The sequence below is a fragment of the Pseudopodoces humilis genome, chromosome 7 (assembly GCF_049639895.1).
Source record: "Pseudopodoces humilis isolate 2021_Gansu_Grassland_sample_001 chromosome 7, ASM4963989v1, whole genome shotgun sequence".
Lineage (NCBI taxonomy): Eukaryota > Metazoa > Chordata > Aves > Passeriformes > Paridae > Pseudopodoces > Pseudopodoces humilis.
The window spans coordinates 34,297,584-34,369,672 of NC_142206.1; the positions used below are offsets into that span (position 1 = coordinate 34,297,584).

A 72,089-nucleotide genomic window follows, 5' to 3' on the forward strand; every position below is an offset into this window, starting at 1 on the left:
GGGAACCAAAATCACTACATGCTTCTAAGTCTGTCTTGTCTCTCTGTCTCTCACCCCAACCTGCCCCATCCTATTTCTTTCTATCTTTCTATATTTACAGTTAAAGAAAATCCATATTATTGATTTTTGGCCTGTGGTCGTTCGCCACCTTTATTTGGACAGAGACATCCCTTTATAAATGGGTCATAACTACATCATCCTGCAAGACATTTTGGGAAGCATTAACAGTTGCATTTTGGTTTCAGGATTTTGGTTTCAGGATTTTGGTTTTAGGGAGGTGAAGGATAGCCACTCTTGGGGTAGATACACCACAGCTATTAAACCCTGAAGTGTTTGAATGTAGAGCTGAAATTTGCTGAAAAATTAACAGAAAAAAAAATAAATCTTTTGCAATGGGACAAATTTGGCATGCTGTAAGTGGCTTGTTTGTCTGCTGTCTCCTTGTACAAGGGATTTTTTCTCCAGTTCAGCACTATTCCAGCAATCTATCACTTTCTTTGTTGCAATAGTCTGGCGAGTCCTCTCTAGATACCAGGAAAACAAACAAACAAACAAACAAACAAACAAAAAAATCTTTGCTACCACTTTTCCCACATTTGAAAGGAAAGTACTTTTTTAATTTCTCCTGAATTACTCTTTAATCTATTTTAATTTTAAAAGTGCCTGGTATATGATGAGATAATCAATGTTATAAATGTACTTCCAGAATACAGAAAAAAGACAGCTTTGGTGTATCTTCACTTGTTCAGGGAAGAGGAACATCTTGTTCTCAATTTATTTTGGTGTTTCTGAGAAATACTGCAGTCCAACAAATAATGAAAATTCGTGAGAAGTTGTTCCATTAAATTGTGGATTTAGTTTGACTCAAAACATGGATTAAAACTTAAACAGTTTTCATTGCTTCACTTTTCAGTACAAAAACCTTACATCAGAGCGAAAATATACTGAAAAATAGGGAGTTGCAAACATTTATCTACATACAATCATGATCAGGAAAGCTACTGAAACAAAGGTTGACTGCTTGAAGATTTTCTATGCAGTGAATCTAAAATAATCTCTATAAGGTCACCCCTGATTATTTTGTGTCATTTGTCTATTGTTTTCAAGTTAGATTTGGCTTTAGCCATATCCAGCTCAGACTTTACCATTCAGCTCCTTGCTTAAGGATGATGACTTATTTTATTTTTACCTGAAACAGTACCTTAGCCTTCGTTTTTTTTGGAGCCATTACCTCCTTTATTACATATTTGTTGATTAGACTTTTATAAAACATTATGATATGCCAGTCAGAAACCATGACGGTACTCACAAGCAGCCTCATAAAAATATACACTTTTTTTCATATTTTTAAAAAATAAATGTTATACATACAACTTAAATATTTAAGGATGCTCATTTATTAATGCATTCATCCCTTTCCAACAGACAACATTTTTTACAAAGGTCTTACCTTTTTTCTGGTTACAGAATTTTCCATGAAAATTACCATATATTTTACCATTTTTCTCATAACTGTGAATAATTTTAAAGTATTTACTAAAAGCTTTTGATTAAATCAAAGAACAATGGTTCTATTTAGTTTTCTCCTTTTAACACCTATATATTCATAGTTAATTAAAAGCTTAAGTTGTATGAGACGTTTCCTAATCTTTTACTGGGTAATGGAAATGCTTAAGGTCTATCTATTGTGGAAAAGGAATGCCAGCAGAAAAAGACAATTCTTGGATGAATAACAACATATGTTTCAATTGTGATTTTATTTTATTGGTATTCATAAAAAGTTTCATAAGTAACCAGCTGTTGTTTCAGTTCCCACAATTAACTCAATCCTCAGTAACACAAGCCAAATGTTTTCACTGAAAAAGGGAACTAGTTTGTCAATAGGTGTGGTACAATCATTGCATAATCCATTTTTAAAAGCATATATACTGAACCCTAGCAAAAGGGAAAATCTTGCAAAAGAAGTAATTTTTATCGCTGTATTTATTGCTTGTCTAGCCCAATCACAGCCTAACTTCTATGCCCAGGGGAGACACCACTTATGGCTTGGCACAGTGTGAACTCAAGATGGACAGAAGTAGCCAAAAGCCAGTGCTCTGTGTACATTTAGGCTGTTTTCTAGTGACAGGATTCTCAAACAAGAATTTTTAAACAGCTGTCAATCCTAAACCTATAACCCTATGTTTAAACTAATACAACACTGCTAATTCAGCTTTGAGATATTTCTACTTCAAAAACTAGTAACTGCAACAGTGTGCAAGGAAAGCTTTCATTCTGGTTTCATGTGGGTTTCATTGTGATTTTATTCTGTGAAGCACATGAGCTGCAACATGGAAACATACATAAGACTTGAGTCTTTGGGCAGTGCATCCTGGGCATTATTTCCTGTTTGATCCTGTGAAAATATCCTTTACTAAACACAGCTGAAAGCTGAAGCTGCTGGGACATGCTTGGAAACCAGGCCAAGTTGAATGGTGTCATTTCACCACAAATAGATGTATTCATGCAGCAAACAAAGGCAGTTTAAATTTCACTGTCTGCTGAGGACATCAGCCCTTCTGAACTGAACTTCATATTCAACAGGATCAAGAGAGGTAAAATGCATGGGTTATTACAAATTTTCTGAAGATTATACAAAAACCTAGCTGTTCCTCCCAAATCTTTTTTGTCTTTAGAGTCAAAGGATTATGTACCGAGCCTGCTTGGTTCTGTCAAGAAAAGCGGGAGTTTTGTATTCTCTTTCAACATCTGTGATAAATATTTGATCTGTGACATCCTGGTTCTGGGGAATATCACCAACAGGGATGCTAAAAATAAATATTTTGATTGTAAGCAGAGTGCTGCTAAGCATTTTTGGAAGTAGTAAAAGATACTTTTCAAAGAAGCACACTCTCCAGAGAAGGTGAAACACTAATGTGATCAGAGAATGCTGTGACTTTTGTGTCTTGTATTGTCACCTTGTTCTTGTCTCCAGTGCTGACTGACTCTTGTCCTGTCACCTATTCTCTTTCTACTCTGATATAACCACTTATGAAATATTGCAGTACTTTAAGTTACCATTTAAAGGACTTTGTTGAGAGTTAACTCTCATTTATACATTGAGGTTCTAGCTTGAAAATGTTAATAGAATAGTGTACAGTGTCTAGTAAGGGTGAATTCATGTTTCTATTTTCATGGAATGTTTGTCATAACAGTCTTTATCCATGAGGAATACTGAGAAGCGCATATTGTCCATCATCTATAAAGGAAAATCATGACACTGTGATACTAAGCTTTCAACACAGAATATTTTAATAAAAATTAAGAGTATTTGATAACCTTATTATGAAGTTATTAATGCCGAATGTATATTTTATTATGTATTTTTATTTCTGAGCAACTATTATTCTTCTACAAATGCCTTTTTACATTGCTTTAAATTTCTTTGAAAATCTTTGTCAAATTTCAGATCTCTGTGAAATAGCTGAAAGTAAGAAAGTGTTTAGAGACAAAAACCGCAATGTTATTTCTTTTGGGGTTATGGGGGATGCTGGTGGTGGTGTTATTTGTTCAATTTGTGTTATGTTTGGGTTTCTCCCACAGCAGCTTCTTTTTAAATCACAATATTTACTATACAGCGGCCATCTGCAAATACAGTCAGCCACAGGATCTAGCTGATTGTACAACAACCAGTATGAGAAAGCTTTTGTATATTTTGGGGTCCCTAAACACTTCCAAATTTGCTTTCATATAGTCTAGACAAGTAGGAGACAAGCAGTGCTGAAAACTATCAAATTAGTCCACCAATATGCTCTGCTGCTGCTTTGCATTCTGCTTTGCTCTGTGCTACCAGCTGGGGGCTGCTATTCTAAATTTACTACAAATGCTTTGAGCTTGAGCTGTGGCTTGTCTATTAGACAAGAGTATGGTTGAGAGAAAGCTGATCATGGGATCTGGCAAGCATAAGCCTTCTCACAGACATGTCCTTATCTCTGTTGCATGGATCTACTTTGCAGAAAAGGGTAAAACCAGAAAAATGTACATCTGACCTTATGCATTGGCTTTCTTGAGAAAGCTTAATAAGATGGAAATATTGCTGATTCCTACTATCTGTAGAAAATAGAGTCTGATAAAAAAAGGGGCAGCACAACCAGTAAATGTGGATGCATATGATAGAGAATATCTTAACACAGTTTTAAAAGAGAAATATTATATTGTTAAAAATTTCATTAGGATAAATAATGCCTTATCTCACTAGAGATCATTTTGAGCACATTATAATAAAAAGTACTTCTTTTTCACTCACTTAAAGTTGTTAGTTTTATACATAATGATATAAAGCAGCTTCCTTTCTCAGGACTCTCCGGAGCATGGAAAAAAAATGGTACAAGATGTTCTATCTTACATTTTTGGCAAGCTATTTAACTGCTTTTGCTGAATCACATTTTAAAACCTTGACAGTAACTTAAAGGGCCATGGATTTCAGCTTTGCTCCTAACACACCATAATGTCATAACTCTCCGCAGCAAGGCAGGGATGAGCAATTTTAAGCAGTGCAATGCACTCTCTGTGTGCATGTAGTCCCTCATCCCTCCTTAATAAGCATGCAGAGACATATTTTACAAGACACAGCAAGCCAGGGGAAAAGCACCCCATTAATCTCCAGCAACTGGAGCAGTTTGTTTTGTAATGAAATTTTGTTCTGTCCTTCTAATACAAACTGGTGCCTGCTTACTGCTACTTTTTAGGTTCAAAAGAAGAGCTCTTTGACAGAAAATTTCTCACTGAGGGTCATGCATTTTCTACAGAAACTTAATGCTGAAATACTTTTCCTGCAGAAATATACTCAAGAAGGAAACATCATGCTCTGAGTTCATACGTTGTTGTCTACTTTACTTCTCTTGACCAATAAAAGGAAGAAAATTTCTTTGTGCAATGCAAGCATGAAACCCCATGGTTTATTATTAATCCTGTTCCATATTCAGGCTGATAGAGGCGGAATACCTTAAGGCTTCTATTCTGGGTGTCTTTTATTTCTTTCCAACCACAGTAATGTTCCTGATTGATAAGGCTGGTCCCCATTAACAATAACAACTGAAATTGTGGACCTGCTTTGATTTTCAGTGTTTAGACAAGTAAATTTTGTACATAGCTTGAGACCATGAAGAGGTGTTTTTCTATATCTGTGAGTAAATCAAAATTATGCATTACTATCATAAGCAATTGTTAAATAAAAGTCTTTCAAAAAAAGTACTGCTGGCCTGAATTTGATGTGTTGTCCAGTTGGTTCTGCAGGTATTTCTATATAAAGAAAATATACTCTAATTCATAGAAAAAAATCTCCTTTAATTCATAAGTTCATTACCTCACACCTCTCCTTAGGAGTCAGTTGTCTGCAGAAGATTTCTGTAGTGGAAGACAGTTCCTTATTGACAATTCTACCAGGCCTAAGCTCTGGATCTATTTATAAACATTTAGTTTCCCTTTTCTATGGACAGCACAAAGACTTTCTACAGGCCTTTACCAGCCAGAAATTTTCAAAAACTTTCTGACAAATATGGTGGGGTTTAATATTTAATAATTGTATAATAATTGTTGTATAATAATTGCTGTATAATATCTGTTCAAGGAGCTGCTATTGTACATATTGAAAGAAGAGTTTTTGAGGGAAGGGGTGGACCAGAGAAGTGAAAGCTGCAGCTGATACAATGATTTGGATGGCCTTGTGCTAGAGATATTAATATTCAAAGTAAAATCAAAAGCAAAAGTAGCACAAAACAACCTCTCTTGTTAAAGTACTAAAAGCAGCAGATGCCCAAGGCTTTTAAGGAGTTATTAAAATGTTAGGGCTTTACTACAAGTCAGAAAAAGTCACTAAATAGTAGAATTAACTCTTAAATAAAGCAGAATTTGTTTTGTTTATAATCCTGAACCAGAGTATTTATTGTTTGAGAGAACACTGATATATGGAGAATTTTTTCAGAGTAGCAAAACTTCACAAACTTCGTAAAAAAATAGTATAAATGGTTGGTTGAATATTTCCTGACATAGAGCATGACTTTTTCTTGCTTATTTTTTTTCACTCCAAAATGATTCATATGCTCAAGGTATACAAACACTGTGATATAATTCAGTTCGTGAACTTGCACAAGGTCAATAATATATTCTGAGTAATTTTCAAATAATCCACATTCAAAAAACTTTTCTTCTTAGTAATTCAGTTGTTATATTTCAAAAATTTCAAAGGAAATCTGGATCAGTTTCATGCCATTGGCTGGTCAAAACCACAAACATGATTGCAATTATTATTGTTCTTTTAGATAATTAAGCATGTAAAAAATGGACAAAGACTGCAAGATTAATATGCCTCTTAATACATCAGAAGTAACCAAAATCGTCATATGAATCATTAATAAAATTCTGCATAATTGATAGTATTTTTTTCTGGGAAGGTAAAATATGGGTTTTTTCATACTTAGATTGATTTTAAAATTATCCCTCAATTTTTAAAGTCTTGCACATGGAGGCGTTTGGCATGAAATGTAATAGAATTACATTTATTCCATGGTGATAATTCTGGATTAATGTTTTCATTTTTGCAGTGTATAAATGCATTTAAGTTCAAGTTAACTGAAGCTTTGCAGATGATTTACAGTGGAACATTAAGAAAGCAGACTCAACTGTCATTCTGGATTAATTAAACCCTAATATAAAGAGAATTTAGTGAATATCTACAATCCTCATTTTGCTTGGAACCAAAACTGAGGAAAAAACCCTCATGAATATGAGACTATTTTTTTTCCTCTCAAATATTCTTTTCTAATCCTGTTTAGTTGCTTTAGAATCCCATTACTTCCATCAGAGGAACAAAATTCTGCAGCTGTGTAGGCGTTTGCAGAAAAAATAGTGGTAAAACTACATTTTGACATATTAAAAACAGAATCCATACATCTTCAGTGGTTTGAGCTAATGAGATTAAATCTTACTGTTTCAAAAGAATTTCTGTCACTTCCCAGCAGGTTTTTGAAATTCAAAATTTTTTTTCATGAAGATTGTAAGACAGTGCTCCTTAAAATATGAAAATCAGTCTTTTAACCAAAACATTTTATCCAAATTCTGTATAAGATGCTGAATCCTTTTATCTACATTGCAATAATGTGTACAGGTTTTGTGGAAATAATTGGAGTGATAGAAAACATTTATTTAGTTCTTACAATTATTCGACTGTAAAGTAAGTGAATACCTTCACTCCAGAGAGAAACTTTGTAAAAAGTTGTTAGAATGACCAAAAGAAAAACTAGCAGCTAATAAAAATATGGAAATAGATTTAGAAACAAGTTTACCATAATGAAAAGAAACTTTGGTATTTCCTGAACTCAGTGCTGCCTATGTTCTCAGACTGTCATGATCCCTGGGTGTTTGAATAATTGAATTTTTTGGGTTGGAAGTGACCTTGAAGATCACCCAGGTCCAAGTTCCGTGCTTCCCTGCTGCCTGCCACTGTCCACCAGACCAGGTTGCTCAGAGCCCCATCCAACCTGGCCTTGAACACTTCTAAGGCTGGGGCATTCACAACTTCTCTGGACAACCTGTTCCACCCTCACAGTAAAGAATTTTTTCCTAACATCTAATCTAAAACTACCCCACTTCAGCTTAAGGCCTTTCTGCCCTGTCCTACATTGTAAAAAATCCCACTCCAGCCTTCTTGTAGCCCCCTTTAGGTCCTGAAATGCTGCTATAATGTCTCTCTGAAGGTTTCTGTTCTCCAGGTTTAACATCCCCAGCTCTCAGCCTGTCTCCACAGGAGAGGTGCTCCAGCTCTCTGATCATCTCTGTGGCCCTTCTCTGGACTTGCTCCATCAGGTCCATGTCCTCTCCTTGGGGCCCCAGAGCTGGATGCAGCTGTCCAGTGGAGTGTCATGAGAGCAGGACAGAGGGGCAGAATCCTCTCTGTCTCCCTGCTGGCCATGCTGCTCTGGGTGCAGCCCAGGATATGGTTGACTTTCAGGGCTGCAAATGCAGATTGCCTGCTTTTCATCCACCAATACTTCCAAGCCTTTCTCTTCGGGGATGCTCTCTAAATGTACCTACTCACACTGGCAACTAATTTATGAAGATCAAACATATTTAGCTATGAAAGACTGTTAAGAGTTCAGCTGAAAGATTTTTTGATATATCCAGTTAATGGTATTAAAACTGTCTAAATTAATTTTCTGCTCAAAAGGTACAAAACTACACCCTCCCCTAGGCAGGTAAAACCTCCTAATACCTGGATGTTGTTTCACATAGTCTGCACCAGCTTTTCTGATCCTAGCTGATGATGGAGCATTACTCACACTGTTATAATTTTGGATTTATGGATAAATTTTCCAGATTAAATAGGAAGTGTTTACTGCTGCTTGGGAGTACAGGAGATCCTAAACAAGGTTATTTTTGACAATATTAAAGGTATATGTGCCTGCAGCTTGAGTACAGGCAAGTTCGCCTTTGTCTTGGCTCTGAGTAACTCAAACAATTACATAGACCTAAAAGCCTGATTTTATCAAATGTCTTGCACTGGCTGCCAGTAAACCAGAAATTATACCTGGAGGCACTACAGTTGTGACTGTTGATTGCACTTGTGTAAAGACATTGGCACTACATGATTATTCAAGTTTTCATGCAGGCATCTGAGAAATACTGCTTTAATATTTGACTTTGTTATATTGACTGCACATAAAAAAAACCCAAACTGGGTTGCATTTAAAATATAAGTAGCAAGTAAATAAAAGAAGAAGAAGAATAATGCAAAATTTATTTTCCTTTTACTCAGAACTCCCTTTGGAGTTTGAGAATTCTTTTCAGCCTAGCTGACCAATCAGTACAGAATCCTTGAGTTTAGTTTAGATCATCATCCTGGAAAGATGCTGGCCAAGAACCTACTGACTTGAATTATCAGCAGAAATCAAGTCAGCCTAAAGATATTACAGATTTGTGAAACAATAACTTTGCCAAACATTAAAATGTTGTCATAGTATCTGCATATTCTTTTGTGCAACTAGATGATTAAAAGGAAAAAATTTGTTCACACTTCATTAACATTTATTAAAGTGCTAGTGTAGTTAGCCATTCAAGGAAAGAATATATTCAGGACAAATAAGTTGAATTTCAGAAATTAATAAATAAAAGTAATTATACTTCAAGGAAAATCTGCACCAAAAGTCTACATTAATTTGTCTCTAAAAATACTTATTTGAAGAATATTAGAAAACCATAGGTCAGTAGGTCAAATTCAAATGGCTTTATTTTAAATAAAAAGAAAGTGAAATTTGCATGACTTGGTGCTTATTTATTAGCTACTAGTGTTCCAGAATGGTGTTCAAGATAATATTCAATGTAGTGAAGCAACATCTGAAGTATCATGTAGAAACATGGTTCCTAACATTTAAGAAAGGAATTTGTAAACAATAAAAATTGAATTATCAAGGAATGTATCTTAGAGCTGTTTTATAGCAAAGGAGACTAAAATAATTTTGTCTGTTTGCCCCATAGTAGTTATGGCTGCTTTTTTATAAAAAGTACGTTCCTTATGTAATCACCATGGAGGGAGAAGAAATGCTTAAGCAAAATGAAAAAATCAGGGACAAAACTAAAAGCATATAGATTATGTATAAAGAAGAAAATGTATTGTGGGGATCTATTCTTGTGCAAGATGTCTTTTGCTTCCCGCAAAATGGGATTGAAGTTCACTGTTTCCATTGACTTTCATGTATTTCCCCTCTATGTCACTGGTAGCTGGTTTGACAGAGTAGAAAGCTCATGACCTCTTGTGCTAAACTAAACTCTCCCTATGCTCAGTTTTTATAAATCCCATTTCAGGGAACAGATACATGACTGAGGTCTCATCTGAGTTTTCTCTGGAGCTTATGAGAGTCACCACTTCTGTAAATAAACAATATAATGGCAGATATAATCCTAGGAATGACAACATTTATATCTCCAGAGGAAGATGCAGAAGGACTGTCTTACAAGGAAGGTACTTAATGTACTGCTGTCAAAGAGTAAAAAATCAGTGTATTTTTTTCCAGAAATACAGTTATTCCCCTATGCATCAATTCAGTGTAAGACAGCACTGCAGTCATATTATAGACAGTGGAAACTCAGAACTGTTAGTAACATCAACAAATTCCCTTTATATTTTCCCATAGTATGCTTTGCTACTTATATAATTCTCAAAATGTAAGACTACATTGTTGTGTCAGATAGAATGGAATACCTAAAACAGTAAGTGGCTTGTATTTTGATAACAGAAGGACTCTAAATCCTAAGTTATGCCGTGATTCTGTGGCGGTGGTGGAGCCACCATCCCTGGAGATGTTCAACAGACAGCTGGACGTGGCACTTAGTGCCATGGTGGAAATCGGTCAAAGGTTGGACTCATTGATCTCAGAGGTCTTTTCAACCTAAGTGATTCTGTTACTCTGTAACATTGTTCACTATTACATAAAGCCTCTAAATTTCCCTATACAAGAAGATAAATCCCTGTGTATTAATATTTGTATATTTTGATATCTGATGGAGGTCAGGTAATCAGCCATTTAGCTCCCTGCTCTTCCATCAGCTGGATCTCCTGGCCTTTAACAAGCTAAAGGCACATTTACCTGCAGAAGTGTTCAGCTGCTGCCTGGCACAGCTGTACAAGACAGCAGGTGGTGGTGCTGCTGAGTTTTAGTAATCACAGTAGAAGCCTAGAGTTGAAGTTCTGAGGAGGTTTATTGTTTTACTTAGAATTGAAAGAGTTTAGTGACTAACGCTTCTTAAGATGAAAGAAGAGGCAGAGGAGGTTTAGACCAAATTCTCATCACTGTGTTATCTCTCCGAGAGTGACCTCTCAGTATTCTTACTGGGTGTCCGCACAGGGGACCAAGCAGCAGCTGCTGCAGCAGAAGCAGTTCATCTGCCCTGTAAACAGTTTGTGACACACCTCCAGAAAAGTCAAGCCGGATGATTTGTTTCTCCAGATTGCCAATTTCAGCCAAAAGGCCTAATCGGGGCTGCAACATAAATATCATTAACATTATCAATGCCATCTGCAGGTGTTAGTAATATGCTTGAGCCCTTTCTACTTTTATAGCAGAGTAAGAGGAAAGATTTGTAGAATAACTTCACCTGGCAAGATGGGCCAACTGCCTCTAACTATTATGGATATAATAACTTCTAAAAAAAATCTTTGTGGCTATATAATTATATATGGCTGTTTAGTTTTGCAAAAACAGCATAATTATTGTCTGAGATGTAATGAAGGAGGTCCTGCTACATACCTTATCTGATAATTTAAATTCCAAGCCTACCTGAGACTTTTTCATTAGGCTAAATTTAGATTATCATTCGTTGTTTGTTTTTCTTTTAATTTAATAAATTTCTACATGATATTTTTAGTATTTAATAAAAACAATCAAATTCCATAAGATCAAAGGCCTAATTTCCAGTTGGCACCTATATGTATGTAGGTATGTATGCATACACGTGTATGTTACATGCTCTAATATCTTACAATTACATTTTTCTAGAATTAGAACAGATGCACAAATTTCATTTTATGTTCTAGTTCACACATTTTATCTGTTTTAGAAATATTTCTCAAACTATGGAATCCCTGCAGGCTCTTTAAAGCCAAATTTCTTGGAGTAAGAGGAGGAAATGTAACTTTCTAACTAGCTTATTTTGGCTCAGGTTTTTTTGAGGCAGATGTTACAAATGACGAGACGTGTCTGTTCTGGGCCTCAGTATAGAAATTATTCACCGCAGCAGACAGAGTCCTTTCAATTTTACTGCCAGTTATGAGCTTGTGAGTATCACACCAAAATGCCCTGATTAGATTTTTGTTTTCACTCCCTCATGATTATTGGTAGGACTGGAACAGAATGATAAGGATATTCTTTCTGATAAACCTGATTTTGAAAGGCAGCTCACTTTCTATTTCTTTGTTCACTTGGTTTTGTTAAATTAATCTAGCTATTAGCTCTATCAGTCCTTATAAGAACTCATCTGCCTCGCCTCTTGTTGTTTTCAGGATGCTTTATTTCTCATAGATCTTTTATAACGCTGTCTTGCCTGAAGTCTGAAATGCATGAGGAAAACTCAGTGTTATTGAGGGAGCAGTTAATCTGTATAAATAGATTTTTCCCTTTCTGTTCACCTTGTGTATCTTTTAAAACTGAATATGGGTATGTTCTGAAGATTTTTTTCCTTCATTTCAGATGGGAGCCCAAAATCTAAGAACCATTGTTTGAGGTTTTTTTTTTGTGAAATCTATTTTTAAGTATACCTAAGTCTGTGTCCTGTTTCTGAAACCTGTAGAGTACACTGCATGCAAACAAGCCAGTTTCCTCTGAAGCCTCATAGTTCTTTGTAATCTCTAGTTGTGATTGCATATAAAATGCCCAGTAATCAAAAAATTATTAACAATATGACCTTGAAGATGTCCCTTTGACTCTGGGCAAAGAGGTGGGGGACTGGCATTATTATTTAACGAGTAGGAATTTTAATTTGCCTAAGATCATGTGACAGAGCCTATGGCTGAGGTTGTGGGTACAGTTCTGATCTCATCTAAGGTGATAAAATTTGATTTATCTAATCTACTCCAGTGCAACCAAGGCCTCAGCCCTGACTGATGGTATAGTAGAATAATTACAAGGAAATCCAATGAACTAGTGTGTGATGGCTTCAATAATTTCCCTCAATCAGAAGATTTTTATATCATGACCTAATACTATTTGAAAAAAGATATAGCAACCACCATGGTGCTCATTATAATAAACCAGATTGCTGGCTTGGTGTTCTAACACTTTCACAAACAGGATGTTCCACACTGAGTTTTGCATGAAATGTGTGCCCCCATATACCTCAAAATAAAATGTCTTTAAAATTATTTGCCTGTCAATGATGTTTACATTGTTTAGGCTATTAAATTCTTTAGACTATTGCAGAATATTCCCTTTTTGCATTGCAGTTGTTAAATTAATATATAATTACATAAATTAAAATCCTGTATGGTTCAGGATAAACATTTTTTTAGGTTCAGAATGAATGTTCAGAACACACATTTGAGAAAAAGCTGAGCATATATTTGTAAGTATTAAAAGATGTCTTTCTCAATGTGTCTTTCCTTGAGTTGCTGTGCTGCAGTTCACTGTATTTTAGCCATGGAGAAAACCACAATGTTTGCCAGCTCACTGTATGTTTGTTTCCATTCTTGTTTGCTAAATACTGATTAAGAATAAAAATTAATTCTGAAATCCCAAATGTTTATAAAACTGATGGGCAAAAAGCTAAACAAAATGGTGCCTTATTTTCCCTAGCAACAGTCATGCATGATAATAAATGTCACAATGGTTTTTAAAAAAGATGGTTCATGTTTAGGTTTAGTTATCAAAATCCACAGCATATAGGCTGACAGCTTTTGAAATACATAAACTATTTCTGTCTTTTTTTGTTTCCATAGCAACTGAGTGCTCAAAGCTTTAGTTTTGCACTTGTGGGAGAAAAAAACACCCTCTCAGAGTATGATCTGGAATAGTCTGGAACAAAAGAAGAATGGGTGAAATGGAAAATTAAGCAACTACACTGACATCACCACCCTCTCCCTCAAAATAACCCAAAAGCCAGCCAATCCCAAAAAAGCCTAACACAAAGCATTTCTCCTTCACTTTGATATTATGGATTTTTTTTTTTAGTTGATGGATGCTTTGCCTTGGACATTTATGTAATCAAAGGCTGGCCCATTTTATTGTGCAGTGCTTCAGGAGAGTAAAATGTTCACAGTGACATTTATTTAGATGATCACTTTGTTCACCTTGAAATGGAATTTCATTATAAACACAAGCTTAATAGATAGTCTATTTATTTTTCCATAAAGAATATTGCTGTTCAGAAATGTGTCATTGAGACTCTGTCACTGTTTCCAGTTTTGATTTGTTTTCCTTAAAAACCTGTTTTAAGGAGGAATGCTGTTTGCTTCAAAATATTTTGGTAAGATTTGCCACATGATGGTGATTATTTTACCAAATTGAAATAGATATTTGTGCATATGTAGAAGGATATTTATTTAAGTTGCAAAACATTCATTAGGAACAGAATGGAAAGAAACAAGGTAATGGGAGTTATGTTATGTGGGTAATATATGACTAGGAAATGCTACAGTTTAAAGGGTTTTCAAGCATACTCATTTTTCCTGTTTATTTCCTGAAAAAAAAAAAAGGTAAAGGTAAGAAATGTAAGAGAATGTCCCTGAACTATTCATCCCCAGCAAGAACTAGCAATGCACATTCAACAAATGATGCTTTCAGGCATTCATGGGAATGGATATAATGTTTTCCATCTATACAAATATGCAGATTTCACCTTAGTCTTACTGGCCAATTTGTCAAGTACATCAATACAATATAGTATTAATGAGAGAAGATATTATTGCTACATAAAATATACAAACAGATTTTAAGTGCCATGAAATTTGTTTGATCACACTATTCTGTGCCATTTCTCTTATAAAATTAATTTGCATGTAATAATCCTTCCCTCTGTGACAAGAGGTGCAACTGGAATAGATCAACTGTCAAAAGACACCAAACTGATTTCAAACTGAACTGTTCTTGAGTCATATTAGGCAAATTGAAGACAATAAAGATACCTATAACCTGTGATTTTAAATTCTAAAAATTTCACTTGTCAAAAACATAACCTCTAGAAATAGGTTTAAATTTGAACTAGCTGCATACAACACTGTACACTATGATAAAAGCCAATTTAAAATAGGCTACAGTGGCAGTACTTTCCCTTTAGAATATTAACACTGACTTTTACCGAGGAGCCATTATTTCTAATGCATAGTGTCTGATTAACCAAAACAGCTCCTAAAGAGCCATTCCAGTCTACTGGTTAAAGGCCATGTAAAAAGGCATATGGAATATGGATAAATACAGTCTGGAATGGCTTCCTGGTCTCTGTTTTGCTTTGTCGAATAAATATATAAAATATTCCTTTCAATAGTTGAAATACATACTGGTTCAGTAGACCATGAAGACATCCTATAGCATACAGAACATGTGCCCTTTAAAGAGAGTACTTCTGAAGTACTCACTACTCTGGTTTGGATGAAGCACTCATATTTTTTTATGTCTGTAACAGCCATTTGTAGATATGTCTTTGTGATAAATTTCAACCTTCCATCCCATTTATTCTTTTGTTATGATCAGTAAACCTTAGCTTTTGTTTAGAACAATGTGAAAGCTGCAACCACTTCTATTGTCTTATTTTTAGCAGCTCTACATTTGCAGCTGAGAAAGGAATGGCATCAATCAAAAATTGCCAGATTTGATAAGAAGGAAAATGATAATTTGAGGCACTATATGAAAATTTTGGAAAAAAAAATAGTTACATTAAAAACTACTTTGTCTGCAGCAAAAGTTGAATATTTTGTGAGCTTTCTAAACTTTTTAGTGTTATCCACACAGAAATACACCCTGAAAAATCCATATTTAATATATATTTGAAAAATAAACCTGTTATTTGAATCATGGAATCATAAAATGGTTTGGGTTTGAAGGAGTCTTGAAATTCACCTAGTTTCAACCCCCCTGTCCCTGCTGTGTGCAGGGACGTTTCAACTAGACCAGGTTGCTCAAATCCTCATCCAGTCTGGCTTTGAACACCTTCATGGATGGGTCATCCACAGCCTTACCAGGCAACCTCTGTGAGTGCCTCACCAGCCTCACAGGAGGGAATTTTCTCCTCATATCTAATCTAAATACACTTTCTTTCAATTTGAACCCAGTCTCCCCTCCCTCTCATTACATGCTCACATGAACAGTCTCTCTCTGTATTTCCTTCAAGTTTGATTTAGGTTCTGGAAGGCTGCAATAAGGTCACCCTGAAGCCTTCTCTCCTCCAGGCTGAACAAAAAATTTGTCTCAGCCTTTCCTCACAGGAGAGTTTCTCCATCCCTCTGATCATCTTCAAGGCCCTCCTCTGGACTCTCTCCAGCAGGTCCATGTCCTTGCTGTGCTGGCACCCCGGAGCTGGTGCAGGTGGGGTCTCAGCAGAGCAGAGCAGAGGGGCAGAATCCCCTCCCTGCCCTGCTGCCCACACTGCTCTGGATGCAGCCCAGGATATTTGACTTGTACTGTCAAATTTTGGCAGATAAATGTTCTACTGTTTTACAGGCCAGTGCTTCATGTGCACATATTTCTGATGAAATTTACAGAATTTTGAGTTACAAGTTACAAAAACTGCTTCTGAAGTAGTTCTAAGGATGAAGATTCCACAACAACTCTTGGCAATCGTTTCCAGTGGTCGAAATTAGTGAGCTGATAAGCTTAGTAAATTGTGTTTGAAAGAGCTGGATGCACTCAAGGATCCAAGTCTTTATGAAAAAATTCTCCTATACTTATTTTAATGTAATGTTCTATTGTACTTTATTTCTTTGGAGAGCTCTCATGAATTCAGATCCAGTCAGGGTCTGATTATTTAAACAGTGTTTCTTTTTTTGCTTCTGTTTTACTAATGAAGCTTTTCAAACAACATCCTGCTTCTATTATGTGAGATTAGTGTATAGAAGGAAAGCTGGAAGTAATATTGGAGAATTGTTTCCCATGTCTCACTGAAATATGTCACGGTGTGTAGAATGCACATGAATGTTAAACACAATGTTCTCAAGCTTGGTAATTCATAAGTATTCCCAAGAAATAGGGCTGCTTCTAACAATATGCAACAGCACTGGTCTTAGTCAGGTATGGATGACACAATTTTGTGACATGAATGTGATTCACCTCTTGGAATTAATTATTTTTAAACACTTCTAAGAGAATTCTGGATTTTCTAAAATTTTTTCTTCCATTAAATTGGCTGAATTTTATTTTTCATTGACTTAAGCATTTTCTGAAGAAAATAAATGCAAAAGAACTTTTCGGGCCATTGATAGATTTCAGAAGCATTGACTGAGTAAATTCAGATTTATTCTGAAAAACAAAGAGACATGCTGCAATCAGGACTGTTTGCTGCCCCACCTAGGTTTAAACAAGTGTATTTTCAAATGGCTTTTCATTTTCAGCAAACACAGGAGAACAGAGAAAATGTGAGAAGGGACGGATGGTTAGTTTACTCTTGTAAAAGATAGAGAAGTTATATTTATTGAGAGAGTACACTGTTCAGATTCACAGAGAGAGTATGCCCTCAATTTCACTGCACTATACCAGTGCTCATTCAACTGATGAAGTTCTCAACTCAAAGGGCAGTGTACACTTTGTTCTAAGTTCCTGCTGGAATGGAAAAGCTGACAGGGGGAAACTTGCACAAAGGATATTGTGCTGTTAAAGTTTGTTCAAAGCGACAGTTGTCAGCTCTCTTTGAAATGAAATTGAAAAGGAAAAACCAATTTTCTTTGAGGACAAAGTTCAGCTCATTTGTTGTTCCTTACCTGTCTAATTTCCTTCTCTGTAAAAGAAGTTTTGACTAGGTCTATTTGAAAATGTAGTTTATCCTAGCACAGGCATAGCTCAGAAAGTTTAATTCCAGTTAACATAATATTTGTAGACAGTAGGTAAAATTTATTTCTTTCTGTTTAGGATAATATAAATACCAAGTTTGGCTGAAAGGATTGGATTTTTTTAAGATAGGCGACATGATTTTTATTCACTTCTTCCCTAGTGAAAAAATAGTGGGATTTAGGATATTTCAGGAATAAATTGAGCTCCTAGAAAACATAAGCCATTTTGGAAAAATGTAACCACCAAACTCAGATAACTAGTAAATTCAAATCCACTAAATATTTTTTAAAATTTTCAATATGTATTCTCAATATATATTAATTTGACTTAATGTAAGGTTACAATAAAACATAGATATAAAATAAAAAATGAATGCTTATTAATTATAAAATTCTGCAGTGTATATTATTATAATTATGAAAATAAAAGCTAATAAAAACACCACCTGCTTTATGAAAGAATTAAATATTTGGATAGAGCAGATACTTGGCTATATTGAAAATTAATTCAAAATGTAGAGTGCTTATGTTTCAGTGTGTGTTGGAGAAGTTAAAAATATAATAAAAATGTAATTTAATTAAAATATTAAAAATATTTTAATTACAATATAATTAAATGCTTAAAACATAATTAATAATGCTGTGATAAATGAAATCTAATTATCTAACTGAAATGGAATTTGTTGTTGTGGGATCTAGTAAGGTTTGAGCTGTGGAGAGATAATACTCAAAAGGATCATGGAATGATGCCTGTGAGTGGATAAGCTTGCTTTTCTGTCTAGCAAAGCTTGCTGACCTGCAGACAATTGTTTTATAATACCTGTATCTAAAGGTAGGGCCTTGATTCAGATGTATTTTGGCTCAGCCTTTAGGGTTAATGACTTGATACTGGTATTTTTTCTATAGAGACTAATCCCTAACTTGTGTAATGCAGCTCATCTCCCACACCTGAAGTGTGATGCACCTGCCAGTTTACAGATAGACATCTGAAGCACAGAGGTAAATGTTGCTTTGCCTAAAATCAAAGCGTAACACTAGGGAGCACACTTGAAATTGGACTTCCCCCATTCTTTTTCTTTATTTTTTTTAAAAATACATAACAGATAATGAAAGCAAACAGTCTTTGAAGATTTATTCTTTGCAGCTTAAGAAGATAAGCAGACTGATCATACAGATAAAAGAAACCAAACATACATGTTGGAATGTCCACAATATGTGTAACATACATATTGATAACATGGCCAGAGGGATGACAAAACAATATTATCATCTGTGTGAAGTAGTTGAACTTGCTTGAGTCAAGAGCTGCATTCAGAAACTGTGGTTATTCAGGAGTAAGAATATGTAATATTCACTTGCCATCGGTTTTCAAAACAAGTGTCTTTTCCATCAGCCTTGGAAAACTCTCTCCAGAATCGTTGCCTAGAGGGGTTCTTTTCTTCAGTTTTCTCATAATGATAATGGCCTGGCATCATTAGGAGAGAAAACTGTGTCCTTTAAAGGGTGATAACACATCCTGCAGGGATAACAGAAAGCATATATTCATCCCAGAATTTTAGGATATTGGTTTGACCTGCACCCAGAAGAGGCATATGTTGAGTCATGTGCATTGATGGACAAACATTTTAATTTTTATTAAAAGTACACTTTATTTTGGTAACATGCTGCTGAGACCAGAGAATGTTTTTTTTTCTTTCATTTTTTTCTAGCCTGTCCTGTTTTGCTGTCAGAAGCAGACAGTGACGTTTGGCTCAACCTCCTTCCAATGGGTGAATCACAGCCAGTTCACATCATGGTCTGCATTGCTGGAAAAACATCAACAGATTGGCATAACAGAAGTAGGTTAAGCTTCTGTTTAGTTTGCAGATTGGCAAACAGATGAGGATCACTGGTATTTCAATTATTGGTGAGCCAATGGCCTCTTCTGGGTACAAAAGAAACTGAAATACGTTCAGTTGTGGAAAACCTCAATGGTAATGTAACACTTGCTCCCAATTACTCCTTGTATGACAGGATTTCTGATGGAAATGGAGTTTAGAAAATATCAGCATACTATGATTATGCTACTGTAATCTGTCAGGTAGTCATAGGTCTGGAAAAAGTTACGCCATTTCAATCACAGGACAATTTTCTGCTTGTTAGAAACAATATGAACTTTTAGAGAGGAGAGATATGCGTACATTTATGATGGGCATTTTGAAGAGATGCATTTTTGCGGCTAATTTTGTGCAATTAAATTTCAGGCAAGAATGTGGTTTGAACCTGAATTTGCCAGAAAGAATCTGTTACCCTGACAGTAGATGTAAACAAAAGTAAGCCAGCAAATTCCTTGCTTGATCTACATATCTTACTTAGGGTTCATGCTTGTGGGGGAAAAAATGTCAACCAAAGGTTACAGGAAAAACATTATTTGATATGATAGGATTACGTGGTTGTGCCTACCTGGTTTCAACTGACAGAAATAGCTGGTGCATTGCCCCATTCATGTCTAATATTTTAAACATGAATTTGTTTCAGATATAAGTCAGCTAAGTTGAGCTCTGTGTTGAGTCAATGCACATGACTCAACATATGCCTCTCCTGGGTGCAGGTCAAACTAACATCCTAAAATTTTGGGATGAATAGATGACCTTCCTGTCAAGGAATGGGTGACACAGGGGTGTGATGTGATGAAGCTGAAGATGGCTTGCCTCAGAAGAAAGGAGGGGAGTAACCTAGGGAGGTAAAGACTGAGTATGAGCATACCTGTTGCACTTTAGGATGATGCTGATATGACAATAAGCTGAAAATATGCAGATATGTTTGCATTTACAGGTGATTATGTCAAAAAGGTTCAAAAGAAGGTGGGGGAATGAAATTAAATTGGTTGTTGACATGTATGCCCTGGATAAAACAGAAAAAGTAACTTGTACTTCCATTAAATCTCAAATTTCAATGAAGTGCCAATGAAACAGGTTTACTTGGGCTTTTTTCACAGGGGGGATTTATGTTTTTCAGCCTTCATAAAATAGTAATTTATAAAAAAAATGTTTTGTCACTCTTATCACACTTTTATCACTGAGCAGCATCACCTAATGTCATAATTTAAAATTTCTGTATGTTAAACACATTAATATTTGAAATCCAAGCTTAAACACATCTTTTTCTTTTTCATTTTCCTCTTAAGATTAACAACCTTCCAGAATTTGTTTTATTTCATGCTATTTGAGTTTTGTCTAAAATGCTTTTCTAGGTTTAAATTTAAGATCTTTTATGCAATATTTTCTTAATTAGCAGAATTTCCATTGGAAAATTTCTCTTTACATATGACAGCAGCCATTCAGCATGACATGCTTCAAAGTATCACAATATATTAGGCAATATATTTTCTGAACTGTATAAATGATATTTAGTCCTGGATACTTCAGAATAGTTAAGAAGGTATTAAAAGAGTTGGGGAAGCAAATTCTCCACTCTTTTAGCAAGAAATATTGCATGATGATCTTCTTAGTAAGGCTATCTTTTACTGGTGAAATAATATAAAAAATACTAAACTATGGAGAGTTAATAAAAAACCCTGGAAATTTCTCCCTGGATATTTGTTGAGCTTACAGGTAGCCTGTCAATAGTCCCACAAGTACTAGCAAGGAGAATCTAAAAAAGCAAGTAAAGAATGAAAAGACCTTGTCAGTCACCCAGCATTTTAAATTAAATAAAAGAGCTGATATGACAGAAAACAGTTCCAGATAGTTAAGTGAAGATCTAGACATACATCTGGATTTCAGATACCAATTTTCTCTGATTTTTTAATGTGAAAATATAATATATAATACATAATAAATAATAAAGAGGATATTATAAGGGCTAAAAAGTTGAAGAAGCCCCGGTATTGAATTGCAAAGAAGTATTTATTGGGACAAAGAAGATAGTTAAATTAGGACATTCTTTAATGGACTAATGTTGTGGAAGAGAAAATGCATGAATTAATTACATCATAACTTGATGACAAATTGAGGAGAGAGAAAGCAAAATGGGAGTCAGAGACAGTCTGAAACGTAAAGAAAAAAGCTGTGCTTGCAAGCAAAAAAAACCCCAAGGAATTCATTCACTAATTCAGGCTCCATCATGTATCATGGTTACTTAGAAATAAAAACACCACAACTCCGAGCATGCCCCCTGTCTTATTCTTTCCCGCAGCTTTTATTGCAGAGCAGAATCTCCTGTGGTCTGGGAGTACCTCTGGACAGTTGGGGTCTGCTTTCCTGTCTGTGTCCACTTCATCTCCTCATGCACTCCAATCTATTCACTGGTGTGGTTGTATGAGAAGCAGAAAAACCTTGACCTTGTGCAAATGATGTTCAGCAACCAATAAGGCACCACTGTCTTGTCAACACCATAGTCATCAGAAATCCAAACCACTGCATCCTACCAACAGCTGTGAGGAAATTTAGCTCCAAACCAGTACATCAAGCTACCATTTTGAGAACTTTTGTAGGATTTAAAACAAATGAAATAAAACAAAGAAATAAAAAATTTAACCAGCTACTATTTTTTATTATTACTATTACTATTAATATTACTATTAATATTAATATCATTATTAACTTCTTCTTCATCATTATAATAATAATAATAATAATTTTAAACATCTAATGATTGGTTTTTATAATCATTGCTTCTAAATTGGTGCTGTACACCTCTCATGAAGTACTTCAGCTTCCTCTTACAATGACTAGAACTGGAGTTAAGAAAAGGTGGGTAAAAGAGGTAATGGCTTCAGCAGAAAAATTTGCTGGTCTTGTCTGGGGTAGAGTTAACTTCACAGTGACTAGTAAAGGTCCATGTTTTGAAGTTGTGCTGGACACTGTGATAATAATATAAAGATGTTTTAATTATTTCTGGGCAGGACTAACGCAGAGCCAAGGCTTTGTCTGCTTTTCATACTGTCATGCTGGCAGGGAAGTCAGGGATACATGTCAGACTGGGAGGAGACACAGCCAGGACAGTGGATCCCGGTTGGACCAAAGGGATATTCCAGACTTTATGACATCATGCTCAGTATATAAAGTGGGGGAACAAAAAGGGGGGAAGGTTGGAGTGACAACATCTGTCTTCCCAAGTCAGCATTACCTGCAATAGGGTTCTGCTCTCCTGGAGGTGGCTGCTCTCCTGGAGTGCCCATAGGAAGCACTGAAATCATTACTTGTTTTTCTTTACTTACATGGGCAGCTTTTTCTTATCTATTTAACTGTCTTTATTTCAACACATAAATTTTCTTGATTTCACATTTCCTTTCTCTGGAATCCCACTGGTGGGGGAGTGAAAGAGCAGCTGCACAATGCTTGGTTGCTGGTTAAACCACATCAAAAACCAAAATTGCTAACACAATATATTTTCATGGCACCAAAGTAGACAATTAATTACTGGAAATCAGGAGAAATCCCTATGAAGAAATAAAACCTGAAATGCTTGTTTTCCCACATGTGTAAGGCAGACTATTCCTCTCATTTACTCAGGAACCAAAAATATATATTTAGAAACACCCTCATATGTTAAAGCAAACTTATATTGTGTTTTAATGAGTGATGAAGAATGAAATGTTACCATTCCTTTACTCCTCTATCAAGATTACACTTAAAAACTTTCCCCATTGCTTTCAGTTTTTAACATTTGCTTTGAGGAAGTTGGCAAGAGCTATCAAAACCCAAGTAGTGTTACCTGAAAGCCAACTGCACAAAACAATCAGGACCTAGCGGGATGTATAATAAAATATGCCAGATTGTGTCATTATAATGCCATTTTGGAAGAATTATACATATTCATTCTTCTCATTTAGCAGCTGAATGACAACAAGCAGGTGAAAACTTTTATATGATACATCAAGCAAGACAGTTGCCATTATGAACAAAACATAAAAGAGTGTGACAAAGCTGAAAATGGAAGGAATGTTCTGTTCATACCTTGCAGGCATTGTTATTCTTTGATAGTGAAATGAAGCTTGCTGTGGAGAGGGGTATGTCTTGTTGTCATTGTAGGTAACATTTCTGTGACAAATTGCAAGAAGCATGTATTTCTTAATAAAATTCTCAATAAGTTATTTAAAGGTATTCTTAGTTTAAGGAAATTGCCGGGTTCTTCTCATTTCTATTGTTATGTATACAATTTCTTTCTGTCAAATGGAGGTTAGATTCACTAATGAACTCCAAAAACATGACTTTCTGTTGTAATAATGAAAAATAAAATTATACCATGACATTACTGAATGACAAAATAATCGACTCCCTTCCCTATTCTGCAATGTGTTTTTTGATCACAAAGTGCTTCTTTGTATCTGTAAAACAAATAACTAAAAGGTCCTTTCTGAACTCTGATTTTTCCCTTCCTCTCCAAAGTTTTCAAATGCAATACTGACAAGTTGCTGTCTCTTGTCCTTCAAGCCACAGTCATTCTCTGACAAATTTTATCAAAACAGACCTGCCTCTAAAGAATTAAGAGTTGCTGCTTTCTAATGAGATTATAATAAAAAACCATAAATTTACAAAGGCATGTCAAATATTCAAGAAAAAGCAAAAATTATGATTGATGTTTTGGTCTGGGCCATATTTTCAATAACAGATATTCTGGAATAAAGAACTGCTGACACAGTTGAAATGACAAGAAAACATCTAGACCACTGTTTTTTTTTTGTTTTTTTTTCTGCAGTAAGACATTAAATTGTAAATTTTTGTTTGGGATTATTCACATTCTTTCAGGAGAAAAACAGCATCAGATGTTAATGGCTGGTTGTTCATGACACCTGAAACATTGCAAGACATGATTTTTCACAGTGGAGATTAATTCTGATATGTGGTGGATTTGAAATATTATGGATAAATCTTGAACCATCTATAAAATCTGATTGGACATGAAAATATGTATTATTGTCATTGGGATGCTGAATTATGATCAATGATGGCTGAAACTTAGTTTAATCTTTTTTCCTTCCAATATTAAAAATAACTTGGCATGAGTTTACACATAAGCCTATATATTAGATTTCAACACCACTACCAAACTAGTCATATTAGTGATTGTGATAGACTGTGAGAGAAAAAATGTCATGGACTTTTAGTGGAAGAGGTATAAAAAGTAAAATGCCTTTTATTTGGCATCAAACACCATTAACCACATCTTTTCAAAATAGAAGAGTGTAGTGGGATCCATCCTTCAGTAGCCTTTAAAACCTATAGAAGTAGGACTTGAAGAATTTTTTGAAATTTGAAATAATGTCTGAAAAGAAATAATACTTTGAGATCTTACTCTCTGTTGACATTATCACCTAAGATTTCTTCCTTCAGTGAAAGTCAGATATTTTTCTCTTTTGATCTACAATTAATTTTCTTCAGATGGAAACATTTGCATCTTTTTTTATCTCATTAGTTTTCTTCCTGAATCGTAACTGCTGATAAGTACAATTTCCCCTTCTTTGGCATTCTTTACATTAATGGCAGACAATCTTAAACATCAAATCTGATTGCATACTGACTGCATTTGGTCTTTAGGCTTAAGTGGCAATTATAAGATCTGCAAACAGCAGATGGGTAGAAGAATTTGAATTGTTTTGCCGTATCAGAAATGTGCTGAGAATTTTGGCAAGCATATGAACTTTTTGAATGGGTAATGAAAACACTGGGCATGGGACATATGAAACAAAATACTGTGAGATAAAACAATCTACTCACTCCACTCAGTATATGTGTCTGTGGTGAAGGAAAACAAAAGCAGTACTGAGAGCATTTGCATAGAATACAGGGTCCTGGAAGGACTCATTTCATATTTCAGGACAGTGTTTGTGGTGCAATTTCCAGACAGTAAGACAAACAATTATAAAACTTATCATAGGTTTATAAAATCATTTAAGTTGAAAAGGAACCTTAAGACCAACAATGAACCTAACTCTGCCATGTCTACCACTAATACCTACATAGAAAATGATTGACATATATCATGTCCCATGTAACTGTTGATAAGTAATGGTGCACATCAACATGTAATGGAAGTCTGGGTAATAAAAATCAGTTTCAAATCTTGATAGCTCAAATTCAGAAACTGCCTTTGAAGGAAAAGTATTGTGTTTCTGTGTCATACATGAAGGGCACAAAATAAAATTACCTTGATTTTCTGAAACATTCAAGAGTGTACAGGCTACTGCTGTATCAATTTTTATATTTCAACTATATGTTTGCAGCATTTAGTAAATAGAAATATTTTTAATTTAATATATTTTATTCCTTTTTACTGCCACTGATTTTTCATTGTGCTCTCAGTTGTTCTCCAGTGTCTATAAAATATTGTCTTTACATAGCAGGTATATATGTTTTAAAACAATGCTAGTTTGTCTCAAAATTTTTCACTCTTTTTAAATCAAATTTTCTTCTTTGTTTCAGCAGTTTTCAGCTAAGAATACATGGTTACTGAAAAGAATAATACTTTATATTCAGGATTGTAGCATAAGGATAAACAAATGTTAATTAGGACACAGTCACTTAGAAGATCCTTTTATCACTCTCAACAAGAAGAGTAAAGAATTAATTACAAACATTAAAATTATAAAATGACAGCTGATATTTTAATGGAATTTTTCAACTCTTTGTTTTACATGCATGAGTTACACATTTATTTTAATTGTGTTTGTGTTTCCTATGGGTCTTTGATTTGGTTGATTAATTTAGTTTGTCAATAAAACATAAATTTTTGGTCTTATTTTGTAATTATGGCAGTTCTGTCCACTGGGTACTTCATCAGCCTCAGACTAAGAGTCTGCAGAATATATTCTAATCTCTACGTGCCCCACTGACATTTTGGATAGATTAAAATAAGGTCAATATATCTCATCATAGAAACTATCAGGTATTTTACTCAAATCTGTAATCTATCCCATACAATCTACCTATTCAGATTAATTTATTATATTACTTTTAGTACACATTGACAATCACTGGAATATTTCTGTAAATTCATCCCTGGGAACACTGTACAGCCAAAGGCTACACTCCAGAAATCACTGTCTGGATAGCATGGAGATAAAAGGAATAATGACTTTACAAGTTAAAGTTTATTAATTCTGCACTTCAAGAATGACCACCGTTACGTATCTTCTGCCAGTAAATATCAGGTATGCAGACTTAAAGGAGAAAAGGGAACTGTGTATTGTAACATTTGGATCTACAACCTGCTACCATATTTTCTATTACAGCAAGATTTTCTGGATTAATTTGAAGAACAGGAATGATTTAGGGCAGTATGTCTTTTTAAGTCCTTGACATAAAAGCAGGCAAAAATAACTGACTCCAGAAGTTCCCATTTGGCAGGAAGCATGCAAGCCAATATTCTGGATGTATTTTTCAACAGTTCAACGATTTATTATAATAATTTATTTCTTACGTCATTTCTGTATACCACATCTGCTTGGACTTATTTTACAGCTGGAGAAGGCAAGTAAGCCAAGGGCTCACTTGTAGGGAAACCTGAATAAAATTGAAACCTGATCTATGGTCTCCTTCTCATCTGCTAGAACATATAGCCACTGCAGCTGAACAGGTCATCTTGGAAGCTTCCAAACTAGTTAGAGACTTATGAGCTAAATGTCTTTGTTCCTAAACCCTTTAAGGATTTTTATCACTAGATATGTTTGGAGCATGTTATTATGGGCAAGGAATAGATTAGCATCCACAATAATTTTCATGCAGACCATCATTAAAGAATTCTGGCTGCTGGCAAATATATTCCAAAGGCAATTTCTGGCTATAAACTTACTGCAAGAAAGACAAAGGGCAATAAAGAAACAAAGTAATAATATAAAATAAAACTGAAATTAGTTTCAGGTCATGGTTGAAGGTGGGTACATGAACAAGGTAAATTAAATAGTTATTATGAACTTATGCATGTCATATACTGAATAAATAGATATTCTGAATGGCTCTCGTGCCTCTAAACTGTTTTTCTGGATGGATTATCCAGCACAGTTACAAAAATAATAGATTTGTTTCTCTTTTCTTGGATAGATCTATCTTTTCCAGACTTTCTAGAATTTTACATGTTGAACACTAGTGGAGAATTTAGAGTACCTTCTGGAGCCAAAGATTACATTTAGAAAAAAGGAAAATATACTTAGAGTAGAAAAGAACCAAATTTTTTCAAGACAGTTTGAAGGAAAGAATAGATCAATTAACATCCTGAATTACTGGATTTTTTTTTCACTTTTTCATCATAGTGCTTGGTCAGAAAACTATTGGAAATATCTATGATAGTTTATTTCTGTTCATCACAGTAGTCATAATCTCATTAGTGCAGAAAACAGTGATTTATGGTTTTGAGTTGAAAACAACTGTGTAGCATATATCTGTAAGTTGCTGTCAGGTCATTAAAGAAGTCAGAAACATCAATAAAACTTATATTTTTAACTTATGTGAAATCTACTTTTGGTTACTTTGCTGAGAAGCAGCTCACATTTCCTAGCCTATAATATAAAATTTGACTGATCAGTATTTGTTTTTATATCATTAAACTTATATTTGTTTTAAGGGAACAAAGTATCTTACATCAGTCCTGACTAATCAACAAGATACACCATATTGTGAAACGAAAGATAAAATAATGTAAAGATTTGAATCACCTTCAAGATGAACCAAATTACTGTAAAACAAATAATTTACATTTAAATAACTTATCTCCTTTTCACCTAATTTAAAAGTAGTCTTTACTCTTTCTCAACTAATACCTAAATTTATGAGCTAGTTTGATCATATTTGTGTAATAAAATTGAAAATTTTAGGTATGGTAGGCAATCAGTTTTATTCTCCTCATCTGTGTTTCCAATCTCATTACAGATTGCAATTTTCAGTGCAGATTACATGATGACCCATCAGTGGCTTTGTTGTTTCTGAATTACTGATTCCTCGACTATTGCCAGATAAGAACAAAGACTATGCATCAGTCTGACAGCTTGCAAACAGAAAATGGGTTTGTAGGATTGGATTTAAATCCCAGGTGTAGGGGATAATTACCACATCAGTCATGCAGTAACTGAAAAATGGTATTTCAACAAGAAAAATTGCATTCCTTTTATAGTGCCAACAGAAATCATTTTTTGAGGCTTCATACTGATTCAGTGCATCATTACTTGTGCACTGTACTCATTAAACGTAATGTTGGTTACAAGCTTAAAAACTTATTGTTTCAGATACTTTTGTGGCTGAGTTAGCTCAAATCAAGGTTTGTGAAACCTTGGCAATGCTGAGGTCATTCAAAGGAATAATATACATTATACAAGTGAAGCAACAGCAGAGCCCAAAACATCCAAAACCTTTTCTGCTTCAGGGAAAAAAAAGGAGACTAAAGTAGAAAAGCATAAATCCTACTTTAGAAAATCCTCTGGGGTTAGACCCTTTGATGCAGGCCTTTCATTAAACTAAATAGAATGGTAATAAGAGGCTATCATAATTTGTGTGGGCTTCTTTACTCTATACTTTTCAGCAAACAAGATACTGTTATCAGTTAATTATTTTCTAGGCCAGCAAATCAAAAGTACGATAAAAATAAAACATAAGCAAACAAAATCTTTAACATCACATTATTGAAGCAGAGATGTACTGTATCATTTATTTTATAGGCTGACTATGGTCAATTTTACTTTATTATTAAACAGACAGTAAAGCAATAAGAAGGTTTAACAGAGAACTCTTTTGGTCCAGAAAATTAGCAACTGGAAATTTGAAGGAAGAGGAGGGAAGATAGAGTTGTTTGTTATCTCAAATAGAAATACTTTCCCCTGTATCAACACTCGATGTCTGAATTTTGCCAGCTGCACCATTCGTGCTCTGGATTTCCCATGGAAAATTTTGGCAATACCCAACTGAGGCTTGTAAAGGCCAGTGTCTTCTGCAGTGTATTTCTCTAAGCTTATAAAGTGAGGAGATGAGGGGGTTTCATAAGAACCACTTCTGGCTTTAGGAGGCAAGCAGGACTACTTGGATTATTTAAGGACACGTAGAAGGAAGACTCAGTCAGTTCCAGGCTAGGTAAAAGGGTCATCTCAATGAAACAAAACATGAACATGTCATCCCCAGAGGTTTTCATGTAGCTTTCCAAGTCTACAGTATCATTTAGTTTGCCTGGTTTATCTTTGGCACTCTTATAATTAATTATATGTCAGATACACATTAACTACTGAAGAAGCTGTGAGCCAAGGCAGCAGTTTACAAACCACTACAAATATTTTAGACACCATTTTTAAATTTGTAGGAAGTCAGCCTAGGTCCAACTTCTCTTTACTACAAAAAGATACTACTTCCTTTCATCTACCTAAAATTTGTCTTCCTCATTGATTTGGACTTTTCAAGTACATGAGGAATGAATCCTTGGCCTAGATAAGGTTTCAGGGCTGAATACTTCTACCTCAAATGAGTTTCATGCAAAAGGATTAAGGTGCCCCCAAGGCACCTTAATTACTGAATTTAGCACTGATATTCTCACAAAGGGTCTCTGCTAAATTGTTTCCAAAACTGGCTTCTACATATGTTCAGGAAAAATACAGAATGCTGCAAAAAACAATCAGGAAATTTGCAAAACACTGGCAAGACTTTTATGCTTAGGGAAAATTTTGGATGCTTTTTTCCAGTGTATTAGATTCTTTAAGAGATAAGTCCATAACATTTTGCCCAAGGGTTTGTTCTTGTAGAAACTGAGCAAATTAAAACTTTCTTTTATTGTTCTGTACTGGTAACTGAGCATTGTTCATGATGCCACTTAATTCAGTTTTGTGGGGAGGGGGAAGTACTGTGTCAGATATTTTGTATCTGAACCTTTAGAGAGGCTATAAAATACCCCTTGACATAAATCTCTTGGTATTTTCAGTGGGAGTACAAGAGACTGAGAAGTAAAAGAGTCTGTCTCAGCCTCAATTAATTCAGTATTCTGAATGTATAGAATGAAGATTCTCAGGTAAAAATGCTGCCATGTACTTCAATGAGAAGAACACAGTATGAGTGCTATTGATTTCCAACTTATTTGTCTTTCTAGCTTGCATTAGTTTGCACTGTCTTCTGAGGACTACTCTAACTGTTGCACATAAAGGAAATTAGTTACACAGTAGGATTTTAAAAGGACACTAGAAAAACTAGAAATGGTAGTGCTGTGATCCTAAGAATAGTAATGTATACTTACTTGCAGATCAGGTGGCAGCATTACTGCATTGCTGTCTCACCATGAATGAAACTAGAAATTAGTATTTTGTTCTGGTCTGGAAATGCCAGCTCCTGTAATGCTGTGGCAAATGGAATTTAACTGCATGACTGTTATAAGTGATTTACATGTCATAGATAAATTGTGGGGTCAATACAGAGGAGATTTAGGGATTATAAAATATTTTGCAATTGTACAGCATTTTGAAGACAAATGGGTTTTAAATCTGACTTTCTTTTTTAGTTTTCATGAAGATTTTTAATCTCAAGCATCTTAACTCTTTTGAGCTCTCTTTATTCTAAATGAAATAGATCTTAAAAATTAATCATTAAAATGACAGTCATGTTCTTATTGCAAATTTTAGTTATTTTAACTGTGCAATGAACTGCATCAATCTTCCTGCATATGTTCTGAAGCATTGGCTGTTTTGGAGGATAGCACTACCACAATACGATTTTAATGTATCTTACAATTATGTCTTGCAGATATTCAATGATGTGAATATTACATCTCTAGTATAGGAATGAAAAATATTTTCATTTTTATTTCTTCTCAAGATTAATATTGGTTTATTTCCTTTCATTCTTTTGTTTGTACCCTAAGACACAAAGTTATCAGACAGCCAGTTAACTTGAACGCAACAAATATAAGGACAGCAAACAGGTAAATGGGCATGCAAAACACTAATTTACACTTGCAAAACAGGTAATTTCACGCACTGGTGGTAGCCTGCACATGCAATTATTCATCTTGTTCATGCATATGCATGGCTTCATCACAATTGCCTTTTTACATATGTGCATATATTTTGCTGGCATAGTTTAGTCAATGATATTTAGTCATTATGATTTGTGTGCATGTTTAAATCCTGCTGTGTTCATTCAGAACAGAATATAGGTTCATGATCCTTTTGCATCAGGTAGCTATATCATATCAGTAAATACTGGCCTGTCAAGAAAAGCAACTTCAACAAACCTTAAGGTTCAGTGCATTCCATACTACTCAATCTCTTTTTTTTTTCCAGTAGCAAATCTCACTTTCACCAAGCATGCACCTCCATCTTCTTTACACATTAGATTTTCAGTATTTTCAAGGAAAATATATGAAACAAAAGCACGAGGTGTGATGGGGTAACAAATATGGTATTTAAAATATGTTATACTGCCATTTTCACTATATAACATTATTAAAAAGAAGAGCTACAGTCTAGTTATAATAATTGCAGATTCTTAAAACTCCAGGTGTTGCCATTATATATTGCAAAATGAGAAATGCCAAAGAAGTAATATCGGACCCATTTCTACAAAAATGGTCATTTATAACTTCTCTTATAGTGGAAATTACGCTATTTTTATTCTGACTCCTTCCACATAATAGATTTTAAAAAACCAGAGGTCTCCCTCTGAAATGTGCCAGAAATACAGTTCAAACTGCGTCACATTCATGCACCCTGTTGATCTGGACCCTGAACTTTATCCAGATAATGAACTCCCCAGCTTGAACTTGGACATGCCTATAGACTTGCCCAGACATTGTGTTGTGTCTGACCCTCATTATGGTCTCCAGGACTGGTTCTAACCTGTACCCACTGACTTAATTTCCCAGATTTTCCTCACACGGATCTCACCATTGTGGATCTTCCTTAACAATCTGTCTGCCTTAATTTGTCCCCATCTTCCCTGCTCATGGCTGGGACAATGGGATAGACCCTGGCTACATGACACACATGGGGAGTCCATGTGGTTTGTAACATTCAGACTGCAGGGAGAAGCCAGCTTGAGTTTGCATAATTCAGTATTCATGGGCTAGTAGCATTCTCTGTGCCTGTCTCAAACACCAGGTTAGTGAAAAAACAAAGGTTGAGGGTATGTAAATAGGTGTTAAACTCAACAAGCATGACAGCACTGTCCTCAGCTAGAGATGCTGTTTTTAGATTAGAAAGATGCTTACCTTATACAAAAAGAATCAGCTCTACATTTTACTATGCCTAAATTCAGACACAAGAAGAATACACTGAAAAAGACTTAATGATTGCAGAGATCAGCCCATCCACAAATTGTGAACCTATAAAGTTTGAATGACACACCAGCTCTTTAAAACATGGTTCTATTTATGGAAACAGCTGCACATTTTTTAATTTGGAATGGGAAACTGGGATTAAACCCTCTCCCTATTCCTCTCTGTTCCCACTAAATTATATTATTTAACAACTAGCCACATATTTCAGTTTCCAAACCTCAAGCAATTACTTCTGGGCCATTACAAGAATGGAAGCTTTCTGCTTGAGAAATAACCGCTTTGGAAAAAAATGAAAACTGAAAAAACTGATTGAATGGTTCAAATAATTGTTTCATCAATTTTCAGAGGAAGAGAAAGGCAAATATATTGCCATATTTTGGTTAAACAGTTTCAGATATGCAAAAATGGGTAAAAAATAAAGTTACTCTATAGTGATGGTATTGGGTGGGATTTTGAAAGTCATCAAATATTTGCACCATCCAAGAATCATTGTATGTCAATATAACTTGGGCTCTTCCTTCTTTTCCATGAATGAAAACTGACTAATTGCATTTGAGCTAAAGGAATGTAAATTTAGCGGCTTTGCAGTATTTTAAGGGGGCCTACAAGAGCGCTGGAGAGGGATTTTTTATCAGGGAGTGTAGTGACAGTACAAGGGGTAATGGTTTTAAATGATGGAGGGTAGATTCTGGTCAGATATTTGGATATTGGATATTGGAAGATAATTTTTACTTTGAGGGTTTGGGGAGCTTTCCCAGAGAACATATGGATGCCTCATCTCTGTAGACACTCAAGTCCAGGTTGGATGGGGCTTTGAGGAACCAGGTCCAGCAGAGGTCCTTGACCATGAACAAGGGTATTGGAACAAGGTGTTTTTTAATGTCCTTTCCAAGCAAAACCATTCTATGATGAAAACTATATTCTACTTAAAGCTCATATTCAAAATAATCAGTGTATTTTTAAAATCAGGCCAAATCTGTTTACACCCAATTAAGTTTTATAAAGAAAGAACCCAGGTAAAGGCCCTCTAGTTCTTTCTTATTCTACGAGTCCATGAAAAATTGATTTTAAAAATTTGTGTTCCTTAGTCTTCTTTTTTTTCCCCCAGACTGAGCCACACCCAGAAGAACAATTGAAAGAAGAGGAAGAAGAAAAGAAATCCTTGGCTTTAAGCAGTATGCACACTCTAGTCTGCTTGCCCTTGTCTTAACTTTAGCTATAACTAGAAGAAATATTACACCATTAAAAATAGTAACAGAAATTCTTGGTGCCAATCAATATCTGATCTCTTCCTGTATTTGGTGGTGTACAACATAAAGCAATAAACTAGGCAGATATATATACATTCCAAACACTAATCCCAAGCCCTAACCTTGTTTTATGGTTAGAAAACTCATCAGTAGAACAATAGAGAACATAAGTCATTTACTTCAGCTGACAACAACATTCTTTCTCTTATAAACCAATATCTTTTGTCATTTATTTTGTCTAGATGGGGCTTTTAATTTTATCTATGTTAGGATTAGGTTTGGTGTTACAGTTATGGATTGGAAATCCAGCACTTCAAATGACCAGGTTGTTCTGGATGTTGCCATGACTTCAAAGGTATGGCAAACAAAATATCTTTTGAAATGGAAATGGAAAGTCTTGTGAGAGTAGCTTATTCCAGAGCCCGCAGCCCTGAGAAAATGCTGATGATGCAGACAATGTTGATTTTTTTCTAATTGAAGTAGGTTCCTTCTGTTGGATTAATGTTAGGGTTTATTTGGAGGCTGACTTTCAGTTTTAGAAACTAGAGCATTTAGATCACTATGTCCTTTCAGTGTCCCCAAGACCTGTAAAATTTTAAAGAGGTCTGGAAACCTAAGATATCAATGACCTAAGACCTTTTTTACTAACTTAATAATATGAAGGCTTTGCCCCAGCCTGTCAGTTTAGTGTTGTTGCAGCATGAACTCAAGAGCATATATTACATGCTTTAGGGATGTAGTATGAAAATATAAATGAGTTTCAATGCATACAAGTGCACAGATCCAAGACAATCAAAATTAATATAAATATTCTGGAAAAAATAAGGCTAACTGCTGAATACAATTAAATGAGATAGCCTGAGCATTAAAGGTGACCTTGAAATTCACATTTTATGACTTTATCAAACAAACTGGGAATGCAGGGGAAGTTAGAGTTTATATTTGCTGCATCTAAACACAATGTTTTCTTCTCCTTTAGATTAAATGGCAATCATAAGACACTAAGTTATGGAGGAGTGACATCTGGCTTCTCGACAGCCACCTCAGGCAACTGTGGTAATAGCTTTGGAGATGGCTGTGTATCTGTAATAGAGTTAAGTTCGTTGTCTGCATTGGATTACCCTCTTACTCCCTTAGATGCTTCATCCTACAGCTAATATTGGAATTACTGAACCACTCATAACCCTGATTTATAAGCCTTTTCTTGTGTTTCTGTCTACTACTGTTGTGTTTTGGGGTTTTTTGGTGTTTTTTTGTTTTTGTTGTTGTGGTGGTGGTGGTTGTTGTAGTTGTTCGGGCTTTTTGCCCCTCAGAAAGCTGTTAGCATACTTTGAAAAAACTTCTAAAGGAAGGTTTTGTCAATCGGAGAAAAAGGAAAAATAATAATAATTAAAGTTAAAAAGCAATCAAAAATAAATATTTTTTATGAGATGGGTGTATATGAAAGTATAAGGGGAATCATAGCAGGCAGTATTTCTAACTCCGAGGTGAAATATTCCTAAGTGCTATGAGGTCAGATCAAAATAGTTGCTGATTTGATGATGAAAATATACTTCCTTTACTTTTTTTCTTTTTTTTTTTGAGGCATATAATAAAATATGTTAAAATCCAATCTATTAAAATAGATTACACAGGCAGATCAGGGTACATCAGGCAGATCTCCTCAGTGCATGAAAATCTTCTATATGACATATAAGACTACTATTTTCATATTTTCAGCCATAAGATCTGGAGCACTTTAACTTTTCCCTGCTGGTATACTTACAAACTTGCGCTTCAAAGCTTGTCAGCTGATAAAAAATAATTTAACCCTTAGGCAACAGTACCAGGTTCTGTGCTGATTATGAAGTAATTTGCCTTCAGAAGGCACCTGAACTCTGTGGAGATGCAGCACAGCACCTGTAGAGTCAGACAGCAACATACCCAGTGTGATTCCTGATTTCCTGTGGGACACAAGACCATGAGGGGATATCTGCATGTCTTTCTTTTGATCTTAAAAGCACTATAAAGTTAGAAACCTATCTGCCCTGCGATTCTGTCTTCTATAAATTATATGACAGCATTATGCTTCATCCACTTTTCTATCTGAACATGAACTGTATTCTGTGGTGGCAGAAATGACACAATATACAACTGGTAATGTGACTTTCATGTCGTCATAGGACCTATACCATCTAGGATATCACCTGCATCAAGAAAATAGCTACCAATGAGAGTCAATCCAGTAATTCAGATGCATTAATGAGACAAATATAAACAATTTCAAGTTCTGACCCTTAGACAGAAAAATTACACATCTTGTCTGAAATGTATTGAAGTACAAAGATCCTACCATTTATAGTCTGTGCTTCAGCTGCACTGCCTATGCATCATTTTGCCTCCTTCGGAACTACTAAAATAATGAAAAAAATAAAAAAATAATTATTTGTTTTTCTAACCACTGGGTAGAAATTTCAAAATTTAAATTTACAAGAAAATTTCTAAGCTAGAACAAACTTGCTACAAAATTCAAGATACTTAATGTTGAAGATACACATTAGCACTTACCAGAGTTTCAACAATTTGTACACAAATCCCAAAACATAAAAACAATCTTTAATTAAATTTGTGAAAGTTTTGATAATGCTGGAAAATTGTCTTCCTATTTTTTCAAGTCAAAAGAAGCACCATATAGACATTATTGGCAATATGAAATGCCTTTCAGTTATGAGTTATTCTTAGGAACAATGAAATCTTTTCAAAAGTTGTCAGTCTCTTGCGTCTTCCTCAACACAAACTTCAACCTCATTAAAAAATCAGGGCTGCTAGTAAAGGTGTGAACAGATGTTTTATCTCCACATTTTGTGCATAAATGCAAGTAGTTGGATGTAAATTGATCAAACTGTTGAAACAAATCATTTAAGATTTGTGCAGTGATTAATAATAGATGCCAGTAACCAAATCTCCCTGCCACCAACACATCTGTTACAGAGAGTTCTGGTTTGCCCTATTATGCAAATGTGCAATAAAACAAATAAATTACTTGATTTAACAGCTGGTTGGAAAACATTATTTTTAGGTGATTTTTTTAATGTATTGTTTTTACCATTGATAGCCACTCGATGTAGACTAATCCAATTATGCTTTGTAGTGTCACAGAATGGGGGAGGGAACTTACCAAGTCTGCTCAGAAACTGCTGCAGAATTTTAATGATATTCAGAATTTCTCAGACACTCATGGCTTCTGAAAGAACAAAGTACACAGGAGAAGAGAGTTTTCCTTGAATTTAATACTCAGAAATACCTTAGTATAATTTGTCTCTTCAATACTGGGAGTGTCACATTAGAAACCTTTGTGGGACTTTTGAAAAGACCAACATTTGATCTCAAAAATATGTTTCCGGACATTTTGATGGATAGGCTCATGAATAGAAGAGAGGGAAATATCAGCACAGAAATATCCTTGATTTAAGATATGCTTAGGCTACATTATTTAGTTATGGATACTGCAGATTTCAGAAGCCTTTAGCACCAGCATTATAGAATCATAGAATCATAGAAGCTGGAAAAGACTTCTAAGATCATCAAGTCCAACCATTAACCTAACACTGCCAAATCCACCACTAAACTCTGCCCCTAGGTGCCCTGTCTATATGTCTTTCAAATGCTTACAGGGATGGATCAACCACAGCCTTGGGCACCCTGTTCCAAAGCTTGACAACCCTTTCAGTGAAGACATTTTTTCTAATATGCACTCTAACTCTGCCCTGGTGCAACCTGGGGACATTTCCTATTGTTTTATCACTTGTAACTAAGGGAGCTTTCAATTTCTTAAAGCAACATAATTTTCTCCCTTTTTTGTCTCAGGGGTGTATGACAGGTTGTGGAGACTTGTCTTATTTTTTTCTGCTATTCCCCAAGTGTATATTGGAAGAACTAAGATTATTTTTTCTTCTGTAGGATGAAAGAAAAACAAAAGAAGGGAAAAAGAGAAATAGTAAAAGGTCTACCTAAGAAAGAACTTCACTCTGAAAATGTTTGTTCCCTTTATTTTTTTTTGCAACCAAATATATTTCTCCCAAAATTTTATATGCTGAATTATACATTTTATGGAGTACTGCTATAAAACCAGACAAACATTAATTTCAAACAAACATCATCTTTCAGCTCCCTGGGTTACCAAATAACCAGCTGTGTCAGCAACATATATTGCTCTAGAGGGACACATTTTAATAAAGTCATCTCAGAGCAGAATATGTTGCTTTATAAACCAAGTTCAAAAATAGCCAAACAGATAGATATAGATAGAAACCACCCATTACAGGGAGACGAAGTATAAATATTTTTGCAATTCTCAATGACTACCCAAAAAGTTGCGAAAAAACTTGCATGTCCTTTTATTCTGTATCAAAAGATATAGGTATATGGGAAGCATATAAGAATATGATACATAGTCCTTATTCCATTTTGCTGGAATTAGAAATTCAATCTGTGTAGTACAATGTATCTTTCTCTCTTGAAAAGGTGATTACAGAACAAGTTAATAAGCATTTTTATCCGAATGTCAGAGTCTGTCAAGATTCATTTTTTCTTCTCTACTTATGTTTTTCTGTCTTTTGTATATGTGTTGCAGAAAAGAAACTGATTCAGAAGAGATCTTTGAGAGAAGGCAATACAATTAGCATAAAGAAAAAATTTAGAATATTGTCAATTATTCACTAAGAAAAATATCTGGACTTATTTGAGTTCCAGTAGATCTCCTTGGATGAGAAACCAAGTTTCAGAAATAAGAGGAATGGAATTCCTCTAACTCCTTGTCTTGATTGTCCTGATTTTGGGTAGTCAAAAATCTCAAGTAAAACTTCTCAGCAATATTCTTTGTACTTTGTATTGTTTCTAAGTGAAAATCAGGAGTATAAGAAGGGCTAAACATTTTTAAATTATCACTAGGTATGTGTATATTTGTGTCTCCATTTAGTATTTTCAGCATAATGTGTAAATCAATGATACTTCTTTTTATCAAAAGAGGTTGGCAAAGCAAGGTAATAAAAATTCTTCTTGAAAAACACAGAATTGATCATGGTCTCTGTAGAGCTATTTAGTGTCAAAAAGTAGGTATCTAGTAGTATTTCAGAAGACTTAATGTATTCAATCACATTGGATTGTGAAAATATGGCACTGACACAAATCAGTCGTGCTCCCTCCTGGAAAGTCAGCTGAAGAGCAAATATCAGATCTTCTAAAATAGTATTAGAATCTTGTGTTACCTGATTTGTTCCCTAGTAATCTCATGCTTGATGCATCATAGAAAACTTCAAATGATTATGTAGTTTCTTTTCTGCATTCTTTCTCCTAGGGACTCATTTTCCAGATTACTGAACTGATTCCATCTTTCAGACAGTCTTTGCAATGAAAAGGATGCTGAGAAAATACCACACAAGCAAATAGAGTTTTAGATTGTTTATGTAAAATTCAATGGACTATCTAGGGAAAAAGTACATTGTCCAGACCTCCTCAATCAACTCCATGTATTACTCCTGCCAGCATATATGATGACAGAATTTAAGATGAAAAATTAGTATTTAAAGTTGTAAATGTAACCAAGTATATTATATTGTAATTATTCAGTGACATTTAAGAAAGTTGTGTGACTGAGAGTTTAGTGTTGCCTTCCATCTCTCAGTATGTAGCTGTGTGAACAAAAAAATTTCTTATAATACCAAACCTTTGGTGTAAAAGCAGTTTTGAGCAGAATTTATCAGCATCAATATTTGGAGTACAGATTTGTTTGATCTGCTGTAACAAGGACATTGCTCTCATTGTATTCTAGGACAGGACAATGGAGAGGAAGTTATGTGACCTGAGTGTTCTTAGAATTCTTAAAGTTTTGCATCTCTGTGGTGGTGTAGAGAGGTAATTTTCAACAGTTTTGGAAGCTTGGACAGTCTTCAAGGGAATCATGTCAACCAGAGAGTGACCCAACTTAATAAAAAAAGCAGAGTTGCAATTCCCACATTCCTTTGTAGATGGGGTTTGAAAATCTCACTACTTTCTTCGATAACTAGTTAATAAATATTTAGGAAGAAACATAAGTAATCAGAAGGTTGATGATAATCATCCTTGCCAGCACATGAGATGTGTTAAAAACAAAACTTACATTTGCAATTTGGTCAGTTAGCAAGAATTGAATAACAAGAAATATAAAATAAAATCAATACCTTTCTGGAGTTGTACCAAAACAGAATGAAAAAGAATGTGCACTTGTAGTGGCAATGTACAGCAGAAACAATGATATAGGAAGGGGAATGGAAATCAATCACTTGATCAGAGAACAAAATTACTTTGATAGGATCAGTGAAATTACAGGAAATGAATGAATGAACTAAAGTCACAAATAAAACAAAAGTTGTGTATGTAATGTATGTAAAAGATACCTACTGTGTAACTGGGCAGGGCACTGATATCCTGTGATAATAGAAATTGTAAAGAAATTACATAAAAATGAAACTTTTTTTTTTAAAAAAACCCCGATGAAATCTGTAAATCAGAGACAGTTGAAAACCGTTCAACTGTCCTCACCAAACCATCCCCCTCCCTGGCCTCAGCTGTTCACAGATGTCAGTCAGCTGCTCCACATGTCCTCCGTAAAATGCATTAAAAACTCATATGGATTTTATTTTTTTTTCTCTGTTAGCAAAGCAGAAATAGAGGTGTTGCTCAGCTGAAACTCTCACGAATGGATCCTCATGAACATGATCTTGTTCACCTTAAATATCCCTTGATTTGTGCACTGTATCTTGTCTTGCTTCCTGTTCTCCAGACTACTCTCCCTCACTGATATCTGCAGGTTTGCAAGGGAAAAGGCACTTACCATGTCCTCAGAAGCTTTCATTAAAAACTGCAGGGTCAATCTTACCCTACTACCTATGTGCAGATCAGTATATGAAATGTAGTTAGATGGTTGATGCTCTCTTCTCATGGAAGAAATTATCAGGCTCTCAATTTTTCTGTTTTCTGTATAAATTCCAGTGACAATTTGAACCACCTATCACTGTAAAACACCCTATTGCAAAACAAGCTGCATTTGGATAGAGAAGCTGTACATCAATCTGATGCTAACCATCACACAGCTTCTTGATGGTGGAGAGGATACCATGTGTGCAGATCCTCCCCAGCATTTGGCATAATAAAGCACTAGTGGCTGCTAGCCATAAGACATAGCAAGACCAAATACCACTCTGTGGTTAGACTGACACAGCCTCTATGAGAATAACCAATATTTTTTCAATGAACTGTACAGCAATCCAACTGGTGGCAGAGACAGTGAAATAGGCTGCCCTCAGGAGAGCACCTGTGTGTATATTTTGTAACATAATTGCAAGAAGCCAAATAATCCTCATCAGCACAAATAATATTATCTATGCAGCTGACATGCACCACTGCCCAAAACAAAACCTATATTTAAGCTGAATCAGATTATCACTGTTTTCCCTGTGCTCTCAGTTGTATATAATTGAAATAAAAATAGCTTTTCTTCAGTTCCATATTGTAGGAGATTGTCTTTGACCAAAATATAATGAGGCCAGTAAGCCTCTTAGAACAAGTTCAAAACTTTCAACTCAGTGCATCTCTTAGAAAATTCAGCTTCTGATATCTTCCTTTAAAGCAAAATATCAAAAATGGCAAGTGCAAATTCAGAACAATATACAGCAGAATGTAAGCATTGTTCTGCAGAATGCCATTGACTCCAAAATGAGGTATTGGAAGCAGTAGTTAAAAATGCTCATTTCCTACTGAGTTCTGGCATCATTGCACTTGTTTGGGAATGGGTAGTTCACACAGAGAAGTTGCACACTATATTGAATGAAAGTTACTGGTGAATTACAGGATGCCTTTGACTGTGTAATGGAAACAATCACTGTTCTATTAGGGACAATCCTAGAAGACATCAAGAAGGCAGTCACTGCTAAGGCAGAAAGCACACAACAGACCAAAGGAGCAAGCTGGTCTTTTATGGAAACACAACCAACCTGGCTGATTGAAACAATGAAAAAAAAATCTTGTTACACTGGAATAGTTTAGAAAACATCAACCATATAATTGGAGAAGTTAAACTTGTGCTTAGGTAATGATTTGAAAGAATGAGTACTTCTGATATTGCTGAAAACTTTCTGTAGTAGATTATGGTGAAAACAGAAGTGTTTAACCATCTGTCAATAAAAAGTGACAGGTCACAATATAATACGTGGAAATGGACTGTCCTAAGGATAGATTTAGTACAATCTTGAGAATGGTAGAAGTATGACATACTAATAAAAAAGAAAGATGATGCCATTGATCTAATTAGGAGTATAGAACAGCCTAAAACATTAACTCACTTATAGAAAATATTATACACTATTATCTCCTGGAGGCACAACACAGAGGGGCATAAGCAATGCAGGAGGTTCTTGGACTGTGTTGATGATAAATTCCCTCTCCAAGTGATAGGGGAGAGGTGTAAGCAGGGAGAGATGTAATTCCAGAACTTGTTCTCACCAACAAGGAGGGACTGGGTGGAGAATGTGAAACACAAAGACAGCTTTGGCTGCAGTACCATGAAATGTTGAAGTTTCAGAAAGGAGGATGCGCAGCAAATGAATCCTGGAGTTCAGGAGAGCAGGCTTTGTCCTCTTCTGAGATCTGCTTGATTCACAGGAAATGCCTGGAAGAACAGTCCAAAAAACTGGTTGATATTCAAGGATCACCTCCTCTAAGCCCAGAGTGATGCCTCTCAGCAAACGAAAATTTAGCAAAAATGCTGTGAGGCCTGCATGGATGAGCAAGGAGTTCCTTGTAGAGCTCAAGTAGAAGAAGCCTGGAGAGGGTGGAAACAGGGACAGGTAGCCTGGGAGGAATACAAAGAAATTGCCTGAGCAGCCAGGGAGCAGGTTGGTAAAGCTAAAGTCTAGATAGAATTAAACCTGGCCAGGGATGTCAAGGGCAATAAGAAAAGCTTTCATAGGCACATTGGTTATAAAACAAAGACTAAGGAAAATGTGGACCAGCTCTGGAAGGAAATGGGCAATCTGGATAACTGGGATATTGAGAAGGCTGAGGTTCTTAATGACCTTTTTGCCTTGGTCTTCAATGACAAGCGCTCCAGACACTCCAGTCAAATCACAGATGGCAAAGGCAGGGTCTGGGTGTGGCCTCGACAAGTTTGCCAATGACACCAGGCCATGTGCTGAGGTGGGCATGCTGGAGGGAAGGGATGCTGTCCAGAGAGATCTTGACAAGTTTGAGACATGGGCCCATGAAGCCCTCATAAAGTTCAACAAGGTCAAGTGGAAGGTCCTGCAGCAGGCAATCCCAAAACGGATACAGGCTGTGCACAGAATAGATTGAAAGAAGCCCTGGGGAGAAAGACCTGGGGGGCTGTTGGTTGATGTGAAGCTCAATACAATGCAACAGTGTGCACTTGCAGCCCAGAAAAGCCAGCCTATCCTAGGCTGTATTAAAAGCAGAGTGGCCAGCAGGTCATGAGAGGTTATTCTTCCCCTCCACTCTGCTCTTGATGCACCCCACCTTGAGTACTGCATCCAGCTCTGTGGCCCCCAACACAAGAAGATCTGGAGCACCTTTCCTATGAAGACAAGCTGAGAGCTGGGTCTGTTCAGCCTGGAGAAGAGATGGCTCCAGGAAGATTTTAAAATATCTTTCCATTAACTAAAATGGGCCTACAAGAAAGATGGAGAGGTATTTTTAACACAGACATCTAGTACAAGGGGGAATGGCTTTAAACCAAAAGAGCACAGTTTTAGATTAGTTATTAGGAGGAAATTCTGTACTGTGAGGATGATGAAGAACTGCAGCAGGTTGCCCAAAGAACCCATTTCTGGAATGTTCATGACCTCATTGGATGGGGTTCTGTTTTAATGGAAGAATAATTTCACATATATATTTTAACTTTTTTGAAAAGTGACTTTTTTTTGGTTGTTGACTGATGCTAATGCCACAGATAATTCTACCACCCAACAACATGTCATGACTAATCTAAAAACACTGGGCAAATAAATATAAATCAAATAACAACATTATCATCTACTTTAGACCAACATTTGAATTAAAAATTAAAAATTAATGAAGACAGAGGGGATTTAGGGCATGATTTTCATGAAAATATAATGAGAGGAGAACTTGTGATTATTTTTACACCTTGAATGACTGTTTTGCTGCCCTTTCAGACAAAGCTATAGTCCAAGACTTTACAGGATTAATTTAAATATTTAAATACTAAAGCAGCTTCACTTGATCTTTTTTGAAGAAGTATGTCTGAAAAATTAAAAGCCTCATGATATGCATTGAACCTACCACATGTTTGAACATCAGCCATTTTATCTCAAAAATTTAAATTAAGGACTATAGTAAGAAGTGAGAAATCAAAACCAGAATAAATTGCAAAAAACTTATTCTGTTCTGTCCTCATTTCTTGAGTGACTTCTCATGGCACTAATTCATAAACACAGATTTTTTTTTGTCTTGAAAAATGCAAGACATTTCCTACTTTGTGTAAAGGGCAGGAAGAAGCAAACACTGATAGAGCATAAAGCACCACACATTTTATACAGCACAATAAAATTCTGCCTATTGTCATTTCAGTTCTATATATATGGATCAATTTGTAAGCTACAGATTCAGGTTTAGTATATCAGGTACATTGCCTCTGGTGAACTTCAACCCACTGAGTTCTGCGTGTATGTTTGCACCTTTCCAAAGAAAGCTACAAAGTATTTTCTAAAGGAGGTGTTTTCCTATTGTATGAGGACTTACAGATTTATTTCTCTAAAGCATTTTGCACTATTTTTGGGTGCTGAATGCATTATTTCATAATGATCTCATTTCACAAGTTTGGCCTCTAAAGAACATGTAATGTCTCTCACCTGTAAAAGGTCCTGTGATTCATTCTGATTTAGAAATGAAAGAATATTGATCATTCATTAAGCAAATTTAGTGCATGTAATACCATCCTCAAGGTGGAGATAAGGCAATATGCAACGTGGGAACAATAAGACTGCTTAATATTCTAATCTTAATCACTTATCTACTGCCTGTATTTGGAACATTGCTCTCAGTGGACCTGTTCTTTTTGTCCTGATCTATCACTCAGGGGTGTTTTATTGTAATTCACTGGAGACTATTTGGTTGCTTTAGACTCCAACTTGAATTTGGTACAGATTAATAAAGTTTTACAACTGAGATTACAGAAAGCATTGTTACTGTTTCATACAAATCTGAAAATGAAGTTAAATTGACAAAGTGACCTTAGTCTCATACACAGTGATTTGGTGAAAAGATAAATGCAACTGCATTTCATTTCAACAACTCCTTCAATGTTGTATTATTCCATTGGCACATCTATGGTTCAGTTTTTATGTGTTCATTCTGAACAAGATCCTGTGAATGGAATTAAGGGTCCCATGTCTGGTACTAGAAGGCAGGGATAGAGGAATTAATTTCTTATTTTTCCTTCCCTGGGGGTAGAAATCAGTTTGTAGGTTACTATTCACTGGAACACCCCACAGCCTTGATAGTAAACAAAGGAGTTGTAGTCACACTCCATTAGGCAGCAGAAAATCAGATTCACAGAAAAACACTTGTCCGTAAAAGGCACAGGACATTTATGAACAGAACAAATGTTTACAGAAATTTTCAGTGATTGAGCATTGCCTAACACTAGTGCTCAGTTAAACCGAGGTCTCTAATATATATGCTATATCTTCTGGTATTTAAATTTTACTTCCACCATAACAGTAATTTTCAATTAACTTTTACATTAAAAGCATTAAAATTTACAGGACTTCTGATATTATTTCCTTATTTCTGGATCACTTTTTTTCACAGTTTATTTTCAAATTTTCTAGCATATGTAAATGTCATCAGATCTGACTCACAGTGAATTAAGGCTGATAAAACCTAAATGTGAATAAAGCATGACTTAACAGTCATTATGGAGTTCAGTGAATTCATGAAGAGATGGGGCACTTAATTCAAGAATCCATTTGGTATGAGAATATGGTAGACTGTGTAGACATCACTAGAGGGAGTCATGACCACACAAAACAGATGGGTGTGTTCCATAAACACTACTGAGCAGAAATCTGGGCCCAGATTATTAAAGGGTTTAGCAGAATGTACCCATTTCATAAGTAATTCAAAGAGATTTCTAAGGATGACTCAGTGTCTTTCAAAGATGGAGACTCCATAACCTTTGTGAACAACCTGTGCCAGTACTCAGTCAGCCTTTCAGTGAAATATTCTTATTATGTTTAGACAGAATCTTCTCTCTTTCACTTTTCAACCCTTTGCCTCTTGTCCTGTCACTGGACACCACTGAAAAGAGCCTATTTCTGTTTTATTTACATACTTTCTCCAGGTATGTACATCAGCAAGGCTCCTTGAGCTTTGTCTCCAGACTAAACAGTCTTTCCTCATGTGGGACATGCTCCAGTCCCTGAATCATCTTTCTGGTCTTCCAGCTGAGTCTCTCCAGTACATTAAAGTATCTCCTGTTCTGAGGAGGCCAGAACTGGGCACAGCACTATAGGAATGGCCTCACCAGTGTCACACATAAAGTTTTAGAGACAGCATAATAAGGATGTGTGTGCTTCATGAAACCAAAATCAGAACCCTGATATGTGGCAACAGATGCAAAGGACCTTGATGAAATGGGAAAACATCATCACCAAAATTCAACTTTTTTTTTGTATTTTGAAGTAGACAGCATTTTTTCCTAAATTCTAGAAAGAACTCCAAGTAAAATCATAGCTTTCTGTCACCAACATGTAATATGAATTTTATAAGAAAACTTCTGGTTTGAGAGCTTCCTTACAACCAAGATGAGTTCTTATCAGAGTTAGGTGCTTTCCTATTTGTCCGTTTGTACTGGTTGGGCTGACAACTTCAAGATATCCTCTTGTCTTTGACTTGGAATGGCTGCTGACTGTACTCCTGTCCTTGTCTGGTCCCATGCAGGTGCCTATGGGGATGCCTAAAGAATTTGAGGTGATGTCTTGCCTTTAAAACAGCTTCAAGGGTAAACTAGGAGGGAGGGACCCTAACAGAAACCAAGAAGAGCTGTCGTATAAATGCAACTAATAAATTTGACCTGTATATTGGTTATAGGTGTTCAATCAAAGTGAATATTGTGCTTCTCTTAAACCTGCTTCAATAACACAGATTTTCTAGTAGTAAAATGTCAGTCAAACAGTTCTGAAAGGCAAATAAGTGAAGCAGTTAAAACAAGTGTTTTAGAATGCCCTTACAATTCCTTATGAAACAGGCCGCTCTCCCTAAATTAATGAAAAGTACAGTACCCTTATGTAACACTTTACCAGTTATCAATGCTCATACAGTAAAGAAACAACATAATTTGAGGTCTCTGACAATTTTTTCAAATTATGATTTGAAACTAAACACAGACAGAGGTATCAAACAAAAGATCACAAGCAATTCACAAGCTAAAATTTATTCCAAAATAATCAAATTTCTCAAAAGGTAATCTCAGAAACAGACTATGAAGAGGGAGCTAAAAATGTGCAGATTAAATTAATAGCAGAATTCACCCATTTGGCTGCATAATATTTCTTCATCCAGTTGCCCTTTTCAAACAACCATTATTGGACTCCACTGGAGACTACAAAGAAAGTTGATCTGTGTTCTTGTAAAGATTTTTTAATTGAGGACTTAAAGAAATACTTTTTTTTTGTTTTAACATACCTTTCCCTTTCCTGCATGTATCTTCCCTTGCACTTCCAAATGTTCTTCATACAGCTCGTTCAGTGTCTCCCTCCTCTTTGAACTGCATTTCTTCCCCTCCCTGCTATTTCAAAGTTTAACAGGATAGTTTTAATGTGCCCTTACACAGGACCCTCAACCAGCATCTCTGAAGAACTGTGTTTGAATAATTCATCAGACTCAATCTTACAGAGTAACTAATGTGCTAATTATGCAGAAGAGTCATTTATAAGGTTGGGTTGGGTGCTCAATGCTAAACATCACTATAAAATATTCATATGGTATTTGGGAATTTTCTGAAAAATTAAAATTATCCATCTTCATGGTAGACATCCATGAAGATGGATAATTTCCTCAGTATTATGGTCCCGCTACACAGAAATGATTTATCAGGAATCCAGCATCAAGTCCTGCTTCTTGAAGAGGTAAAATCTATTATGACTGTGTTAGAAATATGCTACTTATGCATACTACAAAGGTATTCAAAAATAGCTCATCAATTTAGAAGACTGTAGGCACAGTGCATCTTTTAATTTATACTAAAATCTGAATCTTGTATGTGGACTGTCTTTCAGGAGGTCTTGTTAAAACTGCCAATGGAATTTCTGAGTGAAGCATGAAATTTGGCTAAATGTTTTGGCCACAATAGTTTACCAGGAACTGTATCTTTGAGCTATGTTTTAAAGGGAAGAAATAGGCAAAAAAATTAATTATTAGAGAAAGTGAAACTCAGTGAAAAATAAACAGAATTGTGTTACTTATTGTAATGGGTAGATTTCTTCTTTCAGAGATATATGAGGTAACATGGAAAGCACTAATGCCCAAAAGCCTACACCAGCAGTACCAAAACCAGGGAGGCTACAGATCCAGAGGTTGGAGCTACAACATTTCCATAGCTAAATGAAATATGGCTCCTTTAAAAGTATATGCTTCATCCTATTAGGAATATTTTTTTTTCTGTCAAAATAGCATGCCAAATTTCTTTCCATAAGCAATGGAAAAAAATATTTTCTGGTTTAATTTTAAAATCTATAGCTAGGAAAACTCATTAGCTGTAATTTTGTAGACTAAAGCATAGTGCCTCCAGTGGTGAAATAGTATAATTTCACACACTTTAGGCAAAGCAACTGGTTCATACTGGCCATTATTTGGTCAGCTCAAACCAACAAAAATATTTTAGAATAACTGACCTAGAAGGACCTCTAGGTTCCAAGCCAGTCATGGCCAGTACATTCACGATGTGAAAGCAGATCACTGGACTCAAGGAATGACTCCTTTTAAATGATCCTTGCAGTTTCCATGTAAAAGGGAGCTAAACAAGCACCTTATCTTTTCCTTACAAAAGCTGCTACATTTTTGTCATCCCATGTTACTTTCCGCCTAGGATAAATATTTTGCATACATAGTGTCATGGTTCTTTGTTTTGCTCGAAGTCTTCTTCCACAGGTCAGCACTTCCTCGAGTACATGAAAATATCCGTGGCTAGTCTGCAGTTCGCACAAAGACCTTGACTTTGATGCCTTTAGGCTACAGCTCCACACCCAGCAGGATTCCTTCTGTCAGACTGGATGCTTCAAAGCTTTCATGAGACTTTGCACATCTTGCTGCCCAAAAAATATTTGAGCTCTGCTGTTATTGTACCATCTTAGTCATGGCTTAAAACTTCAAATAACTAAGCTAAAATGCCTTGTTTTCAATATACCTCACTGTCATACTATGTCTCATTTTTCTTACTCCTGACTGGTTTAGAGATCTGGAATGTTATGTGAATTGCAAATAGGCTTAGGTAGAAAATATCTGCCAGCAGAGGAACAGCATAAGTTTCTCATGGGCATATATGGACACCAAAACAGTGAATGTTGACATGAAACAGTTTTAGGAGATGAGAGAGTGAGCTGGTGATGATGAGCGGTGTGACAATTTTACGTTTGGAAGCATAAGGTTAACTGACAAAAGCTAAGATCAGTGAAGATAGTCCTAAATTGGAAAACAGAAAAACAGGTGTAAAGCCCATAGCAAGGATGATTTTTCAGTGATGAGTTTCACCTATGTTTTCTGAGGGATTCTTTCACAAAGAGCCAAGGAAAAACTAGTGATTATAAACAAATGTTCATGAAAAATTTTAATCTGCTTTTACTGACTTTGAGAAGGGAAAAAGACGTCAGGCAGTAAACAATAAATCATTTAAAATACCACAGAAGTAAAAAGCACTTTGTTAAATACATTTCCTCAAAAAAAGGAAGCTAAAGGACACCTAGGTTAATAGTATAGATTGTGTATGAGGAGGAAATAATAATGGTTAATTGGGAGATTCTGACTTTATAAGCAAAGAGTATATAATTTCAGAGACAGAGAAAGAAGTGTCCTCATCTCAGTAACAATGGTTCTTCAGCTTTATTTACTTTTGTAGAAGAGAAACAGAATTGTGTGATTGCTATGGAAGAGAGACTTCCATGTGCTGGGAAATATATTACATAAGTATGCATCCTGAAGAGCTTGCAAGTGAAGCTGAACCTTACTTCCTCTCTGGAAGGGCCTGTAGTGTCCTTACAACTTAGAGCTCATGTGTTTCATCTCAGATATCTCTGTTTTGATTGTCTAGAATACCAATAGCAGCTTACAGACTGAATGTCTTTGGCTAGCATGGATTAGTTTGCTGGGTTTGTTTACACAATATGTCTATTAAATATATGTTTTACATGAATACTTCCTTGCCAGTGAATTGCAAATCTTCATTCTGTTAATGCAGTGCAGCCATCCCTTGAAAGTGGGCACATGAATGAATGATCATGAAGTGTTTGTAAGAAAACCAGACATTATGGAATGTATTTAAAAACTCAATTTTTTTCTTTGTCTGGTTTAACTAAATCTTTGATTATGCAGATGACTGTATGTGAATATACCATTGACTTCAGCTCAAGCCCTTTTCATATATGACTATGTAAATGAGATAAATTTAGATTCCAGTATAATTAACAGTCTGTTTCTGGAATTATTCTTTATATTCTGCCTTCATGAGCCATAAAGATTTTTCACTATAATGAGCATTTATATAAACATCGAGTCACAGAGTGTGATATGCCAGATGGTTGCACTGCTATTCAGAGAGACCTTGACAGACTAGAGAAAGAGGCAGACAGAAACCTCTTGAAGCTCAACAAAGGGAAAGGCAAAGTCCTGCCTCTCAGAAAGAATAACCTCAGGAACCTCTAAACAATGGGGGACAATGATCTGGGAAGCAGCTTTGCAGAAAAAACTCTTGGGGTACTGGTGGACAGCTATCTTACCAGGAGTCAGCAATACATCTTCACAGCAAAAAAGGCCAAAAATGTCCCAGTTATGTGAGTGAGTGTAGCCAGTATAGCAAGAGAGGTAATTCTTCCCCATTCCTCAGGGGTGATGAGGCCTCATCTGGAGTCCCAAGACGATCCTAACAATCAGAGCTCTGCCCTGAAAGCACTGTATCACAGACACACAGGATAGCTGAGGTTCAAAGAAACCTCTCGAGATCACCTGTTCCAACCCCACTGCTCCAATGAGGGCCACCTAAAACAGCTTTCTCAGACTGTAAATTCAGTTACTACTTCAAATTTGCTTTTACGTTCCTTAATAGAAAGACTTTATGAGTAAGGGGTAAATTACATGATTTCCCTTTAACTGGCCTTAGCATATACGTGTTTATACTCCATTTCAGCAGCTGAAGCTGGCTGGTATAATACTTTTTTCCAATCAGAAGAGATAAAAAAAATTTGTTACTTGAAAGATAGACAGAAAACCATTTATAATTTTGTATTGATTAAGGTTCTGTGTGAAATTATATACATGAGCATGCAGACACATGCAAACATGCTCAGAACATTCATATATTAAAACAGGAATTGCAGTCCTTTAAAGCATTAAAAGACATAAAAGAGGGGTTTTATTTTCCATTAATGATTATAGGAAAAGACAGAAAATTAATTTGATTGCTTGTGTACTTCCACATAATATTGATAAAATGAACATAAAATGTGTAACATGGCATTGGTTGGAAGATATTACAATCCAGGTAATTTCCTGTTGTCCACTCTTGATCAACAGATTAAAAAGTTCAGAAAAAATCCTGGTGCATAAAACAAAACAAACAAAACAAAAGCAAAGAGCCAAATCTAACCCCCAGGAGATTAATTCCCAAAAATTCAGGGCTTTGAAAAATGCAGAATAATTTGATAATTCTGGAAATTTTTGAAATTGCAAAATCAGTGAATTTAAAATTATTTTACTTAATTCACAAGTACGCAATTTGCATAGATAAAATCTAACACTTGAATAATTGGAAGAATAATTTCTCTTCTTATGACTGGCTGCACAGCACATGAAACTAATTAACCTAGAAGACTTGATTTTTTTTTTTTGTTTGGTGTAGTAATGCAAGGATAGTAAAACTAGCAATTTTACCATGTTTTTTTCTCTTCCAGTGATGTTTATTTGTTGCAACAGCCTACTTTGCAGCAGGTGTCTGTGATAGAGTAGGCACCATCTGTGAATGCTCCTAGGGAATGGCCCAGGAAAATGTACTACTGTGACAGCTTTGTGCCCTCAAGTGGAAAGCCAGCCCCAATTTTGTACGTATTTTACACCAGGGAGAATTTTGAGAAGAATCTAAAATTTTGGTAAATGACTTATTTCTGAGAATTCAGAGGGATTTGCAAGGAGAGGACAAATCTTCACAGTGGAATCGTTCTGCGTTTTGCTGCTTTCAGGACCCTTGTATGGGAACTTTTAATGCAGTGCAAGGATTTCATCACATAGCACTGGCCGATGCATCTTGGAAAACAATTTATTCACCTATTCCAGCAGCAAAAATGAGTGAGAAGGAAGTTTTATGTCAGTGAAGAATCTGAAGATGAGTGGTAAATCCTGAGGAAAGCTTTAAAACAAAAGGCAATTATGTACTTAGCAAATATGCCTCTGCCTTTTCTAGCTCTGCTGAATGCTACCATACAATTTCCTCTGAGAGAATCAATTAATTTTTCTTTTTAAAACTTATCCTGTCTGTAGCTTCTCTGTGCTCTAAACCCTGTATTTGGGAGATCATGCAATCCTGCAGACTGGTGTGCTTGTATCTGTGGGCTAAGGTCAGCAGAGTTCTCTGAAAGCTTTTTCTCTTATGTCTAGAGTGCAATAAATGTGGTGCTACTCATAAACATGCTACACATTTGGAGATCTAATATTAATTGGCTATAAATAAAGCCAAATGGAACCTGAAATGCTAATGTTTGTAATTTCTGGGTTTAGTTCTTGTTTCTTGCACTATTTCTTTATTGTATTTTCACACCTTTCTTGCTGGTGCCTTTATTTGCAATACCTATGGAGATTTCTTTAAGAGTTTATTATGTAATTGTCCTTGCCAGGGCTGGGAGTTCCTTGGGAACCATGACATTGTCTTCTATTTTAAATTACAAAACCTTCTTTACAAGGAAAGAAGTGACAAAAAAATAAAGTGAATCAGTTAAAGTATGGAAAAAGTGAATCCAAAGGGAAGATAATTATTAATCTCATATAAATTTTCCTTATTCAAATGATTCACATATTAGTGAAAATTTTAATTCTTACTGTAAATAATGTCTGGAGAAGAATTTGCAGATGTTAATGATTTGTTCTGTCTCTGGAGCAAATGAGATAAAGTTCTATAATTTAGCTAAGATGGTAAATACAAAAGATAAAAAAAATTGGTCAGTTGTGGTTGAAGTGTACTGAAATTTGGAAATATTTTTAATGTTAATGACCTCCATCACTATCACTTGGTTTCCTGCCATTTGGCTATTTTGAAGTAAATATGTATTCTCTTAATTCCATGAGTTACTACACATTCCGGACAAATTAAGTATTCTCTACATTTGTAGTAGAAAATTTTTTGCTTTTGAAAAAGAATTATGAATCTGAGGTTATAAACAGAAGGTGCATGCACAAGAAAAAACCTTTTCAAAATTTCTAATTTCTAAATTTCTAATTCAAAATTATCCTACCTCCTTCATTTTGTGTTACTTTAACATGAGTGATTCTTCTGGATCACTGCATTTAACTTCTAAGTCTCAATGTCTGTGTGCGGCAAAAGACAAGAACATCAGATGTTCTCTAACCAGAAAGGGTTATTAATTTCTTTGATTCATTTTAGACTCATTCTTCCTAAGCTACTTTAATTTTTCTTACAATAAAAATATTACATTTTTCTGTAAAAAAAACTAATACAAAAAAAGAAACTCTCACAGCAGAATTTTGTAATTTTTTGTTTATTTGTTTTTAATATCCTATCACTTACGGAAGAAAAATATTCCTTGGCATCCCATTTGTAACTGAAGACTCTTCCTAGTTATGATCAGGGTCCAACAAAAGCTGTTGGATTAAAACCACTGTTTTCCATTTCTTGTCAATTTATGCTTTATAGCAGATGTATTACCTTACTTGTGTGATGACAAATACATACTTTTCCTGTTACAAACTCATATTATATTTATTTCTTACTCTTGTTGTATTTGGTTTTAACTGCTCAGCAGTGTACAAAGCTGGCATATGCCTCTTCGTATAATAAATTCTACAAAGCTGTTAGTGTTTTGTGAAGTATCATAATGTACTCTTGACTGATCTTTTATTACCAAAGGCCTCAGTCAGCCATTGAAGACTGAGACTGGCAGACAATTCAGCGTGCCCTAAGTGTAACTTTGAGACAGCAGGAGCTGGAGCTCTCTGTAATTATACTCCCTGATTATGGAATCTGCTCCCTATTGAGACTGGAAGAGCAGCATCTGTTGAGACATTTGGGTTAAATTTAAAGAGGTACACAAGTTTGTTGATGCATTTAACTGTGGGGAATCCTCTTAAATATTATTTTTAAACTGTTTTGGTTAAAAAAACACACAAAAAAAACCCAACATAAAAATAAAGCTGTGGAAAAGACTTCATGTTGTTAAGCTAAAAGACTGTTTCAAATTGTTAGCTATTATTTGTCCACAAATGAAAGGGAAAGAAGAGGCAATCAACAGCATGAACACAGAATAAAACACCCAATCTGGATTCTGGGAAAATAATTATTGCTACATTATTAGTTCATTTATGTATTCCCTCACCTCTATCCTACTTGTCAGCACTTTTATTTGTAGAGATGGGATTTGCCCTAAGCAGCATAAGCTATGAAATCATATTTCTAATTAGTTCTGTCTTTAAAACTAGCTTAAAATCACAGAAAAAAAAATCTCATTCGTTTTATTAGAAAGTAATTGTTTTCTGGTTTGCCTGGGTCATTTGGTTAGTGTAACAGCAATTCATATTATTATCCATTTTTTTAATATTCTTGTTTTTAAATATGCTGTTTTATAGCTGTTAGAACCTCAGCAAATAATTTTCTTGGACAGTATTTATTTTATATTAGATCATAACATTCTTCTAGAAGATTTCTTTCCATCATTAGCACTGGCTGTATTCAACATTGGAATTCTTATGTCTGTATAAAATTGCCCACACCAAATGGAATAAATTTCAGGTGTACTTTTCAGAATTTCAATAATTTTTCCTCATAAAATTAACTCGTTAACATAAATAATTTCTAATACTTTATATTTTTAACATATGTAATAATAATTAAAGATCATAAACATTTGGTAACTCTAATGCAAATAGAGTTCAAGACTGGATAATGAGTTTTGACCAGGACTGTTGACATCCCGTAATCCACAGGAAAAGAAAATATAGATTTTCTTCTCTGTATAAAGTCCTGGGGTTTGGAAAGAAAACTCTCTCAGAAGGCTTTAATAATCCCCACGTTATATAGACCTGAAGGGAAAATAACAAAAACAGTAGAAAAACACATAGCAATTTTCTTTCTCTGCTTGGAAGCAGAATGGTCTTTCATTCACATAAAACTGCTTATAGAGTTTCAGGTTTTGTCTTAGTCTGCTCTATTAAAAATACATTGTGCAAGATTGTGTGTGTTTTTTAATATCAAAATAATCCCTTCCTACTGAGGAATTGTTCCAAAAAGATAATTTTAATATATTATATGAAATTAATAAACATGGAAAAGGTGTAAAAGTGATGTAATTTTTCTCTGTTGTGGAGTGAGTCCAGAATTCTTTTCTCAGTTCTGAGGACTATGGAAAGAATGAAAACAGGCACATATATTTTACTGAAGATTTGCTGATGAACAGCTTGAGAAGGGCATTACAGCCCTCAACATCTATGATGAGCAACATTGCCAGTCTGAAAAAACACTTGCCTAATCACTTAAAAATTAACAACGTGTTTTGTGCAAGTAAATGAACAGTGTCATAGAAAAGAGTCAGGTTTAAGTGTATTGTAATTTAAAATTGCTATAGGTAATTTTGACATAGATCCCCAGCATTTTCTGTTCAACTCCCATCCGTATTTTTTAAAGAAAATAGCTTGCAGAATTCCACCTGTACATGTAGTATTCCAGACAAGTTTCTGTGACAAGCTTCAAGTTTTTAGAAAACTGAAGCTCTCAAAAATCTTTCATTTAAGAGAAAGAAACAAGGCATATTGAAAACATCCAGTCTTTTTGTCAGCAATATCAATCATCATCACTGATGAGGATGTCAGTCTGAAGTACCTGCTGGGCAAATAGTCACAAGTATGCAGAGTAGTTTATTCTTCTTCAATAATATCCATAAAGCCATATTTCCCACTGGTATACATAGAAAAAATTATCAAAATGCATTTATTTATTCATTTTAAATAAAAAAAAAAAACTTCTTAAAAAATCCTTTCAGTAGAGCAGCTCAAATCAGAGAATATGCAGTGCATGCTTTGGTGGCTCATGCTTTTTATCACCAGACAGAAAATTATGAGGTGTAGTGGAAAGTCTTGGTTTGAAAACACAGGAAAATTGTCTTTCCTATCATTCATCCAGGATAGGAGAGCAATCCTGTGGAAAAAAACAAAAAGGACAGAGAGACATCTGTCTCATAAAGCAGCACTGAAGACTGAAAAGCTTCCAGAGAGATCAATGGAATGCTGTCAATGGCTGGTGACTGGAGATGGCAAATCCCTGAAAGCAGGAAAATCACAGTTTTTTTAGTCCTAAGAAAACTTAGAGCTAGGAAAACGCTAAAGAGCTGAATAGAGTAACAGTAGTTAAATGAGATATGAAGTCTTCAATATGCTGGAGATCTGTAGTCAAAAATTCAGAGGTCCCGCATGAAGCTGATCTAAAGGGTCTTAGATTTTCCAGTTTATCAGGATAATAATGTATTTAATGCTTGCTGAGTTTATTATGTACTGATGCAACTGAGGAGTAGGATTCTACACTGAGAAACAATTAAAATGAAAACTTTAATCAAACTTTTGAATTTTCACTTCAGCCTTGAGTGTTCCATGTTGCACACAGCTGCCATTCCCTATATTGATAAAACAAACCTATGTGGGAATGTACAGTGGGAAGTATTGCATCTGTGCACGATGAGGAATCAAAGTGACTAAAACAGATCTGTGGTAAGTGCATAAATTTGGTAGATAGGTGTGGTTCTTCAGGACTTCCAGAAGAAAGCCATACGAGCTCAGGCCAAGGGTTTTGTCTTAGGCAGTGGCCACAAGCTACACCAAGGGAAGAATAAGTCAAACAAATTATTGCTCCCTCTCTCACTCTCCTGTCATCAATTATATTGTGCTTTGTGGATTTCCTGAATCTTCCATGACTTCTTTAACTTCTTTGTATCCCTTTTCTTTATGGTAACTGATATTTTTTTGTGTACAATAATTGATGGTCAGAAATTCAAAAGGTCAGTTATTTTTCCTATTAAAAACTAAATTATATTACTTAGTTAGGTTTGAGCTTGGCTTTTACTGTATCCATGTAATAATCTCTTATTTTTATAATAGGAGTGACAGAGCACAGTAATTTCCTATTCACACTCTCCATGACCATTTTTTAGGCATTTTCTCTGTGTGGTGTCCTATCCAGGCTGCAGAGAATGTTTTCTCAGCTGTTATATGTCGTATCTTCTATGCTTTTAAATACTTTTGTCTTTCTCTGAATCTTTCTCAGTTCTATTGAGTGCATTTTGGGGATAGGAAGTCCAGTCCTACACATTGCAGTCAATGTTTGGGAAAAGCGCAGATTTACACAATGAATTAGCTATTTTGCTTTCTCTCCCTTAATTTCCTAATATTTTCAAATATTTGAGTATATTTTTGATGCTCTACCAAGTACTGAGGCTTTCTTTTCATGGAAATACGCATCATAATCTCAAGATTTTGTGTCTTTTGTTACAAATTCAGACCCTTCTACTTTACAGATTAACAGTTTTCTTTTGGTATCACTATGATTTTCTATACTGAACTTTTTTTGCTACGACACTCAGTCTTGCAAGGCTTCTGTTCTTTGCAGGTGACTCATCTTTACCACTTTGACCAACTTTTTTATCATTCCACAGAACTTTCTTTAAAGCTGACACTGAGAGAGTTTGCCAATTTTGTCTGTCTAGTAGTGGACTGGCATAGGTGAAGTGCACTGCCACAAGCAGCTGTAGGCAAACCATTGTCTCTCACAAGCTGATTTCCTTTGGCCATTGTTGTGGTTCAAGCCCAGCTGGAGCTGAAACATCACACAGTAGATCAACTCCCTCTCTCTCTCTCTGTCTTCATCCTCCCACAGTGGAATGGGAAGGAGAGTCAAAGTCAAAATTGTATGTTGAGGTAAGAATAGTTTAACAATTGAAAATAAAGTAAGATAAAATAATAACAATAACAATAACAATAACAATAACAATAACAATAAAAATAACAATAATAACAATAACAATAACAATAACAATAATAATAATAATCGTAATAATAATAATAACAATAATAACAATAATAATAGTAGTAGTAGTAGTAATGGACAATACAATTTCTTTGTACAGATTTAGTGTAAGGAAAGATGTCAGGTGCTATAATGGAGCAGCAGCTGTAAGACTGTATCCTCCAAATTAAAATCTTCTCGGCAAAGATGGATACCTTCAATGTGTTGTTAGATTATCTCAAAATGAGCAGAGATCTTTGAAAATGTGGAAATAAGAGGCACACACCTCTCTTTTCTCCAGATAAGAAGGGAAAAACAATGTTCTTCTGAGGAGTGTTGATTAGTCTGTAACCCTTAAACCTGGCAGGTTAGAAGTACTGAAATTAATACAAGAAAATGGTAATTTTGTCTAATAACTAAAAAGATTAATGGTGAAAGAAAAAATCAATGACTAAGCAGTAAGGTAGATAAGATGCTTATTAAATCTTGACTCAGCAGGTTTAACTTGCACAGATATAAGCTCATATTATCTTTTTTTTCCAGTACTCCTGGCTTTACTGTCTACATAATTTTCTTCCATAATTTCAAGTATAGCTAACAGTCAGAGAACAGAAAATAGGAAAGTACTATGTCTGAAGTGCTTGGTTTTTTCCTGGTTTTGCAATTAAATCATATGAAGTGAGAAATATTCCATCTCATCCAGGTAGATGACTAATTTCAAAATTTAAGGTTTATAAACTGTAAAGATTTTTTTTTTTTATTTAAACCAATACAATTTAATCAATCCAACCTGGAAAACCATGTACCTTTTTAGGTCTCAAATTTATGCATCTATTAGATTGAAAATACCAATATCAACAAGAACTTTAAAAAACTTTTAAAATTAACAAAAAAGGAAATTGGCATTTTCTTACAAGGTTGAGATATAAAGATGTGAGTTAGTGATAAGAGAAGAAATAGCTGTAGTTATAGACTTGCACCTTTCTTAACATGGAATTAAGCTGTAGCAGGTAAACTGCCTTTAAAACATTCATAACCACCAGTATCTCTGTGCAAATAGTGAAGAGTGTTACTGAAAAAAACATGAAAATACTGTCTGAGAAGACAGACCTTTTGCTGTTGCTTGTATGGATTTAAGGGGGGTTTATTTGATTTGCTTACTGCTGCTTATACATTTTGACATGGAAAATCTGTTTTCCTACAAAATAAATAGTCCCATAGTAGTGTCAGCTGTTTTCCATTGCAGTACAGTTTACCAGTTTTATTGTGATCTATGCCTTTATGCAAATCAAGCAGTTAATATTTCTTTGGATTTTTTAATCTCTTTTTCACTTTCTTCCTGAAAATAATTTTTCTGTCTACTTTTTAATAGATGTTTGATGTACAAGCCCCCCCATGAGCAGACAGTGAATTCTAAGAGGAAGCTCGTATCCCTTGTATCTTCCCTGTGGTGAGAGGCCAGGAGTGCTTTTGCAGGGAAAGTCCCACCTTGAGACTTAGAGTAGATGTCATAATTTCCTCTTTGCTGTTTCATAGGGAAGTTGCTACTGCTTTTGGAGGTTAGCTACAGTCCTTGGAATTTCATCACTGATACACCTATATGACTCCTATATCACAGCTGTTAGGAAAATCACTTGCCAGATGTGTCAGCAGTCCCTGTAGGGAAACTACCTTTGTAAAACCACCTTGAGTAAAAAAAAAAAAAAAAAAAAAGTGTTATTCAGAGCTTCTTTAGTGTCTTCACTATCTTTGAAAGTCCTGAAATTGAAGAGAGCTGTAACTGCTTGCTTGTTTAATCCAGAACTTCAATATCTACTTGTTTTAACCATTCTACATGCATGTTATTTCTAATTGGTGCAAGACTGTACCAGAAGAGCCTCCAAAACTAGGACTAATAATGAAAACAGCAACATACAAGCTTGTCCTGTCTCTTTGCTCAGTAACAACTTAAGTGGAGATTTTAGGAAAGACAGAAATATTTTTTTCCTTAGAAATCAGTATTTATGTTGAGTGGTCATTGGAATAATTAAACAAGGTTGCTGAGACATGGTGAGAATTTAGTGGAAAATTTCGATTCAGAATAGGGCAAAGCAGGGAATAATGTAGGCAAACCATAGATATCAGGCATGACATCAGCTAATGCAGAGTCATGTGTAGGCAGTAAAGAGAAACAGGAGTCAGAAAAGATGATAGTGAGGTCGGCTTACATAAAGATCCTGTAAACTTTGACAGACTGCAATAAAACAGTCTTTCTTCTTCAGTATTACTTACAAAATGAAGCTGTTCCTTGGGGGAGAAGTAATGTGATAGACATGAATTTCTTCATAGGCTTTCAGTGCCTTTCCTTTCAGTATCATTTTTAGTCCATAGAGAGCTGTCTGATATTTGATGAAGTTTTTGCTATAAGTACAGTTGCGAAATGAAAAGAAAGTAAGAACCTTGATAATCACTTTGCAAGAGACTTGTGTGTGACACACGAAGCAGTGAGTGAAAAACTCTGAAAAAATAGGTGAAGAAAAATGGGACTCGCTGACCTCTTTCAGTCTTGTAAAGACTTTTCTTGTGAAAAGGAATAATTCTTTACATAAGCATCTGAGAATGAAATTATTTCAAATAAGGCCTATGCTTTTTGACATATTGAAGTGTTCCTAATTCTATAAAAGGTGAATTAGAAAATCGTATTTGAGTAGCCAACTGAATTGAGATAAAATGCAGTTGAAATGAAATGCAATTGTCTATAATGAGGAAAGTGGTTGCCCTAACAGCAGATGACTACTTTAAGTCAAATGACTAACAAATTGTGTTAGTTAAAATGTAGGGCTGGAATGCATATTGTGGAACATCAAAATACCTTAAAATGTTTCTTAATAGCATATGCCTTGCTCTTGTTCACATCCTAGAAGAGATTATAGGAAAGACAGAAATGATAACATTTCTTAGTATAACTTTTAATTGAAACACTATTACTCAGTCCTGCTAGGATTGGTTTGTCAAGTCTATAAAATTAAGATATGAGTAAGAAGTTATACTACCATATATTGCTGCAGTCTCTAATGTGCTTTAGAAGAAAATAACCTACAGCAATACCGTTATTCTTGTCATACTGTATATAGAAAAAATAATTACTTTATAATTCTCTACAAAACCTGAGGACATGAGTAAAGTAGAAAATAAGTCAAATTAAATATTGAAGTACCTATGCTTTTTAATCCTTTTTGATCCATGAATGTAAGTATACCGTTAAAGTAAAAAAAATAAAGAAAAAATAGTAGAGAGAATTAATCACAACTGGCTAGATTTATTTTTTTCTAAAGGCACAAACTTCATACTAGAATTACACTGAAATCATATTAAATCTTAAAAATTTATACCCCAGCTTTACATCTTAAAAGCACTATCTTTCAGTTTTGTTCTGGTTTTTGCTGTGGAATTTTTTGTTTGTTTTCCTTTTGGACTTGGAGTTGCCTAGACATCCCTCTTAGTTAATATCTTACCATACCCTTGGAAGGGAGCTAACCCTAACCTTTCAGAAGTCTCTTCAGATCCTGCCCCTCAATGTCAAATATTCTGGCATCATCTACTCATTTTGTAGTCACTTTTATGTTTCTCCCTTTTAGTGCTTTATTTTCTCCTTATATGTTTTCCTTCTCTCTTCTCCTGCTGTTTGTGTTATCTCTAGTCCAATAGGTTCCCAGCTGTAGCTTCCTTTGTTTCCTCTGTTTGTCTAGTAGCTCTTTTGAATCCATCCCAGTATTTCTGGATTGTTCTGATGGTATTTGGTCTCCTTTTAATCAATGCCTTATTTAAAAGCAAGGTGTTCTCAGATTTGACCTGAAGAGTTCTTTTTTTCCTACTGTGACCAAACAGCTAAGTAATTTTCCACCTATTCTGAAGACCTATAATACTGCTGTCTATCATTCCACTGATGATATAATAGATGCAGAAAGTCAAAGAAAACAAATGCAGAAAGAATGTAGACATTTGATTAAAGACTTAGAGAAAACATAGTAAAATATTATTTGTTTAACCATTTTGGAACTTAGAGATTGTATAATGGATTTTGACTTATGGTAAACATTTTTTTTCTATCATTAACACAAATCACCAATTCTAATATATAAATATTATCTGTCTCAGAAACTCATACAGACATAGACCAGCTCAGAAAGGCCTTCTTTCATTAATTTACTACTGAGCTGGGAAGTGTACTCTCTCTATAACCTGTAGACAACTGTTACAGGAAATGTTTAAAACCATGCCTTATAAAAGGATCTTCTAAATTCCTTTAAACTCAGAATTGCTCTGCATCTATATTCCTTTCATTTCCTTTCAAATAAAAAAAATTGAGTAACATAGGTATTTAAATGGGTTTGATTCGAATATCAGATTACTGAGTTAGGAAAAAAGGATCTCATACAGAGAATATCCTGCTGCCAGTCTGCTTAATAGCTAAGTGTAAAAAAGAATCCTGTAAAATTATACAAATATATGTCCTCCTAATAAAAATGTTCTAAAGATATTTAAAAATATTTTTCTGAATTTTTCTATTCTGTATTGATGTTATAACTCTAAAGAACATTTCAAACTTAATTTAATAACCTTTTGACTTTATCTATTCTAGCTTATCCAGTCTAAATTTGACTTATTTATTATAGTTTATTCAGAGTTTCCTCAGAATGTTTTTACTTTAATATTTCAAATGATCTCATCTGCCTGGAGAAAAGCATCGACCTTTAAGGTAACCAGACCTAATGCATTCATGAATGGGCAGATTAATCTCAACACATTAAGTTGCAGTTGTGAACTACCTGCAAACTGGTTATAATATATAGCAGCTACACTGCTCTTTCTTGCACTTGATGAACATTCTTTTTAAGTTGTTCTGTCATCTCATTCCTCCAATCTCAGTAAAACACTCTCAGTCAAACATAAGAAAGACTAAATAAAGTGTACAAACTGAGACAAATAGCTGAAGTAATAAGAACATGTCTGCTTGGAAATTTCCTGCCCTTATTTTTCTTTTTTCTTTTTGGTTGAGTTTTTGAGGAGATTCACTGTTGCCCCAAAACTGTCAATATTCACATTTGTATTTGGCATTTTTCTTTCTCTAGAGTTGAATAATCTTGAATTCAAATGTTACCGTATATTAAACAGAGGTATTTCTATTCAAGATAGTTTGATACCAAATCTAAACTCTTCTGGAACTTTAAAAATAATGTGTTATTCATCTTCCTCTTCTCCGTCTGTAGTTAGCTGTGTAGCAGAGAAGCCAGAATCATAGGCTCAGAGTAGAAAGTGAAGGTAAAAGACACCACAACAAAAGCTGCCATGAAGCACTAGCAGTTCAGACAGACTAATATCTCAAACTTATGTTCTACCATTTTTATAATTTCCCAATACCAACTCAATTAAACAAAATATGTTTACATATATTATTAATTATAATACTAATTTATTAATAATAAATATTTATTAATAAATATTTATTTAATAATATTACTAATAGCAAAAGTATGAATTTGTGGTAGCATTACCATACCACTTATCTGTGTTAGTGTGGATGTGTCTCTGGTCAGCTGTTCTCATCCTCTCAGAATGGAAGAGTAGAGCACCATTTTGTCTGTTCCTGGCACACTTTACAAAACAGTATATCAGTAATGCTTCATGGCTAATTGTATCAAAGGCAGCTGCAAGACCCAAACAAATTAGTTTGAAGCCTAAACTCACTGCCATTGCCAAGAGGAGATAAGCAGACAATAAAACATTGAAATTCTCCTGTCATATGTGCTGATTAAGGTTAAGGATTCCAGTATCAGCAGAGATTGGGATAATTATATATATGCCTATAGATTATTCCTTTCTATATGGTGCCCCTAGAGAGGAGCTGGTATATTGATTTACTAACCTGAGGATTTAGAAAGGCTACCTGTTTCCCTTGATACTCAATCAAAACTTGAGGCATAGTTCCAGGGTGTGAATCAGAAACCAAGGAAAGAAAAACTGGCAAAAAAATGCCAGCAGAGCAAGTTCTGCATTTGTCCTAAACAAGTTTCACCTTGGTCAAGAAACAAGTGGGAAAATGTCTTACAACAATTTGGTTGAAGATATGCTACTAATGTAAACTATATGAAAAAAAAGAAAGAATTACCTATGCTATAACAGCCAGTTGATTGGAATTTCCCATTTGGGAAATGGTTTTCTTATACAAGAAACAGATGTAGTTTAATATTTCAAATCTACTTGATTCATCAAATAATGAACTACCATATCTTATTCCATCCCATTTGGATGGAAATGACCTCTTTCACACTGCAACCATATTATTGCTATTATATAAACTTCCTTCAAAACTATTAAGAATGTTACTATTACAGGGTAATAAATGTGTATATTCTATTACATATAATATATATTATTACGTATAATAATATAATATATATATATAATATATATATATTACATATAATCAGCAGCCTGATTTTGATTTTCTGTCTGTGACTTGACTGTCAATATTGCAAGATCCCACCCTACATTTGACCCACGGTTTTTCCCGAAAAAACGATGGTTTTAACCATGCTATTAAACATGCTCCATGGTATTGAAAAGCGAAGGGCATATTTCAAATCTTCATGCACATGTTATTAACAGTGTTTATTTGGACACAAGAGGAAGCAGACAAAAGGATGGATTCGACTAAGGATGTCTGTGTGTGAATCAACACACTCAGCTAACCAGGACACCCACCAAGGCACAGCTGAAAAGCAAGGAGCAGGTTTATTCCTTCACCACAGACATGGGGTGTCTGGGCTCAGCTCATCCTGGCAGAAGGGGCACTGCCTGCCCCCATGGATCAAAGGACTGTGTGCAACCACAGTTTATCTCAAGGCTCTGCTTCTGTGATCTCTCTCCCAGCACGAGGCTCAAGCCTGTCTGTGCGAGTGAGTTATCTCTACATGGGAGTTCTACTTCTCAAAACAGGCAGAGGATGAGCAACACTGGGCATAACAAATGGAGTTTGCCCACACCGATGTTTTTAACAGCAAGGGGCAAGTTGACTTTGAGCAAAACTCCCCCCTTCTCCTCACCAAACCTTAGGGTTTTAACCCCTTGATCCCAACCAATTAAGTCTGTTCACAGAGTCATCGTCTAATTCTGCTCCTTGAAGATTCCCTTGTGCCACCACTATGAGTGAAGGCAGGCAAGTCCTTGTGCATGTGTGACTATGTGCATCTCTGGAATACACACACAAGCTTAATTAAACAGGGAATGCCCTATCTAGAGTTACAATAGCTACAAAAATTCTCTTCAAGACACAGAAATGTTTCCTTTCCAGCTAGAATTCTTCAGTATAAGCTCTAATTATGTGAATAATTTATCTCAAAAATAGGTTTATGTGTCGTCAATCTAAAGTAAAATATAGTTTAGAATTAAAAAGATGAGATTTAGGTTTATTTTTATCTTCAATCCCCAAGTTTTTTGATGTTGAAAAACTCCCTCAATACTCCTGGGTTTCCAGGGTTTATTATTTTAATTGATGGCAACGCTAATGCAATGTTTTCAGAATGAAAAGTTTACCTGAATAAGTGGAAATATCACTGCAAAACTTAATGGTCTAAAACTCAGGGAACATTAAATCAGAAATTCAAATGATTTCTCCCTTATCATCTCTTACTTCATCATTCTTTGATGATGTCAAAGTAGGATTTGAAAACTGAAGATCCAATAGTGAGAATATCTGTACATTAGAAAAAAAGTGTGTGAATATTCTTATAAAATTATATGGATTCTTATTTGTAGTTATTTACCTGAAGAGAAAAGAAATAAAAGTTTTAGATATTGTATTTTTATATATAATATATACATATTGTACACAAAATGAATCTTTCAGTTATTACATTTAGGTATTTTAGATTTTATTCTTCTGTGGTTCTTATATATACTGGAGAGCTTAACTAACTCTCAGAAAAATGTAGGTAAAATTTAAATATACATGACATAAAGGGATTAAATAGATGACCTTTTAAAAAACATTCCAACATTGTTTTCTTCAAGCTTGTCTATATCCCTGCTTCCAAATTTTCTGATGCTACAAGAAGTTTCTATTTCTTAAACTCCTCATGTTGTCTTGAATCATGAAGAATTCTCTTTGATTCTGACCTATAAACACTATTCTATATACATATGTACAATTTATATTATATTTGCAGGTAAAATACTGCAATTCCTGTGGCAGCTATTTTTGAAAAATAACTATGAACAAACATAATTATGATTGGTCAGTAGAAAAAATAAAATTGAGTGGTAGTTTGTTAGGATTGAAAATTCAGGTGCATATTCACAAACACACATGTGCAGAATTTAACCAAGGTTTTATTTTAAAGTGATGCTTCTTGCTTGGTTGTGATTAATATTCACACATTTTCCTGAGCTGTCATAACGTTTATCTTCTTAACAAATCAAAAGGGCTAGCAAAATTAGGTATTAAATGTTCTAGCCTCTGACTCCAGTACCTGAAAAAGAATTTCAATCAGCACAATCTATATTTCATTAAAACTTTATTATATAACCAGAGCCTTGACCCACAATAACAGGATTTTAAACTATTATTGCATTAGCATATAGCATGGCAATCATTATTTTTTTTACTGAGAGAAATCCAGACTTTTAGCTGATGGTGATTGGTAATCTAACAAGCCCTGTTTCCAGAGGTTCATTTTCATCATTGCTGATATTACTGTCGATTCTTTTACAAAGCAGGTGAGTAAATACTCCATTGCCTGTAGTCCATGCCTCACTTAGAAGAGGATGGGGAATTAAATTTTTGCAAAGTGGAAAAGAACAAAACTTGTGAGGAATAAAATGCTGTGCTTCTTTTTCACTAAAAGATCCTAAAAGGCAGAATGAAACTAAGAAACGCAAGCTTTCAGTGTTGACATTATGATTTGACTAACAAAAACCAATTCTATAAGCAAGCATTTCTTATTATAACTTAATTTTGTAGTAAAATTATAGACACACATACTAACTATATTTTAAGCTGAAAATGATAATTGTGTACATATGTGCATATGATTTTAAAGTAAAATATTGAAAATTAAAATCTTACACTAATTTATGTGGAAACAGGATTGATGTACGAGCTCAGGATGACCAACCCTGAAGTGATGGCAATCTGGTAACACACATCTGCATCATCAACTGCTGGTCACCAGGTCACCATGACATTATTTCTGAGTTACTGTCATGGGGTAGCTTTACTTTTAAGACAGCTTGGAAAGAGGGGAAGTTGGAGCTGCTGGTGGCTGATGGGAGTTTTTCTTCCTGACCAATTATCAGTCATTTCCAAGAATTGACAGCAGATCTGACCATTAAAAAGTCAATTCAACTTGTAAACACCCCCTTAAGAAGTACAGAGTTCTCTTGCCCTCTTTGGTTTCCGGCTTTTGAGACGGTAACAAGGTCTGTCCTGGCCTCCTTCCCCCTCTCCAGGCCTACAAGGCCGCAGGGAGGGCGGGGGGAGAGAAGCAGAGTCGGTCAGCTGAACTTAGTTTTCAGTTTCTGCTGCGGGACTGAAACCTGACACTGTAAGCTCTTGCAGCTTTCCTAAAGCTTTTAATTCTTTTACTACCTGGATAAATGAACAGATTACTCCTTTTTTTCTCAGAAAAGACAGAGAACGAGAGAGACAATCAACATGCAAAAAACATCACAGAACCACTAAAAACAGGGAAAGAGTTAAGTTTAAATAAGAAAGAGGGAATAAGAAGATGCTTGCTGCTGAAATATCTTTCTGTTACAGCTATGGAGATGGACGATAGTAGTTTCAAAGACTCCTTTAATTCATGACTAGAGTATGGGAGGAATAGAGTATTCAAAGTGTGGACTTTAGAGAAAAGAGAGAGTAGTTGTGATACTGTGAATTGCTGGAAATGAGTAAAGTGAAGATTTTGAAGCCTCGGGGGGGGGCAAGGGAAAAGCTGTTTTCCAGGAAGGCTCACAGAAACAGATGAAGAAGACTTCTACCTTTGAATACCTCATCCTTAAAATAGCATCCCTAGACTCATTGACCTATGCACACTTAGGAGTAGTGTGGAATAGGAGGAGTGAACTCTAAAAATTCCATAGATTGGCAGAAGGAGACTTCTGTTTCTCTACAAAGACTGAAGAAAAGACTCTAGCAAAAATTGAGACTGTTTTTGACCACCAAAGTTCTAAAGTTTTTTTGTCTCTATGTTATCATGTGTACAAAGAAATGGTCAAGTAGCGAAAGATAAAAGGGTTTTCTGAAAGTTTATTCTGGTGTTCTTATAGTTTGTTAATAAACTGTCTTTATTCCTTTTGAGTTTTGAGCCTGTTTTGCTCTTGTTCTAGTCCATGTCTCACAACAAGAAATAGATAATTTTTTTTGGTTACTGGTTTAAAACCATGACAGTTACCTGTAATGCTATGTCAAGAGAACATTTTGAATGTCAGAGTCTAAAGGAGATTGCCATGTCTCTTTCCTCTATACAAGTGGAATTTGTTTTCTCTTCAGATTTCTATCTTCCACACACGATGAGAAAGCAATTTCTGCAATTCTGTACTGTCACACTTCCCCTGAGGTAGGTTTGGAGGTAAGACTGAAGAAGCAGAACTTGGTCCCTATATTCTGTGCCACATCTTCTTCAGAATGAGGTCAGATAAAGGATGTATCAATATGGAATGTTAAATAATATGGAATGTTCCCCAGATAGGGAACTTGTGTAACAGTAATAGGCACATACCCAAGCCCTGTCTGAGAAGACCCAAGGTATAGGGAAAAGAAACCTCTCTACAGGTGATAAATTTGGGGGTTTTTGTGGACACTGTGATTTTCTATAGTATTTTGAAGGCTTTTCAGTTTCAGATTCATGCAATTATTAAAGTGCAGTGTTGCTAAGGCAACCTCCTAGAACATTCCTTCCCTGAGGTCCACAGAAAATCCCAAGGAGAAAAGAAAGCAGTTAATTCCTACCTACTGTGTACTAAGAATTTATTTTTTTCTGGAATCTAATGTCTTTTTTCACATCTTTGAGCTCATTTACTTGCAGAGAAAAATAAGGAGAAGAAAAAAATCCTCCTTAACATTCAGGAACATATCTCACATGCTATCACGTTCCTGAATGTTCTCTATTGTAAAAATCATACATCTCTTCTGACCTTGTTGTCTTTGTTTTGTTACATAAATTATTCAGTTTTGACATGTTCTATAGGTCAGAAACTGAGCAAAAACCATTTCAGAGACTTAAAAAATCATCTAGAAGTTCGGTTTTTTTCCCCCCTGCAATCTGCTCAAATACAGGCTACTGCAGAAGTTGATTAAATACGCAATATCCAAATAAAGTGTGCACTTTGAAATAAATTGTCTGTGTTAAAGCTAGAATACTCTAGGGGCTTGCAACTCAAAAAAAGGAAAATTAGCCTGGAATGAATATTCTCTGCTTGGATGTGAAAAAAATAATTAGAATTATCATTAGCAAACCAGCTCAAAGGATAGTACCTAGTTAGGTAATCTCATATGGTTTCTGACATGCATTTGCCTGTCAGAAAGACACCTTCACTTTTTTATCAAATATAATTTTTTTATTTAACCAGTCCAAGAAACATAGCTCATTCAATATGTGACATTTTCAGTTTGCTTATTTTAAATGAAGCACAGTGGAAAACAGATTTTTATTGAACTACCAAGAGACTGCAATACATAGAGATTCATTTTAGTGACTTTGCAGATGTCTTTTTTATCTGTCTCTCCTCTCCTTACACTCCTTTAGCTGCTGCTCAGGATAAAACATCCATTTAGGGAAGAAAATTCAGGTTTTACTTTCACATTAGTTTTAACATGCCCATTAAAGTCTGTGGTACATTAAATACATTAAGAGTTTGAAAATCGTAGTTTGTAGCCTCAATGAACTCCTGAAAAAGGCAGCATAGCCATGTTAGTTTTGCTAGCTGCAATTAGCTGTGCTATTTTTTTCTCCATTTTATCTTCTGACACTTCTCAAACTGCCACCACCCTTAGTATCTTCAGTGCCATCCTTTTTTTAGGACAGACTCATAAACAATGCATACCCTTACCAGGCTTATTAACAGACCTTTCCCAGACCTTTCCCCTCCACATCCAATTAGGCAATTTCTCATCTATATCTTTAATGCCCCCACTATTAAAATAAAAAATAGTTAAGCAGTATGCTGGAAGTCAAGTATGCTAATTTGCACAAATTCTAGAAAATACTAGTTCCTTGGATGTTTTTGTAGAAGGTAAGGAGAAAAAGCACTAGTATTTACAAACTTGTGATCTTCTATTTTATCATGTTTTTGTATTATCTATTTTTTTCTTCTATTCTTATTCTGTTATCCTCATATTCTTGATAAGAACATAAATCATTTAGCTTTGCTGTTATCACAGATTCAACTCAGATAAAAGGCAGAGAAAATAAAATATAAAGTTGTTGTTCAAGTGAAAATATAAACAAGTAATAAAAAGATGCAAAAGGTATCCTCTTCCTTCATATTTTTGTTTTTTTATCTTTAATTTGGATTTCCATCCTGTGATTTTTGAGGGTGTCTTCCTCTTCCCTACCTCCTCTCTCTATTTTCTAGTCAAAGGAAAGGGCCGAAAGAGGAGAAATTTTAATTTTTTATTTATGAGTATTTACAATTACATTTGTGCCAAAATCTGAAAAATCTGAAAGAATTGACAGAATTGGCCATGGAAAGAAGTTGTAGTGAATTAGCAGAGGATAGGTGGTTGTTCTCTATTCCAAAGAACATGACACTTAACTAGTAAATATGTTCTGTTCATCTATCTGGGAGCTTTACCAAATTGAGAATTTTGGTTTTATTTTTGGTTGTTGTTGTTTATGGTTTGGTTTTTGGTTTGTTTTGCTTTGTTTGGCTTTTTTTTTTTTGTTTGTTTATTTGTTTGGGTTTTTTCCTTTTCGGTTTGGTTTGTTTTTTGCCTTTAAAATCTATTTAATTATTTAATTCTCCTACTTGTTCTATTGAAATCATGATCTGGAATGTGCAACATCCCAACAACAGCCAAAAGTAGGTATGTCCTCAGTAAGCAATATATTAGTAACAACCAAGAAGAAAAAGAAGAAAAAGCTGAACCGAATAAAAAAGTCAAACAAGAATTGCCTTGACACAGTTATGCTGAAAATTGCAGAAGCTACAGCAATTTAATAGATAGAGCAGGGTCCATGTTCAAAGAGAAATTTGTTAGCATTTTTTTAAAATACAAAACAACACTCCTCAGCAGCTGGAATGAACTACACTTCATCCTCATGGCACCTAAAAGTTTTATCCCTTATATAATCTGAGTTTTGTAAAGTCAAGGTATTAGATTTGGAAATAGGAATTTAAGTTTAATACTTCTAGGTTTATCACTCCATAAAATCTGTACACTATAGCAGTGACCTTGAGTTACTTTGCTAATTTTTGAGTATATGGAACATCTCATATGAAAGTTCTGAGAACAGATGCCAAATAAATTATCATTATATGTTCTCCAGCTTATCCCTGAATAAAAAATAAAATAAAATAAAATATTAAAATAAATCAACTTAGG

At 35.0% G+C, this 72,089-nt stretch overlaps 1 long non-coding RNA gene across 1 annotated transcript; it reads left to right on the forward strand.

Annotated features, from left to right (window-relative positions):
* The first annotated feature begins 2,505 nt into the window (after positions 1-2,505).
* Positions 2,506-54,333, forward strand: LOC148184005 (uncharacterized). The gene is made up of 2 exons (XR_015772950.1): positions 2,506-2,594; positions 52,182-54,333. It is a non-coding gene; the product is annotated as an uncharacterized LOC148184005 (long non-coding RNA).
* The last annotated feature ends 17,756 nt before the right edge of the window (positions 54,334-72,089 follow it).